The 69,766-nt window shown below is 45.6% G+C and overlaps 3 protein-coding genes and 1 pseudogene across 23 annotated transcripts in view; 1 reads left to right on the forward strand and 3 right to left on the reverse strand.

Annotated features, from left to right (window-relative positions):
• Window positions 1-804: 804 nt before the first annotated feature.
• Add1 (adducin 1) lies at window positions 805-60,722 on the forward strand. 17 transcript variants are annotated; one of them, XM_036200304.1, is made up of 17 exons: window positions 805-953; window positions 25,120-25,334; window positions 32,816-32,978; window positions 35,404-35,555; window positions 40,735-40,815; window positions 41,009-41,158; window positions 43,824-43,967; window positions 44,056-44,154; window positions 44,946-45,122; window positions 45,846-46,190; window positions 48,644-48,745; window positions 49,345-49,434; window positions 50,167-50,259; window positions 53,764-53,920; window positions 56,837-56,935; window positions 57,558-57,594; window positions 58,892-58,956. In XM_036200304.1, coding segments are annotated over exons 2-17 (2,085 nt in total). In that variant the 5' UTR covers window positions 805-953; window positions 25,120-25,139; the 3' UTR covers window positions 58,893-58,956. The 17 variants fall into 17 exon arrangements, with proteins under 17 accessions (XP_036056197.1, XP_036056199.1, XP_036056204.1 ...); XM_036200306.1 differs by having other exon boundaries at window positions 57,561-57,594; XM_036200311.1 differs by having other exon boundaries at window positions 45,846-46,097; window positions 57,561-57,594.
• Window positions 34,589-35,248, reverse strand: LOC118592220 (annotated as a pseudogene).
• A 1,027-nt stretch (window positions 60,723-61,749) lies between the features above and the next one.
• Window positions 61,750-66,109, reverse strand: Mfsd10 (major facilitator superfamily domain containing 10). Of its 4 annotated transcripts, none has more exons than XM_036200759.1 (13): window positions 65,288-66,105; window positions 64,753-64,942; window positions 64,571-64,667; window positions 64,191-64,294; window positions 63,788-63,946; window positions 63,546-63,707; window positions 63,188-63,296; window positions 62,990-63,101; window positions 62,734-62,842; window positions 62,550-62,640; window positions 62,419-62,466; window positions 62,255-62,344; window positions 61,750-62,106 (listed from the first exon to the last, which is right to left on the reverse strand). In XM_036200759.1, the coding sequence occupies exons 1-13, from the start codon at window positions 65,473-65,475 to the stop codon at window positions 61,991-61,993; spliced, it is 1,575 nt and encodes a 524-aa protein (XP_036056652.1). In that variant the 5' UTR covers window positions 65,476-66,105; the 3' UTR covers window positions 61,750-61,990. The 4 variants fall into 4 exon arrangements, with proteins under 4 accessions (XP_036056652.1, XP_036056651.1, XP_036056655.1 ...); XM_036200758.1 differs by having other exon boundaries at window positions 64,753-64,945; XM_036200762.1 differs by having other exon boundaries at window positions 65,271-65,349.
• A 1,168-nt stretch (window positions 66,110-67,277) lies between these two features.
• Nop14 (NOP14 nucleolar protein) overlaps window positions 67,278-69,766 on the reverse strand; it is a 22,013-nt gene continuing 19,524 nt past the window's right edge. For both annotated transcript variants that reach the window (XM_036201568.1, XM_036201569.1), the window contains exons 14-18: window positions 68,981-69,140; window positions 68,528-68,675; window positions 67,935-68,053; window positions 67,635-67,790; window positions 67,278-67,394 (exon numbers count right to left, since the gene is read on the reverse strand). In XM_036201568.1, the coding sequence (XP_036057461.1) occupies window positions 67,295-67,394; window positions 67,635-67,790; window positions 67,935-68,053; window positions 68,528-68,675; window positions 68,981-69,140 (683 nt within the window). In that variant the 3' untranslated portion in view covers window positions 67,278-67,294. The remainder of the gene's footprint in view (window positions 67,395-67,634; window positions 67,791-67,934; window positions 68,054-68,527; window positions 68,676-68,980; window positions 69,141-69,766) is intronic.

Raw genomic sequence — 69,766 nt, forward strand, 5'->3', positions numbered from 1 at the left:
CTGACTGGAATCCACAGACAACCTTCCTGACCCTTCTGGCGTCAAAGTCAGAGCTCGTGCTGTGAGGAGAGGCCTGGATACCACCCTGTTCTGCCACTTGCCAGGCTCTAGGCTTCAACCTTCAGTGGTGTGAGAGACACAAGAAGCTGTGCCCCTTTGTTTCCTTTGGATCTTTAGGACTCTGATGGGACCACAGGAGCGACAGTGCTGATCTGGTCCCTGAGGCTGGTTTCCAGGCCACTGTCAGATGGACTGGTTCTGCCAAGGCCTGGCCTAGCCCCATTCCCGGACTCTGAAGAGGCCTCAGTGTTTGTTAATCCACTCATCCGGCGGGCCTTTCCTGTCAGTGGAGCCTTATCAAAGCCCACAGACGTCGCAGTCCTGACTCCACCCTGATTGACAGCTCAGTCCCCACACAGCCTAGGGACCCTGTCGCTTGCAGCGCACCCAGTCCAGGTCCATTCGCCGTGGGAGTGCACGAAGGCCCGGTCTGACAGTCTCAGTGGGAGAACCAGCGGGTACGTGAGCAGGTGCAGCAGGCCGCGGGCCCGTCGCCTGCGGCGGCCCAGGCAACCGCTAACCCCACGGTGACGCGGCCTTCACCCGGAGGCCACAGACACCAACCCTGTCTCCACCTCCCCGGCCCCGCCCTTCCCCGGCCCAACCCCTTGCTCAAGATTGACCAATAACAGCAAGTAATGCTGGACGGCGGCGGGGCGTCCAGGCCAATGGCGCTGCGCGTTGTTTGACTGCAGCGCCGCAGGCCGCACCCAGCTGGGCGGCGGGGGCGAGCCGAAGGCTGAGGGCGGAGGGCGGGAGAGGCCGAGGGCTGCGGCAGGCAGGCGGCCGGGGTGCGCGGCGGCCAGGGGGCGGAGCCCAGCGCGAGCCGCAGGCGAGGCGCGGGCCGCACTCGGACCCGGGAAGCTGCGCGCTGCGCCCGATTCTCCGCGGAGGTGAGGCCCGCGAGCGCGGCGAGGTCTCCGGGCCCGCAGCGGGCGTAGGGCCGGGGCGGCGGTGCTGGGCGGGCCGGGCATGGCAGAGCCGGGGGCCCTCGGGGGCGCCTGGATTGCGCTGAGGAGGGCGCGGCGAGGTCGCTGCGGCGCGGGGCGCCCGGGGTCTCTGCGCTTGCCGCCGAGTGCGGGGGCGAGGACAGTGCGTCGTCGCTTCCCAGGCTGGTCCCCAGGCGGACCTGGGCTTCTGTGGAAGTGGCCGCTCGGTTCTGAGCTGACTGGTGGGCCTGCAGGGGTCCTCCCGTGTCAGCATTGTGCTAGTGCTGGCCCCGTGCGCTGCTCGCTGCAGAGATTGTGGCAAGGCGCATCTGGGTCCTGTTTGTTGGCTCTCTTTAAAAATGACACCGTCAGCCCAAAGAGAAAAAGCCAGCTCTGTCCACGGATGATAGATAGTAATGAGGTGGTCGTGGAACTTCCTGGAGATGGATGGGGCTTGCCTTTCCTCTTTGCCTTTTCGTTTAGACCTCTCCTTAAAACACTTTTCGTCTTTTGTAATTCAGTTCCTGGTTCAAGGTATTTCGTAGGGTGATTTGTGTTTGGTTTATGCACACCCATCTTGAAATAAATATTTCGGTTCACCTGAAACTGCTGTTGGTTTTTGACCATACGATTTTCGGCCTGAAACTGCTAATTCCCGAAGACCAAGAACAGGGCTAATAGCTGTATGCATTACTGCTCAGTTATTGCAGAGGGATTTCTGCGTTTGTCAGAAGTGGATTGAAATCTTAATCCAAATAGGAACTAGAATGCTGACAGATCGGCTGTCTCCTTTGTAAAACGCCCGAAAACAAGCCTGGAGTTCCGAGTAGATTCAACAGGCTCTGGGAAGAGAAGGACATTTCAGATCGGGAGTGAATTTTGTAAGGATGGGATTCTAAAAATTGCGGTCTTTAATGTATAAATTGCAGCCAGTGGTGAGTAAATCACGTTTTAATTCTAGAATTTTGATGCACTACTTTATGGGTAAAGTTGTGTGTATGTGTCGTGCATGGTTCCCCCACAAGACAGGCTCCTATCTTACTCTGTAGCCCAGCATGGTCTGGAACTGAAAGTTCACCCTCTGCCCCCTTAGTTCTAGGTTTACGGTGTGAATTGGTGCCACACCCTGCTAGTAAAGTTGTTTTTTGAGGAAGTGAATGGTTTTTGACATTCAAAGGGCTTTCCAGGTTTTAGATGTGGTTTACAGTGGTGCAGGTGGTGTGATTTGTTACTTTACTAATGTGTGTAGGTTAGTGAGATTCTGTAAATGAAATGAATCAAAATTCTAAACAGTCTCCAAATATCTTCCTTTCTAAGATCTGTTTTATGCAAACTCTTGGATTTTCACTTAACTCCTGGTATTATCTGAGACTGTGGTTTAGTGTTGTTGGCTTACCACACAAAAACCTGTACCTTTCATATAATCATAGTGAATCAGGACATTAAACATGGAAATGCTTCAAAAGACGCTGTACTGGCTAGGTTTTAATGTCAACTTGACACAGGCTAGAGTTAGATGGAGATTGGCCAGTGTGTGGCCTGTAGTGCCTTCTCCTGATTGATGGTTGTGTGGGAACTCACAGTGGGGGCGGTGCCACTACTGGGCAGGTGGTCTGGGTGCTACAAGAAAGTAGGCTGAGCAAGCCCTTGGAGCGACCCAGTAAGCGGCGCCCCTCCAAGGCCTCTGCAGCGATCAACTCCAGGTTCCTGCCCTGACTCCTGCCCTAATTCCCTGGATAATGGACTGCACGCTGAAATAAACCCTTTCCTCCCCACTTTGATTTGGTGTTTTTATTATAGCGCTAGAAACTCTAACTAAGACGGTTCCCAGGTATTTTTACTACGTGAGGCTTAGTTTGTAGTGATGGCCCTTTTGCCTTCCTCTGCCGTGGTGTGCTCTTACATAGCCACACACTCATTGTAGCAATGAACAAGCCATTATATCCTCACCCAGTTTCAACAGTTAATAGCTGGATATCTACAAAATGTGTTACTCTACTTTTAATATACATTGTGTACTTCTAAACATCTAGAAAGATCTAGGGATTCTAAATAAGGATTTAAGTTTGTCCTGTGCATGCACATTAATGTTGAGTAAAACTACATACACAGAAGTGATTATATCGGAAACTGCCTCTTTTTTTTTTTTTTTTTTTTGAGACCAGGTCTCTTTACAAAGCCCTGGCTGTCCTGGAACTCACTGTTTAGACTAGATTGGTCTTGAACTCACAGATATCCTCCTGCCTCTGCCTCCTGAGTTCTGTTCTGCTGATGCCTTTTATTATTTTATTTTATGTTTTGGTGATAGTTTAAGGTGGTCTTGAATTTTCGATGAGCAAAGGCTAGCCTTAAACTTTTCAAAACATTTAAACTTTTTATTTTATGAGTTTTTTTTTTTTTTTCTCTTTTTCCCCCCAAGCTGAGGACTGAACCCAGGGTCTTGCACTTGTTAGGCAAGCGCTCTACCACTGAGCTAAATCCCCAGCTCCTTTATGAGTGTTTTACCTCTACGTCTGTGGACCACTTGCATGCCTGGTACCATTGGAAGCCAGAAAGGTTGTCAGATCCCTTTGAAACTGGAGTTGCAGAAGGTTGAGAACTGGCATGTGGGTATTGGGACTTGAACTCAGATTTTCTGTGTTCAAACCACTGAGCCATATCCAACCCAAGGAAATCAAAGTACTTGGAGTTTTTGTTAGAAATTAACAAGTGCTCTTAATTGCTGAGCTATTTTTCTGGGAATTCAGTGGTGTGTGTGTGTGTGTGTGTGTGTGTGTGTGTGTGTGTCTGTCTGTCTAGGGGGAACAGAACCCAATTGCTGCCTATGCCCCTGGGAGTGCTGGGATTACAGTGGTGTGTGGGGGGGGGGGGGGTGACCAAACCCAAGACATTGTGTATTAGGCAACTACTTTACCAACTGAGTTACATTCCTGCCTTGAAATTGTTTTCTAATAGCATCTAATTGTTGTATGATTTTAAATGTTAAAAATTTCAGTATTGGGACTGTAAAATGCTGTTTTAATGAAAAATAGGAGCTTTGTATCCCTAATTAAAAATCTGAAATTCTAAGAGCTCCAAAGTCCAAAACAACATGGATTTTGGGGTTTTTAAGGCTTATTTATTTTATGTATATAAATGTTTTGCTTGCATGTATATAGCACATATGTGTCTAGTGCTGGAACATACCAGAAGACGGTGTCAGATCTCTAGGAACTGGAGTTGCAGGTGGTTGTGAGCCGACATGTGGATGCTGGGAACTGAACCTCAGTTTTCTGTAAGAGCAGAGTTCTTTTTTTTTTTTTTTTAATTCGGAGCTGAGGACCGAACCCAGGGTCTTGCACTTGCTAGGCAAGCACTCTACCACTGAGCTAAGTCCCCAACCCCAGCAAAGTTCTTTTAACCACTGAACAACTCTCTATCCTTGGATTTTGGAGTTTCATTGTGACCCCGATGAGATGGGTTGTCACAAATGCAGGCCTGTAACACAAGTCCACTAAACATCTCCAAGACAAAAAGACCCTTTCAGCCCCTTTAGCTGTGATACACAAACTTTATTTCATGCACAAAATTACTTAAAATACTGTGTAGGGCTGGATGGTTAATTCACTAGGAGAGTACTGGTGGAGCACGTATGAAATCCTGGGTTTGATCCCTAGCACTGAAAAGAAAAAAATACACAGTTACATGCAGGCTGTGTTTATAAGTGTGTTGTTTAGACTGTGGTCCTGCTTCTGACATATAACACATGGGCACATATTCCAACCTAAAATCCATTTTTGGATCCTGTGCAGCAGAGAACACTTAGCCGGTGTTTCGAAACTACAGTTTGGGCATTTGGGTTGTTCCTTACTGTTACCAGTTGCTAAAACTCACTAAGGCCAACAAAAACAAGCCACCAGGGCTGGAATTGTACCTTAGCTGCTAGAATGCTTGTCTAGCATACATAAAAAAAAAAAAAGGGGGGGGGTCACTTTTTGGCATCATATAAACTGGGTGTGGCAGCACACATTTGTAATCCAAACCCTTGGGAGGTGAAGGCAAGAAGATCAGGTCAACCTTAGCTTTCTATTGAGTTTGAGGCCAGCCTGGCCTATGTGATACTTTTTCTCAACAAAAATGAAACTTACCAACAGCACATTAATAACTAACTCTTACATAAGATATGGTTACTTAACATACATAAATATTCCAATGTCTTTTTAGTTTGGTCAGAAACATTTTGTTAAAATAGGAATTTAGCATGATTTTTAACTTTAACAGAACTGTTTGATAGTTAATGTTTGTTCTGACCTTCTGCAGTTAGGAAATATGGAAAGGGTAAAAGGAAACAGGTTTAGTTCAGTTTGCCTTTGAACTTTATTTTTTTCAGGAGTACGATTTAGAGCAGTTGGTATGAGTGATCTGGAATGTGCTGATAACTTGCTCCCCTCGGGGCTGAAGGAAAAACATTGTTACTGATAGTTGTTCGGTAACAGTGTTGGGCATATTCAGATATGGCTTCCTAGGAATCTGTGCTGCTTAGGGGTAGGGAAACTACATCTTAAATATAGGACTGGAGTCGGTGGGTCTTTAAAAATGATACTGGGACTGGAGAGATGCCTCAGTGGTTAAGAAAAGCACTGGCTGCTCTTCAGAGGATCTAGCATCAGGTCCCATCACCTACATGGTGGCTCAAACCATCTAACTCCTGTTCCAGGGGATCCAGAGCCCTCTTCTGAAACTCCATAGGCACCAGGCATACATGTGATACACATACACACATGCAGGCAAAACATTTCCATAAAATAAGTATATCTAAAGAAAAATAAAGATACTAAGATGGGGTTCTAGGAGCTGGAGAGATGATTCAGCAGTTAAGAGCACTTGTTGGTTTTTTGCTTTGTTTGTTTTTGGTTTTTTGAGACAGGGTTTCTTCTCTGTAGCTTTTGGAGGCTGTCCTGGAACTCACTTTGTAGACTAGGCTGGCCTCAAACTCACAGAGATCCACCTGCCTGCTTCCCGAGTGCTGGGATTACAAGCATGCACCACCACCGCCCCCAGCCACTTGTTGGTTTTATAGAGGACCCGTTGGGTTCCAGGCACCTGCATTGAGTATCTAATGCAGGTTTCTAGTGCCTTGACAAAACACATGAGCAACTTGGAGAAGAAAGGGTTTATTTTGTTTACACCTCCACTTGACAGTCCATCAAAAGAAGGCAGGGCAGGAACTCCAGCAGATCAGAGGTAAGAACTGATGCAGAGTGCTCCATATCAATCATATCCATCAAGAAAATGCACCAGGGCTGGTTCGGTGGGGACATTTTCTCAATTGAGGTTCCTTCTTCCCAAATGACTATCTGGTGTCAAAATGACATGAAACTAGCCAGGACAAGGGATGAATCCTATTAAATCCAGTTCCAGGAGTTACTACACTGTTTTTGTTTTTTGTCTCATTAGGCACTTGCACACATTACACACACACACACACACACACACTCATAAATAAGAAATCTTAGGCTGTAGCACGTGTTTATCTTGGCACTTGGGATGCAGAGGCAAGCCTTGTCTACACAGTAAGTTAGAGGCTAGCCAGTGCTACATAGTCAGACTATCTAAAAAACAAAAACAAAAGTCATCTTTAAAGAAATTAACCAGCTGGGCAGTGATGGCATAGGTCTTGGATCCCAGCATTTGGGAGGCAGAGGCAGGCAGATCTCTGTGAGTTTGAGGCTATCCTAGTCTACAGTTTTAGTTCCAGGACAGGTAGGGCTACACAGAGAAACCCTGTCTGGAAAAACAAACAAACAAATGAAGTTAACTGGAGGGGACTATAGAGATGGCTCAGCGGTGCACTGGCTGCTCTTCCAGAGGACCCAAGTTCACTTCCCAGAACCTTCATGGCAGCTCACAACTATCTATAACTCTAGTTCCAGAGGATTCAGCTCTCTCACACAGACATACATGGAGGCAAAACACCACATAAGAAAAATAAATTACCCCCCAAAAGATAAGGAACTGAGTGGTGGTGGTGGTGGCATACTCCTTTAATCTCAGGACTAGGGAGGCAGAGGCAAGTGGACCTCTTGAGTTTGAGGCCACTTTGGTTTACAGAGTGAGTTTCAGGGCTACACAGATAAACCCTATCTCAAAAAACAAAAAGAAAGACAGACAGACAACATATAGGTAAACTGGGATCATAATACACAGGTGGTCTAACTCCGGGGCCTAAACTGTAGACATGACTCCAACACATTTTAAAATCAGCATTGGGATGGTAATGGAATTTAAAAAATTTTTAAATGACTTTAAAAACAATTTTTTTCATAAAGTATTATTTTGATATTGTTCTTTCCCCTTGCCCAATAGTAACAGAATTTTGACAGAATCTCAAGCCAGGTTTTCTGTACCATTGACAAACCCACAGATTTTGGAAATAATAAATAAGCAAGGGTGCAATAGAATTCACTTAAACTTGTCCATTTACAGAGGGATGGTTTATCTCTAGTTGCCTCACCCATTGTTTTCAAAACCACACCCTTTGAATGTTGTTCATTTAGGGGTTGAGTTGAAGTGAGAATCTTGTGAAATCTTGGTGCTACATGTGTTGATTCAGACAGAATACAGTGGTTTACCTTATAATACAAAAAAGGAGAAATAACATGAATATACAGTAGAATATTTCTAAGAGCTGGGCATGTAGCTCAGTGGTAGGGTCTTACCATGTGGAAAGCCTTGGGTTCAGTCCCCTGCACTGTGTCCCCACAAACAACAGCAGCAACAACTTAAAATATTTGAAGAGAGGGGGCTGGAGAGATGGCTCAGAGGTTAAGAGCACCGATTGCTTGCTCTTCTAGAGGTCCTGAGTTCAATTCCCAGCAACCACATGGTGGCTCACAACCATCTGTAATGAGATCTGATGCCCTCTTGTGTATATATAATAAATAAATAAATCTTAAAAAAAAGAAAACTTTACTCTTAAAAAAAATATTTGAAGAGAGTTTCCTATAGTCTAAGCTGACCTCAGATTTGCAGTATGAATGAAAATGCAGAATGCCCTTGAACTTCTGATCTTCCTGCCTTCACCTTCAGAGTGCTGGGCTTACAGTTGTGTGCTACCACACCTGGTTTTAAGAATGGCTATTGATACTGGGAACTAACCCAAGGGTTCTACCACTGAACTAAATCCCTAACCCCCAAATGAAATTTTTATCTTGATGCTTTTGTATTCTTTTTTTTTTTTGGTTTTTCGAGACAGGGTTTCTCTGTGTAGCTTTGAGCCTTTCCTGGAACTCACTTGGTAGTCCAGGCTGGCCTCGAACTCACAGAGATCCACCTGCCTCTGCCTCCCGAGTGCTGGGATTAAAGGCGTGCGCCACCACCGCCCGGCGCTTTTATATTCTTAGCAGTGGTAGAATAATGAAAACACTTACCACTTATAGGTTATGCACTATATATACACCAGACACTGCTAGATATTTTATACATACTATTCATTATTGTTGTTGTTATTAATACTTTTTCATTTTAAATAAGAGATTTATTTTGGCTCACAGTTCTGGTTCAGGCTTGAGAAATCATATCTGGTGATGGTCTTTTTGCTGGCAGAGTCCCAAGGCAGGGCAGGGCAGAAGCAAATTGAAGTTGGAGACACCCTAGAAATGAGTCTTGAGAGCAGATGGTATCAGTGTGGGGTTCCTCAGCAGGAAGCCAGCTATCCCCACAAGCAGCTAACTTGCAAGGGAATATTCCATGACTGTGCTAAAGAACAGGCCTGGATGTGGACCCAAGGCTATATTTTTTGACAAGTGTCTGGGAATGCTGTTGCTGTTGAAAGAGTGAAGGATGATTCAACAGTTTTGGTCTGAGGTAAAGAAGCCACATCTGGTGATGGTCTTCTTGTTGATATAGTCCCAAGACAGAGTCAGGTATCTTCTGAGGAAAGAGAAGGAAGCCTCTGTGTGTTCCTGCCTGTTTTTGGAACGTGGTTTCAATTTGTAGCCTAGGCCGTCCTTGAACTCCCAATCCTCTTCCTTCCCTGTGCTGGCATTGTGGGCATAAGCCACCATGTCCAGCTTCACTTGCTATTTCTAAAAGGCCCAGCAGTTCTGGAACGCTGCAGGTTTATTGCAGATGAAACTGGGCACAGAAGATGATAGGCTTTCCTGATGATGAAGCAGCTAAGGGCACACTGCTGGTAGTGGAAGGTCAGGGTGTGTTTCATGCAGCCCTGGAGGAGAGAGAAGAAACTGACCCACCTCTGTGGGAAGGGGGGATCATTGGCATTTAAATAACTGGTGTCCACATTCATCAGAATCTGTAGTAAAGTGGAAGGTTTAAAATGAGAGACACTGGGGAAAAAGCAGATGAAATATTTAATAATGCTTTCAGCCTGTGACAGAGCATTTTATTTAATGTGTGCCTATGAAGAAGTGGTATTTTTATTTATTTTTTAAAATTTTTTTCTTTATTTTGACACAAGAGTGTATGTACTTCACGTTGGTTGAAGCTCCCTAGGGTGCCCAGGCCAGCCTGAGTCTAACCATTCCTCTGCTTCCTCGGCGATGGGATCACACGTGTGCAAAACCCTGCCCGGCAGTACCTTTCTTTTGCAAATATTTATTATTATAATGTGGGGGCTGTGCTTGTGGGGGGTCAGAGGACATCCTCGTGGAGTGGGTTCTCTCCTCCTGTCCTTACAAGGGTTCTGGGAATCAACTCAGGTCACCAGGCTTTCACGGGCAGGTGCCTTACCTCTTGAGCCTTCTGCTGGTCTGGTAACTTTCCTTTGAAAAGTAGAGGTCACTGTGGAAAAAGTGTACAAAAGTTGGGTCTACTCTGGAAGCTGGGGCAGGAGAATCAAAAGTTCAAAACCTGCCTGTGGGCAAGTTGGTGAGAACCTGTTTCAGAAAAAGTACAAGAAGAATTGTAGCTAAGGCTGAGGGAGGCCGGGGTTTAATCTCCAGTCCGAGAAAGGCAGAGCAGAGTTTGCTGATGTGACTAAGTACAATGTTAAACGACTTGCTTACTGAAAACAGTGAAATTACAGATGATAATCTGGGGCAGTGGCTGTATTTAGCACCCTCTCTACCCCAAGACAGGGCTTCTCTGTGTAGGCCTGGCTGTCCTGGAACTTTCCTCTGTAGCTCAGCCTTGGCCTGAAACTCAGGCCTTCCTAAGTGCCACCACCATCCCCTCACCACCCCCCCCCCTTTAATTTCGTTTAAGACAGGGTTTTACTATGTAACTTTGGCTAGCCTGGAGCTTGCAGACTGGTCTGGAACTCATAGAAATGCACCTGGCTTGGCCTCCTTGGTGCTGAGATTAAAGGCATGTGCCACCACACCTGGCCCTCTTTGATTTTAAAAATGTATCCTTTGTTTCATACAAATAAACAATACATTCCTTCAAGAAACCCCAGACTCCTTCCTCCCACTCTCCCCAGGTGCCCCCAGCATGCCCCCCCCATTTTGTGAATAACCTTGGAGCCCGATTCCTGCTGCTGGTTGGAATGCCAACTGACCGTGTTGACTTATATCGTGGAGGTTATCACAGCTGCAGTGAGTTCTGTGTGCAGTGGCCATACATGTCCTAGTGACAGCATTTCACAGCGCTTCTCCTTATCCTGTTGGCTATTACATTCTTTCTGCCCTTCTGCAGTGTTCCCTGAGCCTTGATGTGGAGTGGATGTCTCTCTTAGGACTGAGCACTCACTCAGTAGACACTTTTAGCACTTGGACCAACAATGAATCTCTGTATTAACTGCTGACCACAGCAGAGAAAAGCTCTGGCCAAGGTAGAAGGCAGCATTAAATGTATGTATAAGCATAAATATTTAGAAAGCAGTTTGACAACATGTATAGCAAAACAACAGTTCCTCCCTAGAACCTGTGACCTCTCAACCCCTGGGCTTTTGAACAGGTTTTTTTTTTTTTTTTTTTTTTTTTTTTGGTTTTTCGAGACAGGGTTTCTCTGTGTATCTTTGTGACTTTACTGGAACTCGCTTTGGAGACCAGGCTGGCCTCGAACTCACAGAGATCCGCCTGACTCTGCCTCCTGAGTGCTGGGATTAAAGGCGTGTGCCACCACCGCCCAGCAAACAGTTTTATAGTACCAGTTGTGAATTTCTTCTTGTGGATCAGGCCTCAAATCCAAAAGCAGTTGAATAACCTTCACACCACAATTGTACCAGTGGGCACATCTTACCTGGTAGGTTGGTATTGTAGCGTTCAGGGCTGGTGAAGGGATGCCATTGATGTCTTCTCCAGCAGCCTGCATAGCATCTTCTGGCACTGTGAAAGGTAGTCAGCAGGGAAGAAGGGTTCAGGCCCTTTCCAGCTTGATTTCTTTGTATCTTGTAACCAAAGCGTTTCTTCAGCAATAGGGTCTTACATCTAGTTCTGTTGGGCAACCAAGGGCAATGACAGTAGACTGTGTTGTTTTCAGAGGTCTTTGGGGCCTCCCTGACAGAGTTTATAAGGAGGTATCCCCTGCCTGATGCTCTTTCTTCATACGGTCTCACAGTGTGGCCTTGCCCGGTTTGGAACTTGATTTGCTGTCCTAGAATTTAAAGAGATCTGCCTGCCTCTGCCTCCTGATTGCTAGGATTAAAAGTGTGCACCACCACACCTGATTCCATTCTCTCTCTCTCTCTCTCTCTCTCTCTCTCTCTCTCTCTTGCTTTGTGTGTGTGTGTGTGTGTGTGTGTGTGTGTGTGTGTGTGTGTGTTACTGGGGACTGAACACAGGGCCTTATCTAATTATTTTCAAATTTGTGGGAATAAATACATCAAGATCGCAAAAAATAAAAAAAAGAAATGAATGAAAGATTGAAACTAGGGACTTGTGATAACTTTACAAAAAATTATAGAGATAAAAATATAAAGATGAGCCAGGTGGTGGTGGCGCACGCCTTTAATCTCAGCACTTGGGAGGCAGAGCCAGGTGGATCTCTGTGAGTTCGAGGCCAGCCTGGACTACCAAGTGAGTCCCCAGGAAAGGCGCAAAGCTACACAGAGAAACCCTGTCTCAAAAAAACAAAAAAACCAAACCAAACCAAAACAAAAAACCCATAAAGATGCATAAAGGTGTGGTCTTTCCTCCTCACAGATACACCCAGAAGTGTGTGTTATAGGTGATTCTAATCCAGTCAGGTTGATGAGGAAGTTGAGCTGTTAACACTCTTACTAAGGCATACAAACCCCGACAGTCTACCAAGCAGGAGAACTTGGATTACACCGCTGCTTCCTTCTGCATATGTACTCCAAAAAGAGAGTGGCTTTTTACTGAACCCCAACTCACTTCCGCTGTGGAACTTTCTTTTCCTGTAACAGATGTTTCCAGTATCAGGATTGCCCTTTTTCTATGTAGTCCTGGCTGTCCTGCAACTCACTCTATAGACCACACTGGCCTTGAATTTAGAGGTCCACCTGCCTTTGCCTCCCAAATGCTAGGATTAAAGGTATGCACCACCATGCCTGGCAAGATAGGCATTTTTATCATCCCCCATTTTCTTTGGAAAAACTGCAGTGCACATAGTGACCTTGCCCAAGAGGTGTGTCTCATATGTATCAGCCAAGAACTTTTTGTTTTGTTTTTTGATACAGAGACTCACCTTGTAATCCAGGCCTGCTTGGAATTCTGTCTGCAGTCCAGTTTGGCCTTAAACTTAATTAGTCCTGTGTCAGCCTCCTAAATGCTGGGATTACAGATGTGTGTCACTGTCCTAAGAGTTGAACCTTGGTGATGCCTAGCTTTACCATTTCTACCTCATACATCCCAGCAGTTAAAGGACTTGGTAAGTGTCTGCTTACACACTACTGGCTACCACAGAATGTCAGATTACAGGTGGAGAATAGTTGTTGGGACCAACTGGTGATCACCCAGCAGATGACTGATGGAAGTTACAGAGAGAAGAGGGGTCAGAAGTGTTGTGTAGCTTAGTAAATGTCCTGGTTCTTGTCACTGTTGTATACCTGCCTGCTCCATGGCTGCACTACAGTTTGTGTGTGTGTGTGTGTGAGGGTATGAATTCCAATGTGTGTATGTGTTTGTACACATGTGGAGGCGAGGAGTTCACGACAAATGTCTTCCTCAGGTGCTTTCCACCTTAGTTTTGGAGACAGGTTCTCTCTGTCAGCCTGGAGCTTACCACTTGAGCCAGTGAGCTCCAGGGATCCACCTGTGCCTTCCCAGAGCTATGGTTACAGATGTAATCTGCTCCTGGCATTTACCTGGGTGCCAGGCACCCAGACTCAGGACCTCATGCTTGTATGACAAGCACTTTACTGACTAAGCTGTCTCATCAGTACAGTACTCACCTTGCTGTACAGTTTTGTGGGTATTGGTGAAATTATTAAGGCGACTCCACGTAGTTAAAAGGGAGGTTTATTTTGTGGCGTAATTTACAAATGAAGAGATAGGTAGATTGTAGGGTCTGGCAAAGGTATGGCACAGTCCGGCAGTGTTCTCTGGAAACTCTGCTCGGTCTACCTCCAGCATCCAGGGTCTGGGCACCAAGAGATCCTTCTCATTTGGATCCCGGGTCTTCAGCATCCTCTCTAGGCCCTGCCTTGTAGGCATGACTGTTACCGAAGCCTCAGTGTGGGTTGGAACTTCCAGGCCAACGCTGGAATGGCTACCCACTACATGTATATGCTATTTTAACAACAAATTATTGGCCATCCCTGATCATTTAAACATTTATTTGATTTCTGAGGTAGGATGTTAGTCTGTAGCCTACGCAGACCTACAGCTGTTTGAATCCCCCTGCCTTAGACACATGCAACATCATCTGTTTTGTTTTACCAGAGCTGAGGCTCCAACCCAGGGCCTTGTGCTTGCTAGGCAAGCACTCTACCACTGAGCTAAATCCCCAACCCATCATTTGGTTTTATATCACCTTTATTTCTGGGGAGTAGTGGTGCATACCTTTAATCCTAGCACTCAGGAGGCAGAAGCAACCAGATCTCTGAGTTCAGGCCAGCCTGGTCTACAGAGTGAGTTCCAGGACAGCCAGGACTATACAAAGAAAATCCTGTCTCAAAAACAAAAAAGATCATTTTTATCTTTATTTATAATAATTAGTTTTTGGTTTTCTGAGACAGGGTTTCTCTGTGTGGCACCAGCTGTCCAGAACTCACTCTGTAGACCAGGTTGACTTCGAACTCAGAGATCCGCCTGCCTCTGCCTCTCAAGTGCTGGGATTGAAGGTGTGAGCCACCACCACTGACTAAAAAAGATCACTTTTATTATATATTGTTGTCATCTTGTCCTATAATTATCAATCATCCCGATATGCCCTTTCCATATAGAATCAAATATATTGACTATTAATTGCATGTTATATGTAATGGGAATGTGTAGTTATATCCTGTGTATATATCCTTTGTGGCTCTGGGGACATGCTAGGTAAGTTACCACTGAGCTCATTCCTAGTCCTCTGATCCCCCCCCCCCCCCAACATTCTTACCTTAGGCTGGGACTATTGTCTCTCCTAATGTGTTTAATTAGATTTCAGTCTGGCCCCCCTCATCAAATCCGTTTAGCCTTCTTTATGCTGATGTGTGTGGTCAGCCCCTGCTTTCTGACTTAGCTGGGTTTTCTGCAGTCTTTGTGGGTTCACTGTAGTGCCTTGCAAGCTTAGTTGTGGTGCCTGTGCGGTCTAGAAATCTTTTCTTTTCTCCCTCTGGGAGTTACACATACTCTTGTCTCCAAATCTAGTCGGCTAGAGACAGATAAAGCTGCTTTTGTTGTACATACTGACTTTGAGAATTGACGTAACCCTTTGAAACAGAAAACCCAGTTACAGAGATATACAAACCCAGTTTCATACACAGTCTGAAATTCCTTTGTGGATGGTAAACTGAAATGTGAACCTGTTTGTTAGTGTATGACTGGATCTGTCCCCAGTGTCTGTTGAGTTACATGTTGTGATTGAATGAGTTGAAACAGCGGCTCTTCTCACAGCCAGATGCCCCTGGAATCCAAACAGACTTTGAATGACGTTGTCCGTCCAGAACCTAGACCTGGAAGTGTACTTGTCCTTTACTGTGTGCTTACTCAGGCCTTGTTATTCTGATTGTCCTGTGAAGAAGGCAGGGGTGGGGGCGGGATGGTTCTTGCTCTGATGGGATTGCATTCTTTTGAGGGAAATAGTGCATTTTTGATCTGTTACTAATAGTTAACTTCTCCTCCCCCCAATACTACTGGAGATTGAATTTAGGGTTACTTTACCACTGAGCTTTTAACACCCCCTCCTTTTTTTTTTTTGGTTGAGACAGTGTCTTGTGACGTTGCTGGGGCTGGTTTTAAAGTCTTCATCCTCTGTGTCAGCCTTCCAAGCGATGGGATTACAGGCCTAAACTCTTACAACCCAGCTTAAAACAGCTATTTTAAAGATGCTTAATGAGGGCTGGTGAGATGACCCAGTGTGTAAAGATGCTTGCCATGTAAGAGATGAGTTCAGTGCCCAGAACCCACGGGGAAGGAAGGAACTGACTCCCAAAAGCTGTTCCCTTCTCCACATCTATGTACACACATGAAGAAAGTCAGGAAAATAGGGCATGTATAGAACTGGAGAGATGGCTAGTCAGTTAAGAGCATGTGTGCTCTTGGAGAGGAGGATTCTAGTTCAGTTCCCAGCATCCGTGATAGGAGGTTCACAACCACCTGTCACTCCAGCTCTGTGGTTCTCAACCTTCCTGATGCTGCGACCCTTTAATACAGTTCCTCATGTTGTAGGGACCCCCAAGCATAAAATTAGTTTGTTTGTTGCTACTTCCCAACTGTAATTTTGCTACTATTAGGAATTGTAATGTAAATATCTGTTTGCTGATGGTCTTAGGTGACCCATGTGAAAGGTAATTTGATGAGGGATCAAGACCCACAGGTTGAAAACCACTGTGTCTTCCTCCACGAGGTCTGATGCCCTGCCCTTCATGGAAAGTTTTTTTTTTTTTTTTTTGTGACAAGGTCTCCTGAGTGTAAGATTCAAAGGCTTGCACCACCACCACCTGTCTGGAATTTTTAAAAAATGTAAAGAAAATGGTGTAGTAACAAATTTCTGTAATGCCAGGAGTCTGAGGCAGGAGGATCTGGAGTTTGATTCAAGCCTTGGCTGTGGAGTGAGACTGTCTCGGAAACAGTCAGGGCCGGGTAGGAAGGGAAGCAGGCAGGGCACAGCAGCACAAACCTCTTATCCTAGTACTGGAGAGGTGGGCAGGAGATCCAAAGTTTGAAGCCAGCCTGGGCTACGTAGAGAGGCCTGATCTAAAGGGTAAAAACAAACAAAAACTGGGCGTGGTGGTTAAATCTTTAATCTCAGCTTTGGGAAGGCAGAGGCAAGCAGATCTCTGTGAGTTGCAGTCCATCCTGGTCTGGTCTGGTCTATATAGTGAGTTCCAGCTAGGACTATATAGTCAGACCCTGTTTCAAATAAAATAAGATACTATACGATGTAATACTATGCCATACCATAGAATAGGTATGATACAATAAAATAAAATACGGGGAGACAAGATTGGGGGAAATGAGGATTTCTGTTTTGAGTAAGGTAGGTGTGGGTGGACATCTAAGTACATTATTATTATTATTATTATTACATACACAAGTTAGATTGATGGTTAAAAGTTTAGTCCATTGGTATACATAGATCAGAGTTTTTCTTTTCTATTTTTTCTTTTGGTTCAGTTCTGAAACACTTTATGGCTTGCTAATACTTAAAAGTGTTCATAATTGGGTCCTGCTTTCAGAGATTTGTATTCCTTGGTTCTGGGCTAGTTTGTTTGTTTATTTTAGAATCCCTCCCCCTCTGCTGCCCATACTGTAAAGATTTAGGGCTGAGTACACTCGAGTATGTGTGTGTGAATTGGTATGCAGGCATATAAGTGCTGGAGCAATAACTGAGAGCTTACATCTTAATCCACAGGCAGGTAGGCAGAGAGAGGAAAAAAAAAACTTAACAGGGAATGCCATGGGCTTTTGAAACCTCAAAGGTACCCCTTAGAGACACACCTCCTCCAACAAGGCCATATGTCCTAATCTTTCCCAGTTCTACCAACTGGGGGCCAAGTGTTCAGATGCGAATCTGTGGAGGCCATTTTCATTCAAACCCCCCTAACTCGAGTGGAGGTATACCCTGTGTGTGATTCTTACATGGAGCAGTCCTTATAGGCTGGAACTTCACTGCTTTGGCAAGATGGAAATCATCTCTACCAAGTGGGGCTAATATAGATTCAGAAAATACTGTTTTATTTAGGCCAGGCTTGGTGGCACACACCTTTAATCTCAACACTTGGGTGATAGATACAGGGGGATTGCTTATGAGTTCAAGGCTAGCCTGCTCTATATAGCAAGACTCAGGACAGCCATGGCTATACTTTGAGGCTATCTCAAAACAAACAAAGGAAAAAAACCAAACCAAAACAAACCCAAATACTCAGTTTTAATCAATCAGTGTAGATTTAGAGAGAGAGAGAAGTCATTAATAGTTATTTAGATACAAATGGAGACATTTGAGCAGAGACCAGGAAGGGCCACATTTTGTTCAATATATTCTCAACTTAATTTGAAAATTTGTCTAATTTAGCGTACTTATTTTAAGAAACAGTCTTTTGTTTTTTTTTTGTTTTTATTTTTTTCAAGACAGGGTTTCTTTGTGTAGTCCTGGCTGTCCTGGAACTCACTTTGTAGACCAGGCTGCCTCAAACTCAGAGATCCAGCCTACCTGTTGTCTCCTGAGTACTGGAATTAAAGCATGCACCACCACTGCCCGGCTAAGACACAGCCTCTTACAAGCTACGTTTTATTGTCTGTGAACTTAGGTTAAGGCCACACTACTAAAACCTCAGTCACAGAATATATTTTCATACCTGTGTAGACAGTAAAAGCTGAAGCAGGTGGGGATGATGGCAAGATGGCTCAGCAGGAAAGGTGCTGCAGGCGTACATGGCGACCTGAGTTGGATCCCTGGACCACACAGAGGTAGAAGGAGATAGCTGCCTCTACAAAGTCCTGTGACCCTCCCTGCAATAATTGATAAAGGAAATCTTTAAACAAACGAACTGCCATTCTGCTGCTGTCAATGCTGCACAGTGCATCCTCTGTTCCCTGTGCACCCTTAGTGATGCTTATTGTTTTATTTATTGTCTAAGTGGTGTTTTATTGATATTTTGGTTTTCCGAGACACGGTTTCTCTGTGTAGCCTGGCTGTCCTGGAACTCACTCTGAAGACCAGGCTGGCCTCGAACTCAGAGATCCAGCTGCCTCTGCCTCCTGAATGCTGGGATTAAAGGTGTGCGCCACCATTGCCTGGCTTATTTTTAAATTATGTTTATAAATTAACTATAAAATGTATGTATAACACATACATCCCTGCCCTCCATCTTGCCTAATTCCTTACCCCTCTCTAGTGCTCTATTATTTTAAATTTCTTGTGTATTTTTTTATTTCTTAATGCAGATATAATTGAGTTTTTACTCCCTTCCCCCCACATATACCATTTATGTACTGTTTTGTGTATCTTGCTCTTGTCGCTTAATAGTATATCCTTGTTTTGTGAAAACACCTGTACACTTAAAATTACTTGATAGCACAAACCTCTGATAGCTAATGTGGTGGCTTTTCAGAGAGCATACTTTTGACAGAGTTTTACTTAGACTTGTGTTTGGGGTTTTAAATGTTTCCTGCCTGGATCAAAAGAGGAAACCTGGCTCCGTCTTTAGAAGCTTGAGCACCAACAAAGCAGCACACATAGCCTTTGCGTGTGCAGAATAGAGACTCGGTCTCCCAGCCCTCAGCCTTGTGCTATGTTCATCCTTCAAGTCCCAGAGCTTTCTTTTGTCCTTCACAGAACCAATTACTTCACAACTAGGAACATTCAGACCATTGATTCTGGGGAAAAGGCTTGTTTGCTATGGCCAGTATTTTATTCTTCCTTACCTGTAATCCTGCCAGACTTCCCCACTTCCCCCTCCCCTCAGAAAAATAACTAAAAAGGTAGACCAAATTATTACTTAGCAACTGTCTTCATGGGATGTCCTTCAGAAAGAGTGTGGGTTCAGGGTGCAGTTCAGTGGTAGAGTATCGGCTTGGCACCCTTGAAGACTCGTGTTTGATTCCCAGCACCAAAAGGGGAGAAAAAAAAACTTATTACAGAAGTTGAAGCCTGGTGCGATCCTTTGATCCTAGCATTTGGGAGGGAGCGGCAGGCAGATCTCTGAGTTTGAGGCAAGCCTGATTTACACAGGGAGTTCCAGGCTAGCTGGACCTGGATGGTAAGACCCTGTCTAAAAAAAAATACAGTAGTTCAACAGTAATCCAGTAAAGAAGCAAAAATAGAGAAAGCAGTTAGCATTATTGCAGGATAAAGTTGAGTTGTTATTTCTTTTTCCTCTAAGATTAAAAAAATATGTGTATGTACATATGCACCTGAGTTTGGTGCTGGTGGAGGCCAGCTGTAGTTGTGAGTCACCTACATGGGTGCTGGGAAATGAACTCAGATCCTGCAAGAACAAGAGTTATGTGTTTATTACGGTCTGCCCCATGGACTTCTGTTTTCATCTTTCCTTTTTTGAGGGGTGGAGAATGAGTTAGACAGTGTCTTGCTGTGTATTCCAGTCTGGCCTTGAGTTTACAATCATCTTGCTTCGATTTCCTGAGTGCTGAAATTTACAGGTGTACACCACAATGCTTGGTGATTCAGCTTTTTTCTACCTGGAAACCATCATGGTGTTTGACTCAGAATATGAGACCTAGTTCGGTGACTGTGGTGAAGAAACTCATTAAATACTGTGTCCAAATCACTTCCTTTAGAATGGGATTACTGCCTGCTTTGTAGAATTACTTTGTTCCTTCCTTCCTCTCTCCTCTTCCTTTCTCTCCCTCCCTCCCTCCCTTCCTTCCTCTATGTTTTGTTTTTCTTTTTATTATGTACTTCAGGTTGGTCTTGAATTCTTGATTCTCTTGCCTCAGTCACCTGTGTGCATGGAATTTCTTGAAAGCATTTGCTTTAGAACATTTGGATTATATGTGTGTATGGGCCATGTGAAGATAATGGGTATCAGCCTAAGTGGATTTTTGTTTTGTTTTTTGTTTTTCAAGACAGGGTTTCTCTGTGTAGTTTTGGTACCTGTCCTGGATCTAACTCTGTAGACCAGGCTGGCCTCAGACTCACAGAGATCCACCTGCCTCTGCCTCCTGAGTGTTGGGATTACAGGTGTGTGTCACCACTGCCTGGCAATTTTTTTTTTTTTTTTTTTTTTTTTTTTTAAGATAGAGTACCTCTGTGTACTTCTGGCTGTCCTGGAACACTGTATGTAGGCCACGATGGCCTTGAACTCACAAAGATCTGCCTGCATCTGTCTCCCAAGTACTAGGATTAAAGAAATGCACCACTGCACCAGCCCAGATATAATATATATCTATATCTATCTATATTGTCTGTCTGTCTGTCCGTCCATCCATCCATCCATCCATCCATCCATCCATCCAGTTACCTACCTACCTATCTACCTTTCTTCCTTTCTATCTACCTATCTATCTTTCTGTCTATCATCTATCTGTCTGTCTGTGTTTTCTTTTGTTTTTTTGGCTTTTTGAGACAGGGTTTCTCTGTGTAGCCCTGACCATCCTGGAACTTGCTCTGCAGACCAAGCTGACCTCAAACTCATAGAGTGCTGGGATTAAAGGTGTGGGCTGATGCTGATACCACTGCCACCAGGTATTTTTTTTTAATGGAAGTAAATTTGGTGAAAATAAGTGATGTAGAATAATTTTTGTACCTCTTTAACCCTCATTGAATAGCTATTTTCTGAGGTCTGTTATGTGCCAAGTAGTGAGGAGATGATGCTGACCCAGACAACAGCCCTGTTGTATATCTGGTACTTCCTGAATTTGAATCTGACTGCCTGGGCTTCAGTACAGTAGAGTTCAGTTCAGTTCAGTACAGCATTGGAATCAGTGGTCTTGAGTCAGGTTCTGAATTCATTCATTTTTTTAAAACAGTGTGTGATGGGGCTGGAAAGACTGTCCAACAGTTAAGATCACTGAATGTTCTTCTAGAGGACCCGAGTTTGATTCCCAGTCCCATAGGATCCAAAGACACAAGGCACATACATGGTGCACAGACATACATGCAGGCAAACATTTATACACATAAGAGAAGAAAAAAAACCCCTCCCCAGGCTGTTTTTTTCCATCTGCAAGTAGAGACACCTTACAGGGATGCTGGAACTAACTGTGGTGTAGCAGCCATGCAGGGTTCATGGCATGCAGTTGTCTGCTGCTGGACCTGTAGAATTTCTGCACAGGTCCCTCTTCAGGATCCCTTGAGTTTCTACCTTTATTCTTTGCTGGGATTAAGGAAAATTTGGTTTGGAGTTTGGAGGGTTTTAAGGATGGGGATTGTGTCTCTGTCTTGCCCCTACCCTGTTTCTAGTTCAGTTTACTCTCATTTGTAAGGTGGGGGAGCTATCTTTACCATAGTATGTGTGAGCTTTTGGTGTCATCCCAACCTGTAGGCTGAGAGTCCTGTGTCAGCTACCAGAAGGCAGGATAGTGAGGGGCTGAGGAGTTCTCAATGTCAACTTCTCATTTCTCTACTTAGCTGCCTGTTCAGTTAGAAACAAGTAACTGGAATCTCTCTAGTAACACATTACAGAATTGGTTGATGCTATAGTTAAAGCAACAGAACAATGTATCGTATTTAAAAAATAAAATGTGGGAAATTCAGGCTGGGAAGCTGTTAATTCATTGTCATAAGGGAGCAAGAGGGTCTGCACAAATAATCAGTTCCTGGGATGTATTGCTTTTGTTTTTAATTTGTGTCTTTAAAATCCTGTTCTTACTTGAGTTTTCTTAAAAGAGGATGGTGAGTAGTGTGCATTGTTGGGAGGAAAGGGAACTCTGGAGCCAGACCACCTGAGTTTAGACCTGTCTGCTTATCTACCTTGTGCAGGGAAGAATAGTTGATACATGTAAAAATGAGTCTTAATCAGTGTGTGGTACATGGTCGGCAGTGTTGCTTTTAAAGGATCTTTTGAGCACTTTTCATCAGTGAGAGACACGGGGTAGAAATTAAACAGTCAGATTAATAAAAGTCTTTATTGAACTTAGGTTCCTAGCAGTGGATATTCAATCAGTCTGAGGTGTTTAAAAATATCCCATATAAGGTGAGTGTTTCTCTTTTTTTTTTGGAAATGGAGAATTGCATGCATTGCTAGACATGGAATGGAAATGCTGAGAGATTGTAGCTTATCGTTTTATTTAGGGGAAGAGTACCGATTTGGACTTGCTTATTCCAGTAGATAGTAGGGATTCCCTTTCATTGATTGGCAGCATCCCTTTCAGCAACACTCCTCCATGTTTTTGTGTCATGGACTTGCCCATGATTTCTTAGGAGGAGGAGGAGGGCAGGATGGTCTAGTATAGTGCTAAAGAAGCCTATGGGACCCAGGGATTTTTTTTAAGCCCTGAAAGCATCTACCAGAAGGATAAGAGATTCTCAGGTTCAGAAAAAGAGCCATGGAACATATTTTTAATATTTTTGTTTCAGACATTTATTTATTGTTTGACTTTAAAATTACACATGAGCGGTGGCAACACATTCTTAATCCCAGCACTCGGGAGGCAGAGGCAGGCAGATATCTCTGAGTCTGAGGCCAGCTTGGTGTATTAGAGCGAGTTCCAGGACAGCCAAGGATACATAGAGACCCACTGTCTCAAAAACATACAAAAGGTAATCAAAAGGCTAGGGATATGGCATAGTTGGTTGAGTGTTTGCCCAGCATGCATGAAGCCCTAGGTTCAAACCCCTTGCACCCCACAAACCTAAACTGGGCCTGGTGGCACAGACCTGTAATCCATAGCTCTTGGGAGGTAGTGGCAAGAACATTAGGAGTTCAAGTTTATCTTGGATACATGTATTTTAGGCTACTAGCCAAGGCTATGTAGACCTGTCTGGTAAACAACATCAGAGAGATGGCTGAATGCTTAAGAACACTTGCTGCTCTTAAAGAGGACCTGGGTTTGGTTCCCAACACCCATTTGCTGGCTCACAACCATCTGTAAACAAATTCCAGAGGTTTTGACTTCCTTTTCTGACCTCCACTGGTCAGAAAGGCATGCACATGGTATGCATACATACATGTAGGCAAAACAATCGTACACATCAAATACATCTAAAACAACAGAATAGCAACAATCAAAGCAAGCTGTAATCCCAAATCACTCCTGTAACCTCAGCACTTCAGAGGCAGAGGCAGCAGGATTGCTTTGAGTTAGAGGTCACCAGAATTATAAGTGAAACCTAGTCTCTAAAAACAGAAAGATGGGGTCCACAAAATGGCTCAGCAGGTAAAGGTGACTGCCATGAAACACCGAAGTTCTGAAATACTGGTGATCTAGAACCTTTGATATAAAGAGAAAACAGACTTCTAAAAATTATGCCTTTCCCTATGTGCTCCATGTGTGACTATGTACAAGCACACCCACATGATAGTAATACCAAAGGTCAGCGCTGGATCATAGCAGGTTTGGTGTGGTTCAAGGCCTGTCTTTTCATCTATGCCCTTCCTATCTCTCTCTCTTAAAATTTATTTACCAGTGTGAGTGTCTGTTTGGGTACCTGAGGAGATCAGAAAGTGTTGGGTCATTTGGCACTGGAGTAATGGTGGTTTTTAGCTGCACAGTATGGGTGCTGGGAGCAAATCTTGGGTACTCTGGAAGTGCCACAAGTCCCCTCAACTGATGAGCTGCCTCTCCAGCCTCACCCTCCTGTCTCTTTAGGGCATTGTTACCTGTGTTTCATGGATTTCACCAATGCTGCACCCATCATCTTTATCATCTATGATATAGATCAGAGAGTTTAGGAACAAGAGTTCTGAGCCTTGGTTTGAATTTCAGTCCTCATATTTCCCAGCTGAATCAATTTCCGTACCTTTTGTTTGTTTTGAGACAGGGTCTCATGTAATCTAGACTGGACTAGAACTCAGTAGATAGCCTACGATGACTTTGAATTCCTGATCCCCCTGCTTATATATATATCTTAAGTGCTGGGATTAGCCAGGCCATGGTAGCACCTTTAAACCCAGCATTTGGGAAGCAGAAGCAGGTAGATTTCTGTGAATTCCAGGCCAATCTGGTCTACAGAGCAAATTCCAGGACATCCAGAGCTACACAAAGAAACCTTGTCTTGAAAAACCAAAAAATAAATAAATAAAATAAAATAAAATAAAAAGTGCTGGGATCATAGGCACTAGCTACCATAGCCAGCTGCCTTTTCTAATCTTTAAAAATGAGGACGTGTGGCTCTGAGGGGATGGTTCAGTGATTAAGAGCACTGGCTGCTCTTCCGAAGGTCCTGAGTTCAATTCCCAGCATCCACATGGTAGTTCACAACCATCTGTAACTGTAGTCCCGTGGGATCCAATGCCTTCTGCTAGTGTGCAAATGTACAAACAGTAAATCTTAAGGAAAAATCAGGAAGTGTGCTGGTGTGGATGTGGTGATGCACAGCTTTGAGCTTTGATCCCAGCACTCCAGAAGCAAGTGGATCTCTGTGAGTTTGAGGCCAGCCTGGTCTTCAAGAGTGTGATCCAGGACAGGCAACAAAACTACACAGAGAAACCCTGTCTCGAAACAAACAAACTAAAAAAAAAGTTTGGGCTGGGTAGTGGTGCATACCTTTAATCCTAGCACTTAGGAGGCAGAGGCGATGGATCTCTTTGAGTTCAAGACCAGCCTGGTCTACAAAGCAAGTTCCAGGACAGCTAGAGGTGTTTCACAGAGAAACCCTGTCTTGGGGGAAAAAAAAAGAGTTTAACACTTCCAAAATCTCCCTGTCAGTGTGGGATCAATCTACGTGTTAATTATAGTCAAGTTCAAATTTCTAATTCCTTTTGGATTTGTCAGAGGACATACATAATAGCTTTGTTAGATTGTTTTCTAGGCTCTAATAAACAATGGTCAGAACAAAATACAGCATTGATTAGTGGAGGGTGGGGAATGGTTGACTAGTCATGTGCTTCTGAACTAACTATAAAGGAGCCAACATGTCCCCACATAGAAGAATGTATTTCTGAGGTTGACGTACTCATCATGAAATCTTAATGAGCATTGATCTGAACACAAAAATGTCTTTTATTTTCATTCTGTAGGACCCTAGAAAAATCGTACCATGAATGGTGATACCCGGGCCGCAGTGGTGACCTCACCACCCCCAACCACAGCCCCTCACAAAGAGAGGTACTTTGACAGAGTCGATGAGAACAATCCAGAATATTTGCGGGAGAGGAACATGGCACCAGACCTTCGACAGGACTTCAATATGATGGAGCAGAAGAAGCGGGTGTCCATGATTCTACAAAGTCCTGTAAGGAAAAAGTTGGCTTCCTTCTGATTGCTGTGCTCTCAGGCCTGGGTGTGACTGGCATGGTCAGTGCCTCACCACACAGCACATTGATGCTTCATGCTACAGATATGTGTTGAAAGAATCTGCTTGGTCCATGCTACCAGACATAAGGAAAACGTTTTAGAATTATAAGGAATTGATGTTTATTTCTACTTTGAACTGTCTTTACTGTTTGTCCAAAGTGTTTTTATAAATAGAGGGGCAGTGTAAAACCCACTGTTTCCTACAGAGTACAGGTCAAACATCCCTCTTCCAAAAATCCAAGACAGATATTTTAAGCATTAAGATAGTGGTTAAAACATTTGGATTTGAGATTATTTCAGTTGTTGATCAGGCATGATCAACTGATAAAATCTGTGCAGATATTCCCAAATCTAAGTTTTTTGATGCTCACTCTGGCCTTCACTTGTTCTCGGTCATACTTAGACTGGTAGCACCTGATTTGTTAATGTCAGCATTGTGAGCCACAGTCACACCTGAGTGTCTTTGAGACGTTATGTAGTTAAAGCAGCCTTGTCCTCACAGCTTTCTCACAGTGATGCTATCCTTATCTATGCTGCACCTTCTCCTGCTCCCCCCTTCCTTCCTTTTGGTCTGGTTTTGCTTTGTCCCTTTAATTTTTAGGAGGTGCCATTGGGCTTTTAAAAATGATATTTATTGGGCTGGAGAGATGGCTCAGAGGTTAAGAGCACTGACTGTTCTTCCAGAGATCCTGAGTTCAATTCTCAGCACCCACATGGTAGCTCACAACCATCTGTAATGAGATCTGCCTCCCTCTTCTATATACATAGTAAATTCATCTTTAAAAAAATGATATTTATTGTCCCATATGCTATGAGGACATGTGGATTTGACGTTTGGAGCCTCTAGTAGATTGAGTTTGATTGTATTGCTATTATCAAGGTGTAATGAGCAAGTACTCAGATCTCTGCAGAACTTGATGAATTTTGACATACAAAGGACACATGCAATCACTTAGATCAGGGCACAGACTTGACATTCCAGTTGATGGTGATGAAGGATAAAAACAGTCAAGTGCTGTGCTGAAAGCAGTTTTGAAACTGAGTGTGGCTGGTCAGAAGAGCCTCTCTGAGGAGGTTTGGCTAACAGGACTCTGTAGCATGGAGGAGCTGGGCATGTAGGTAGGTATCTAGAAGAGAAGCATTCCAGCTTGAGAGATGGGCCCAGGTGAATTCTTGGGGTAAGGATGTGCTTGAGGGGACTTGAAGAGACAAAAGTTAGTGTGGTTGGTGCCTCCAAGATGGATTCTAGAAGTCAGAGAGACTCTGGAAGGCTGTGTAGGTTGAGAAGGAACTTGAATTTCTTTTTTTGTGAGTTAAAATAACATAGATCTATTATCTTTCACTTCTTAAGTCCTAAAATTGGGGTGCTGACAGGGCTGGATTCCTTCTGGAAGCTCAGGAAGGAGTTCTTCCTCCTTTCTGTTATTAGAAGTATTTACAGTCCATGCCATAGCCCCTCCCTCACTGCATGTCACAGCCCCTCATTCTTGTCACTCTGGACCCTGGGACCTTCATTACAAGGAACTTGAATTTCTTCCTAGCATTGTGGAGGTACTGGAGAGTTGCTAACAGGGAACAGATAGAATTTAGGTTTAAGGAGGTCATTCTGGCTTCAGTAGATAGTTGCTGTCTTCCAGATGGAAGAGAGCAAGAGCTGTAATTAGGTCCAGGGTGGAAAGGGACAGACATGTTTGAGATTCACTTAGAAAGTAGAATGCAGAGAGCTTGCCGAGAGGGGTAGAGGAAGGGAGAAGGAGAAGGAGCCAGGAGAATACCTTGACTCTTGGCTCCAGAAGTCATCCCTAATAAAACCAATAAGAAACTAAGTGACCATGACTAGAGGTGGAGTGAGGAAGCTGAATTCAGCACACCTAGTATGCACCAGGACCATGCCAGGCTCTGAGGGTGTAAGGGGCAGGCAGTGAGATCCTTCCTCACCAGATGTTTAGACTGTAGAGAGCATTGGCGTCTCGGTGCAGTGTGAGCTTTAGGAACGGCAAGGATAGTAGTGAGAAAGAAGAGTGTAAAGTCAAGGAAGAGCTGGCTCCATTAAGGGTGGGCGCACCCGTGTTGGTTCTTCGTGTGACGGCTGTGTTCTGATGTTGTGGTGGTTTGATGAGAATGTTTCCCACAGCTCCAGGTTCAAACACTGGCTCTCCAGTTGGTGGTTCTGTTTGGGGAGGCTGTAGAACCTTTGGGGGGTGTGGACCCTTCCTGGAGGCGGGCTGTAGTTGTTTTATAGTCTTCCAGTTTGTTCTCTCTACTTGATGCTTGTGGTTGAAGATGTGAGATTTCAATTTCCTGCTCTTGCCTCCCTACCATGATGGACCTCTGGAACCGTAAGCCAAAACGAAAACAAAAAGCCAGGCCTCTTCCATAAGTCCCTTTTGGTCATGGTGTTTTATCACAGCTATAGAAAATTAACCAAGACAGGAACTGATGTTAACAGTGAGAGGGAAACTCAGGGTTCTCTGTTAAGTCTTTTTAACTTTTTGTACATCTGGAACTACCCTAGGCTCAAAAGGTTGTTTGTTTGTTTTTTTCAAACATGGGCTTGGGCTGTGAGGGAAGTAAGTACTGACATCGTGCAGGTCTGTTCCTTTGTAGTATTGGTGGCCGAGTAGTCCCATAGCAAGGTCTGCCGGGGAACCAGTGTGGTAAGAGGAATGTTTCTGTGTTAGTCACTTTTCTTGTCGCTGTAACCGAGTACCTGGAAAACAAAAGCTTACAGGAGAAAGGGAACTTACTGTGACTTTCAGCTTCAGGCCTGGTTTACTTGGCTCTTAGAACATCTCGGTGGCGAGAATGTGATAAAGACAGGTCTTAACTTTTTAATGACTAGAAAGCTTAGAGAAAGTGGAGAGGAAGAAGTGGGGAAGAGGGAGAGTGTGGTGATATATTGTGTACCCTAATAAAATTTGCCCAAAGTTCAGAGAACAGAACAAGCCACTAGATTAAACATAGAGGCCAGGCAGTGACACCTTTAATCCTAGCACTTGGGAGGCAGAGATCCATCTGGATCTCTGTGAGTTCAAAGCCACCCTGGACTACATGAGATTGACTCAGTCTAGGAGAGAAACAGAGCCAGGCGGAGGTGGCACACACCTTAATCCCAGCACTTGGGAGTCACAAGCCTTTAGTCCCAGCACTTGAGATCTCATGCTTTTGCTTGGGAAGCACACATGCCTTTAATCTCAGGAAGTGATGGCTGGGCAGAGAAAGGTATATAAGGGTGAGGAGACAGGAACTAAAGCCTTTTCAGAATGAGGAGTCCTAGAGGGAAGATGTGGCATCGGCATGAGTCTCTCTGATCTTTTAGCACTTACCCCAATATCTGGTACCAGGTTTGTTTTTTTTTTTTTTATTAAAAGAGAGACTGCCCCACTCCCCAGCATAGTGGCTAATGCCTTTAATCCTAGCATTCAGAGGCAGAATCAGGTAGATCTCTGTGAGTTCAGGCCAAAGAGATACCCAGTGAGATCTTATCCCAAAGAAAGCCAAGAGAGGATACTGCAGGAGGGGCTTCGGCAGGAGTCCTCTAGCTGTTTGACTGAACAGATAATGGCAGAATTCTCTCCAGCCAATGTGGGGTGTGGTGAAGGTCCTGGGGAGCCCCAGGAGTGATAGGATGAGTGTGGAGGTGCTGAGTTTTGGAATGTTTTAACTGTGTTGCAGACTGTGGCCAAGAGCAGGGACTGGGTGCCTATGAGGAGCACATTGAAGGCCTTCGGGAGTTTGACGGGGAGGGAGTGGCACCATCAGGGTCAGGAAGAAGTGGGACACGGTGGTAGGGAGTGAGGACAGCAGTGTTGTATCAAGTACAAAGAGCTTGTCTGGACTGTGTTAAATGGCTGAGGCCATTCCCATAGCCTGAGCCTTGCCCTGTGTTAGATTTCTATGTGACACGAGAAGCTTCCTAGTGTTAGGGAGTTTGTGACCCCTGGGAAAAGACCATACATTCAGTCCAATTATAATTAAAAGATTTGTTGATTAGCTGCTATCAGGATGAACAGTCTCTGAGCTCCATTTGAGATTGCCATGTGGGGGGGTGGGGAAGGGCTTTCAAGGGGAAACTTCATGAAGACCTTCAATAGCTATGCAGGCACATGAACTGCCCTGTTCTGCCAAGTTAAGTGGGTAAGGTGACGTCTTGGGTATCTGTGTAAGCGAGTTACAGAAGCAAAATAGCAGTTGGTCATATCTTAGCAAGTAGATAGTCATGGCTGTACATTTGTGAGTGGGGTCACCGAGCCATGGTTATTGGGGAACTCCAGGGACTGGAGTCAGAGACAAGTGGCTGGTGGGTATCAAGATGGATGCCTAGCATAAAATGGAGCCTCTTTAGCCATAATACTAGGCAGCTAGCTGCTGCTGCTGCTGTTTCCACCCCTTACCCCCCTTGGTTTTCTTGAGACAGCATTTCTCTATGTAGCCCTGGCTGTCCTGGAACTCTAGACCAGGCTGGCTTCAGATTCCCAGAGATCCTCCTGCCTCTGCCTCCTGAGTGCTGGGATATTAATCTAATAGCATGTGCCACCACCACCAGGCGCTAGACTTATTATCATAACACCCTGACCACCTGACCTCTTTGGATGATGTTTGCTATTAGCTTTCACCAAATAAAAAAGGGCAGGGAAAATCAAGTTAATCAGGTTAATCTGAAGGGGGAACTTGAGGTCAGAGGTCATGAACTTGCAGTGAGACAGGGTAGGGTGTTGATGTGGTCTGGTCTTCATTTCTCCTTTTACCTTTGTGAAACACTACCAGAAGGGAAGAAACGTAGTATTTAAGTTCTCTAGGGTTTTGCCACATGAAATGGTAGAGTTGGAGAAATGATTACTGTGGGTCTAAGCAGGGTGAAGGGCATAAGGACATAGAGAAGGGGAGGCGTGGCCGGGAGTGTTAGAATCACAAAGAATACTAGAAAGGGCCAGTTGGAGAGTCCATTTGTGTTTCTGAGATGGAGTAGGGCACAGTTACTAGGAATGAGCAGGTCTAGAGTGTGACTCCTGGTGTGAGAGGCAGAGGTGAATTGGAGAATAGAGTTATCAAAGGAGAAAGGTCTAGCTGAGAGAGCGTAGATTTGTTACCACGGTAGCACATAAGATCCTTGGGTAGTGACTGCTGGCTAATGGGAAATGGAGGTAACCATGTGGGTGTCTCCAGGCTCTCCCTCATCACTAAGTCCAGCCCTGTACCAACCAAGCATATGGCTTATAGACATTGCCTGAATGCTGATAATGTAGAAGACCCTCATAACCTGCTTTTTCCTTCCTCAGGCTTTGAGTTCCTTGATGGTGTGCATTGTCTTACCTATCTCAGTCTTTAGTGTCTAACACAGGGTCTGACATTTGAATTGGATTTTCCATAGATGTATATATAGATTTGGAAAGCATTGAAATGGATTGTTTTAGTTTTCAGACTGAGAGTTCATGAGGACAGGAGTGTTCATTGAGACATAAGTGTATCACCATGCGCAACTTTTTTTTTTTTTTGGTTTTTTTGAGACAGGGTTTCTCTGTGTAGCTTTGTGACTTTCCTGGAACTTGCTTTGGAGACCAGGCTGGCCTCAAACTCACAGAGATCCGCCTGCCTCTGTCTCCTGAGTGCTGGGATTAAAGGCATGCGCCACCTGCTCAGCCTCCTTTTTCTGTTTTTTAAAAGTAGATCCTTATGTAGCCCAGGCTGGGTATGAGCTTGCAGCCCCTGGTGATCAGTAGCCTGTGATGCGCAGTGGAGAGCAACTTACTTAGTCTTTGTGCATGTGTATTTATATGTATTCCCATTCATTATGCATAGATAACAAAGACTGATAATTAGCTGTGTTTTTGCTGGTTTATTTTACTGCTTTCTTCTTTGTTTTCCTTCTATCATTGACTTAACGTAAGCTATGAGCACTGACTTCATTTATCATGAGACGGTAGATGTTGGCCGACACTTCTTGATACCATTCAACTAGCAGTCATACATTTGTTTATTGTGCACTTCTCTGAGTGAGAGATGTACTAGACTGCCCTTTGGCTGTTTTTTTCAATAAGTTTTCAGAGTCAGCAATGAAAAACTACAAATAAGTTTAATTTGGAATCACTAAGTACTTACTTAGTGATCATCATCCAGTAAATTCATGTTTTCATCTGAGATAACATTTATAATTATTTATAAGCTTTTTGATAAGTTATAACAGTCTGAGGGAAGTTAAGAATATCTGAGCTAGGTGTGGTAGCACACACAAATAATCTCAGTTGTCAGAAAACCAAGGCAGGACCATCTCTGTAAATTCAAGGCCTGGTCTCCATAGAGAGCTTTAGGCCAGCTATGGCTGAGTAGCTGCTAGACTTTGTTCCAACAAAACAAAACCACAACAACATAGAGAAATCTGTGCTATTAGAATAATAACTTCATGTTAAAATCATTACCAATCTATTGCATGTTTTTGCCTAATTTATGATCATTTAATAAAAGATATAAAATACAGGGTTTCTTTTGATGCTTTAGTTGGCGGTCAACTGTGTAGCTCAGGATGGCCTTGAACTTGTACTCTTCCTCTTCAGCCTCACAGATTCTGGGATCACAGGTACGTTACCATGCTCAGCTTTCTTTTTCTACTTAAAGAAAATGGTTTTGAGGTAGGGTCTCATGAGGGCTGAGGCTATATTTGAACTTGTGATGTAGTGTAGGATGACCTTGAGCTGATCTCCTGCTTCCACCTCTCCTGATGATTGCCATACCAGTTCTTTTTCTACTTTGACAAAACACTTCCGAAAGTATAAACTAGAATATGAAAATTATCAATAATCTTGTTACTGATAATTGTAATTATCATTTGATATACTTTTAATCCCACCCCCACCCCCCATGTGGTTTCTCTGTAGTTTTGGTGGCTGCCCTGGATCTTGCTCTGTAGACCAGGCTGGCCTTGAACTCACAGAGATCCGCCTGGCTCTGCCTCCCCAGTGCTGGGATTAAAGGCGTGTGCCACCACCGCCTGGCCCGACCGTATTACCTTTTTACTCAAAAAAATATATGAAGAGCAATTTTATGCCATTTAATTTTTAAGATTTTTCCCATTGAGTGCATCTGTAAAATTCCCTGTGTGTCAAGTCAGTTCTTTAATTTCTGAAATGTGGCTACTTTTTAAAATCTGTGATGCTGAGCTTAATTACCTTATAAATAAGTCTTTAAATACATTCCCGATTATTTTGTTAAGATAGATTTCCATGAATTGATCCTGTTCTAAGTTTTAAGCTTTTATTTTGTTAATACTTAGCAAAAAGACTATACCAGGTCATATTCTCAGAAGTGAAATGTGTGTACCACTGTGTGCTGTCCTAGCACTGGATGAAAATAAACATTTATCTGATAGTTACACATGCACCCAGGTCCCCCAAAAGTGTTTGACTATTTTAATATGCATTGTAGGCCTTCTGTGAAGAGCTGGAATCTATGATACAAGAACAGTTCAAGAAGGGGAAGAATCCCACAGGCTTGTTGGCATTGCAGCAGATTGCAGACTTTATGACAGCGAATGTACCAAATGTCTACCCAGCAGCTCCACAAGGAGGAATGGCTGCCTTGAACATGAGTAAGTAGTTGTTGGCTTTGTATGTGATCTGTAACTTTCCAGGTAAAATCCTGAAGCTTTCCCAAGTGAGCCACATGAGTTTGCAACAGTTGTGAGCTGCCATGTGGGTGCTGGGAATTGAACCCAGGTCCTCTGGAAGAACAGTGCTCTTAACCATTGAGCCATCTCTCCTGTCCCCAGAAAATCTTTTTTGTTTGTTTTTGTTTTGTTTTTCAAGGTAGTGTTTTTCTGTATTGCCCTGGCTGTCCTGGAACTCGCTATGCAGACCAGGCTGGCCTCAAACTCACAGAGATCTGCCTGCTTCTCCCTCCCTAGCACTGAGATTAAGGACATGCACTGTTACACTCTGCTTACTAGAGGACTTTTAATCTTCATAACTGACATTAATGTGTTGTTTTTCTCATAATGCCTTTGTGTGCTTTGCCAGGTAATGCTGTCTAGAACGAATTGGAAGGTGTTCTAGAAGAGGTGGTTGTGGTGATACTTTGTGCTGAAATGTGATATTTTATTTGTATGTTAATAAATAAAGTTTGCCTGGAGATCAGAGGTCAGCAAGCCATAAACAGAAGTCAGGCGGAGGTAGTACACACCCTTAATCCATCACACTGCAGTCGGAGTCTCTGTGTGGTCAAGGACACAGCCAAGTGTGGTGACACGAGCCCTTAATCCCAGTTCCACCATAGAGACCTGGAGGTCTGTATAGACAGGCAGTGATGAGGAGGTCATGTGGCTGGGCTTAGAGCCAATGAGAAGGCAGAACAGGAAGGCAATAAAAGCTCAGTTGAGACAGGAAGAAGCTCTCTCTGTGGAAGCTACAGGTAGTGGTAAGCTAAGGCTAGTTGTGGCTATTACCTCTGTATTTGGCTCTGTTTCTTATTTAATAAGACTGTCTAGAAATTCATCTATAGGTGGTATTAATTTTCCTTGAATATTTATTGGAACTCACAGTACCCTCTGCCTAGAGTTTTCTCTGTGGAAAAGTTTGCAGCTGCAGATTCAGTGTAATGGAGATACAGGTGTTCTCAGTGCCAGTTTCTTCTGGAGTAGGGTTAATAGGTTGTGTCTTTTAAAGAACTTGTTTCATCTAAGTTAAAGAATTTGATGTCATAGTTTGTATCATTCCTTTATTATCATTTTCATGCCTATAGGACATATAATGATGTCCTCCTCCCCTCCCTCCCTCCCTCCCTCCATCCCTCCATCCCTCCTTCCCTCCCTCCTTCCCTCCCTCCCTCCCTCCCTCCTCCCCTCCAGGCTCTCAGCTCTGGCTGGCCTGGGACTTACTGTGTAGACTAGGCTGACTTTGAACTCGCAACCAGTGCTCTTAACTGCTGAGCCATCTCTCCAGCTCTAGTTTATTTTATTTTTAATTTTGTAATTTTTTTCTTCTTTTTTTTGAGACAAAGTTTCTCTCTGTTGTCCTGACTGTCCTGGAACTTGCTCTGTAGACCAGGCTGGCCTCAAACTCAGAGATCCACCTTCCTCTGCCTCCCAAGGGCTGTGATCAAAGGTGTGTGCCACCACTGCCATGCATATATAATTTTTTTTAATCTTTATCTTTAAACTATAGGTTTTGCATGACTTAAAAAGGAGATTGTATCAAACAATGATCAAAGAAGAATCATCCTTTCTATGCCTTTTATCTGGTCACTCAGAAGTATAATGTTAAAGGCTGTGATTGTTGTTGATTGCTGCCTCATATTATTTTTAGCCATGTATTCACCACAATCCACTTTCCCACAAATATTTGAGCCCCTTTCACATACTGATATAGCACATTTCTGAGGCCTAATCAAAACAGTGATATTCTGTATCATGTTATCACAGATGTCACCCATTTGGTCTGCTTCACTGCCCCCTGATCACCATATCTCATTTGTTGCTTGGGGAAATATCGTTACTGGGTTTTTCTTTCTACCTGTTTCATGACTCGGTCCTGACCTACTTGCCATCTCATGACAGGGTCCTGGTCTGCTCGCTGATGTAACTGAACATGATTCAGAGATCTTTCACGAACCAAACTGCGGGCTCTTTTGGACTCATGTCTTATAAACTGATGAAATACTTGTAAGACAAGTCTTTGAAATATGGCTTCAGTTTTTCTTACGGTCTAGTCTTTAGGCTTTTCCTGACATGCAGCACCCGACAGCCCCCCTACCCCCACCAGAGGCTGTAAATTTTCTTTTAATCTATTCTTTACTGCATTTCACAAATTTGGCTACCTTTTTCTTACCTATTTCTAAACTATATATTAATGCTTGAGAGAACATTGTCTTTTTGTCATTGAAGTTTTTGAAATTTTATAGTCTAATATGGACAATAAGTAGCACTATGGTAATTGGCTTACATTTGACAAATGCGAAAAATAAAATACCGATAAAAAAGTTTTAAAAGAAAGTTTGACTCTAGTTTTTCTGTATTTTAGGTCTTGGTATGGTCACTCCTGTGAATGACCTTAGAGGATCTGATTCTATTGCATATGACAAAGGGGAGAAGTTACTGCGGTGTAAACTGGCAGCATTTTACAGACTAGCAGATCTCTTCGGGTGGTCTCAGCTTATCTACAATCATATCACAGTGAGTACTCGAGATGAGTAACTGGGTGGTACAGTAGCCCCTGGGTGATGAGTGGCTGGCTCATTACCCGTCTAGTACCATCTATCCTCACACAGCATTAGTACCTCTTAGAACACCCTCTCTTTGGATTCCTTACTACAGAACACAAGAATTGGCAAGCGTGGGTTAACAGTTATGAAAGCAGTTCTTTAAAACGTCTTTCTTGCATGCTAACCTGATAAATGAGTGTTTATTAAGTTATAAGCAGTTCCTAAAATTTATTTATGACTTATAGATCTAACAGTAACGGCTATGTTCAAAGCATCTCAGCATTATGCTTGTTTTTTTTCAGCTACTCCAGTTTTGTGCCACTTTCCAGCATTATCGGGGCCTCTCTGTTCCTCACTTTAGTTTTGTAACAAATGTTACTTTCTGTCTGCTCTCTGTACTAACTGTTGTTCCAGCTCAGGTTGTATCAGGAACAGTGTGAGTCCTGCCCTTGTACATGGTTCCTTCTGTTGTCTAGCTGGGCAGCCCATCCTTTGCTGTTTTGTTGAGCTAATTTTCATGGTCCATCATTTCAGTCAGGCTCTTTGCTAGTTTTATGCTGCCTGGGACAATCCCTGGACCCACATGGTGGAAAGAAAGAAAGAAATTACAGACCCTTTCATGTTGTTCTCCAGCTTTTACACAGGAGCTGTGGCACGTGCTCACCTTCTCCTCCAATAAATAAATATGTGTAAAAAAGGAAATTCAAGATTGTCCTTGACTGTATTTTAAGGCTAGTTTGAACTCCATGTGACCTCATCTCAATAAACAAATACATAAATCCAGAGAACAACAACAACCTCTTGCCCTGCTTTGAGTTTTCTTTGAGCAATTGCCCTCATCATGTTACAGAAAGAAGGGAACTCTTGCTGTGTCTGGCCACACTTCTGCCTGGCTGGGTGTCCCATTGCCTCTTTTCTTCTAGACTCCTAAGCAACTACAGCTTGCTTTCTCTTTCCTTATTCTTTATAGTTTTTCCAACTTATCTCAATTCTTGTTTTGTTTTGTTTTTCCGGTTAATTTCTTTCACTGGATTTTTAAAAACTTTACTTCTTTTGTTGTTTTTTTGTTTTGTTTTTCTAGACAGGGTTTCTCTGTGTAACAGCACTGGCTGTCCTGGAACTCACTCTGTAGACCAGGCTGGCCTCAAACTCAGAAATTCACCTGTCTCTGCCTCCTGAGTGCTGGGGTTAAAGGCGTGCACTATCACCACCTGACTAAAACATCACTATTTTTAAAAGTGTATTTTAGTGTGTGTGTGTGTGTGTGTGTTTGCGTGTGTGTTCTTGTGCTGAACTTGGATCCCCTGGAAGAGCAGAGAGCACTCTGAACCGCTGAGCCTTCTCTCCTGCCCTCCACATGTACTAGTTTTTGAGGCTGGCTTTTACTTAGTATATGACCTAGGCAGATCTCCAACTTGCAATGTTGAATTTTTAAAATTATTATTATAATGCCTGCTTATTATAACAAATATACCTTGTGTAGGTGTTGCAGATGTCTAAAGAAAAACTCACAATCCTGCCAAACTTCTGTTTGTCTTGAGGTAGTCAGTGCTAGCGGCTGTTCAGATTGCTTGAGCCCTTTCTCCACACACATCTGTGGAGGTCTTCCACTGAGTTCACGGCTAGTACTTAGCTTAGCTCCTTTCTGGGCTCAGAGGAATGCAAGCCCTCCTGAAGTTGAGGTCTGGGGCCTCCCTGGTTAGCAGTGTGCTGTACCACTGTCTTGTGGAAGGCATTGATCTGTACCGCAGATGCTGAGTTGCCTCCTTCCTGTCTGCTTGCTACGTTCCTGTTAAAATGAACTTTTCCAAATGCCAGCTGTGTGCCTGTTACTGTCTGTTGTGCTCTTGTGTGGTGTAGAGTGTTATCCTGCTCTGTTCCCATGTAGCAGTGACTGTTAACAATCTGTGCACATTCTTATGGTCTAGTTGTCAACAGGAGTGCCAGCTCTGTAAGCAGGGCTGTTGTTGTGTCTCTGGCCTGGGACCAGGAACAGTACTTGGCACAGTGTAGGTGTGCCCTAGAACATTAAATGCTGACCAGCCTGGGCTGACCTAAAATTACTTTAGGAAAATTGGGAAAAAGAACTCACTAGAAACTGTTGATAGCTGAACAGTTAGCTTCATTCTTGTGCCAGTGCACATCTTGGCATGCTGGAAAATTGCCAGCCTTTCTGGCTGATTATACTGGACAGAAAGCTCAGATGGAGATTTAATGCTAATTGGTTCCATGCAGATGTTACAGCTGTAATAGGAATAGGAAATGTGGTCCCTGCTTTTAACAGTAGCTTCATTATTTGTGTGTTTTTAAGATGCTGTGTATAACTCACCCTGTTATGAATGCTATTTTAGTGGTTTTGACTCAGATTGTAGGCTTTTCCCCTCTCCTCTGTAATTGGTTTGGCATTGACAGAATTAGAATGTCAGTTAAATGTTTACTGTTCTGTCTTTAAGTGACCTGCTTGGTTATTAATACAGTGTTAAAAAAAAAAAAACAACCCAAGTTACCAAAAATATTTTCTCTATTTTGTGAACTCGAACCAGAGTCTTTGAAGAAGAAAGCACTCCCACCTCCAGCTTGGCTTTTTAAATGTTAGAGTGTTTTTGTTGTTAAGATTTATGACATCCATTTATTTTGCCATTAGACATCATCTAGGTATTATTATATAGATACTTAACAGAAGAAATACTAACAGTGCAAAAATGAGTGCTAAGAGGTCATTCCGTCCTTTCTCTGAAAGAGGATCAGGGATTTTCTGCTAAGGGGATTTGAAAGAGCTGACAGGTGCTGGAGGCTTGGAGAGGATAGTCTGACTTAGATCTTTAGCATTGTGTCAGATTTAGAGAAGCCTTGGAGATGAGGAAGGACAAGCCAGGGTGGCCCCGCTGGGGTTGGGGCTGAGGTCCTTTCTGGCCATCCTTTGCTGGTGCGTGGCCTTTCTGTCCTGTGTTAAGTCTTAGCACTGGTAGACCCTCACAGATGGTTGTGTCCCTCTAGTCCGGAATTCACCCTTGGGCCAGTGCACTGGGTGTGGGGATACAGTATCGATCTCTGTAGTCACAGAGCCCACCTCTCCCGCCTGAGTACCGGGCTGTGTTTGGTTTTTAGTAATGGCTGAGGGTCTGAGGCTGTCCATCCTCGTCTACAGAGGAGGATGGTAGATGAGGGTACAGACACAGAGACCACTGCTGAAGAGCCTGCTTTGAAATGGTCTTCTTTCATCTGGTGTCTGGATTCTGTGTGTAATCCCTTTTGCTTTAGGCTAAGAATTTCGTATTTTAAATGTTTTCTATTAAAACATATACATCTGTTAAGCTTACAATTGGAATTGTATATTGTTGTGATCTTTTGAGAAAGGGTCTCATTATATAGCGCTGGCTAACTTGAAACTTGCTGTATAGACCAGGCTGGCCTCAGGAAAAAAAATTTAAAAAGGAAAAATCAGTATAAAATGAACAAAATACAAGAAAATAACTATAAAAAAGTAAATATTTTATCATATGAAAAATTGTCCAACTCATTAGTAACCAGGAAATTCTTCTCTCCTCTCCCCTCCCTCTATAAATACTGTACCTAAGCTTAGCTAGTATTACAGTTTATTAACCAGTAGCAAGTGTGTAACATGCTTCTGTTTAGTCAGTAAGAACTTTTTTTTTTTTTTTTTGAGACAAAGTCTTACCTGGGGGCTCTTGAGAACTCAAGATCATTCTAATTTAGCTTCCTTTGCCATGGCTGCCTTGTAGAGAGGCACTTAAGTCTGTCCAAACATCGTTGCTTATGAAAATGAGATTTCTTTCATTGTGGGAAGAGCCCTTCTTTTTCATTGCTGTATTTCCACTGTCTGGTATATGCTGGATCCATAGTGCCTTTCTGTGCTGAATGCATTGTTGTAGAGAGACACACGCTGAGGATGATGCAGAAAAACCAGAGGGTGATGCTGTTTTGGTACAGAGACTTTCAAAACTACATCAAACCCTGAGGAAAGAGTGTGTTCAGTTCTTCTCTCATCTTTCCATCATCCTACAGGATTGTGCATTATCAAAATCTAATTTGGAACTTTTACTTATTATTTACTTTATGTGTATGTGTGTGCCTGCTTGTCTGTGTGCAGGCACATATGTGCATGTATCTGTAGCAGGCTTTTTCTTTTAGGTCACCAACTAGCTCTCAAATCATGACACAGAGACTTATTAGTTATGAATGCTCGGCCTTGTTTTATGCTTGTCCCACTAGCTCTTATAGCTTAACCTGTTTTTCTTCATCTGTGTTTTGCCTCAGGGCTTTTGACTTTTCTTTCCTTCTATATGTCCTACTTTCACTGCTTTTCCTGTCTGTCTGGCTTCTAGCCCTGGGCGTGCCCCTCTCTTTCCCCTCCTCTCTTCTCTCTGGAGCCTAGATTTCCCCTAGATAAGTGGAGCCTACTTATTCTCTCTGTCCACCGGCCCCGCCTATCCCTCTCCTGCCTAGCTATTGGCTGTTGAGCTTTTTATTAGACCCATCAGGTGCCTTGGGCAGGCAATGTGAAACAATGCAACACATCTTTACATCATTAAACAAATGCAGCACAAATAAATGTAACAAATCCTTACATTGTTAAACAAATGCAGCATAAACAAATGTAACATATCTTTACCTAGTTAAACAAATATTCCACAACAAGTACCCACAGAGTCCAGAAGTGGGGTTGGATCTCCTGGAACTGGAGTTATAGGTTGTTGTGAACTGCCTGATATGCATTCTGAGAACCCGACCTGGGTCCTCTGCAAGAGCAGCAAGTGCTCTTAATTATTAAGCCATTTTTCTAGCCCTTTGAAAGACTTTAAAAAGGGTTTTGTTTTTCATTCTACTTCTGAGGATTGGCACCATTTTGCCACGAGACTGATAGCTACAGAATAACTTACAATGACTAATTGACATGTCAGAGGGTGAGTGTTGGTTTTTTTCCCTGTAAAGCCAGTTTTCATTGCTGTGACTAGTATGTATTGATAAGTTCAGTGGCTGTACAGTACAGTGAGTGGTCAGCACTCTTAGCTCTGTGACAGACTGTGTGCTTTAGTCCCTCCCTAATCATTCATGGTGACTTTGTGTCCTGTACGTGACACAGTTAATCTTAGCTGGACTTCTGTGCTAACTCAGACATTTCCCCACAGACCAGAGTGAACTCCGAGCAGGAACACTTCCTCATTGTACCTTTTGGACTTCTCTACAGTGAAGTGACTGCATCCAGCTTGGTGAGAATGCCCTTCTCTTTGGCATCGTGTTTTTAAAGATTGCAGAGCCTAATTGAATAAACAAAACTGTGGTTAGTTTAGAGAGGAACCTTTGAAAGAAGTTATAGACATTTTGGACTTGGCTTTCAGTGTTTTCTAGTAAGGGTACCTTGAAGTCATCTTGAAATTTAAAGGTTTGCCTCTTTATTTGCAGGTTAAGGTCAATCTACAAGGAGATATAGTAGATCGTGGAAGTACTAACCTGGGAGTGAATCAGGCTGGCTTCACATTACATTCTGCCATTTATGCTGCACGACCAGATGCTAAGTGTATTGTGCACATACACACACCAGCAGGGGCTGCGGTGAGTGTGCTACCCTGCAGGCTTTGCAGGCTTTAATATATTAATTTTGTTGTTGATGTTGTTGTCATCTTGTTTTATTTTCAAAACAGGGTCTTACAATGTATCTCTGGATGTCCTGGAACTCACCATAGACCAGGCTGGCTTCAGGTTTACAGAGATCCCCTTGCCTCTGCCTCTCAAGTATTGGGACTGCAGGCACACGCCACTGTGCCTAGCTTTCTTTGAAGATTTTAAAGCTTTGACTTGCTCTTGCTTCTTATAGCAATTAAATAATTCTAAAATGTTACATATTTTACACACACACACACACACACACACACACACACACACACACATAAATAATGCTTGGAGCTGGGGAGATGGTCAGCAGATAGGAATGTTTACTTCTTGAACAAAGGGCCTTAGTTCAAATACCTGGCATCTACATTAAAAACAAAACAAAACTGTGTGGTCGTGTGCATGTCTATAACCTCATCACTGTGAGAGGCAGGGGAAGGAAGATCACTGGCTCTTGATGGCTACCAGCCCAGCTCTAGGTTTAGTGAGAGACATTGTCTCAAAGAGAATCAGTTGGAGAGTGATGGAGCAGGATACCTGCTGTCTTTCCCTCGTATGTGCTTGCTCAGGTATTTACCCACACCTGCACTTTCCTGCACATCACAAATAGTCACACACAGGAATAAAAATCTCTCTAGTGTTTGACTTTTCTCTTTTAAATCTCTCTCTTTCTGTGTGTATGTATGTGTTGCTGGCAACATACAACATTCAGCCTCTAGTTTTATTTCCCTCCCTTCCTTTGCCCCCCCCCCCCTCTGTCCTCCCCCCCCCCCCATCTTCCTTCCTAAAAGATAGATTCTTGCTATATAGCCCTGGCTGACCTGGAACTATATGGCAACTTGTAGCAATTCTTTTGCCTCAGCCTGCTGAGATAGGGTCTCCTTATGTAGTCTAAATTGGCTTTGAACATGAGTCCCCTGCCTTAGCTGCTCAGTGTCAGGATTATAGGTCTGCTCCATTGCAGCGAACAAATGTTTCCTGTATTTTTATTTGTTTGTTCTTACTCTGTTTTTCAAGACAGGGTCTCACTGTGTAGCTCTGGCTATCTTGGAACTTTCTCTGTAGACCAGGATGGTCTTTTTTTTTTTGTTTTAATTTTTACTAAATTTTATTTTATAAGATCTTTATTGACAGATAATTCACATAGTATATATACAACTTTCCTGTTTGCACAATTTGATAAACTTTAGTCCAGCACAGGATGGTCTTGAACTCCCAGCGATTCACCTGCCTCTGCCTCCAGAGTGTTAGGATTAAAGGCTTGCACCACCATGTCTGGCTTAAATAAATGTTAAAAATTAACATATGGGTTGGGGATTTAGCTCATTGGTAGAGCACAAGACCCTGGGTTCGATCCTCAGTTTAAAAAAAAAAAAAATTAACATATTTTGGATAAATTTTGGGGAATTTTAGGAAGTATAAAGGCTGGGTAAATTTTTGTTTGTTTTTTTGGTTTGTTTGTTTGTTTTTGTTTTGTTTTTAGTACTGAGGATTGACACCAAGGCCTTATGAATACTAGGCATGTGCTCTACACTGAGCTATTCCTTAATTTCATTTAAGTAGTCTAAGTTGGCCTTGAACATGAGTCCCCTGCCTTAGCTGCTCAGTGTCAGGATTATAGGTCTGCTCCATTGCAGCTGAACAAATGTTTCCTATATTTTTATTTGTTCTTACTCTGTTTTTCAAGACAGGGTCTCACTGTGTAGCTCTGGCTATCTTGGAACTTTCTATGATTTTGGAACCCTGTAGCCCAGGCTGCTTTTAAAGTTGAGATCATTCTACCCCAGTCTGTGAGTAGCAGGAGTGACAGTCCCTACCATGCCTGGCTACTTATTTTTATATTTGAGACTCAACTTTACTTTAAAATTTTCTGTGAGTTCAGGCCAGCCTAGTCTACAAGAGTGAGTTGCAGGACAGGCAAAAGTACACAAAGAAACCCTGTCTTGAAAACAAACAAACAAAAAACCCAAACCCTTTACTATATTGTCATAGTGGTACATGTCAGTGGCACAGGAAGATCTCTGTGAGTTTGAGGCCAGCCTGGCCTACATTGGTGAGCTCCAGGACAGTCAGGGCTACATAGTAAGACCTGGTCTTGGAAAACAAAACAAAATAAAAACAAAAAAAACCCCACTTTATTTATTTAAATAAGCATAAGAGGAATTACAGTTATATAATTGTCAATTTGTTAGAAATTTTTATCTAATTTTCAGATTTTTTTTTTCTCTTATCTACAGCCTAAATTAAAATGTGAAAAAAACCTTGTAGCCCTTGGAACTTTTCCCTTTGAGACACACCTCCTCAGAGAGCCTGTTATGTGCTTTTTTCATGAACCCATGACTCACTGTGTTAATAAGAACTGACTGGCATAGCATTTGTAATCGCTGGAAAATCTCAGGCATGGATTTTCTCCCAAGTTCTCCCAGCTACTCTCAGGGGCCCCAGAAGTAAAGTTTACATTTAAGTTGATGGGTTCATTTATTTCCAACAAGACAATGAAATTAAACATATGTCACTGTCATTTTATTTCTGTGAGGAAAGCGTTTGTGTGTCGTGAGTTGCTGTTTAACCGTGACTTTCTTTGTCATGGTGACCGTTTGGTGTCTAGGTCTCTGCAATGAAATGTGGGCTCTTACCTATTTCCCCGGAGGCACTTTCCCTTGGAGATGTTGCTTATCATGACTATCATGGCATTTTGGTTGATGAAGAGGAAAAAATTTTGATTCAGAAAAATCTGGGCCCTAAAAGCAAGGTCAGTAGCATCTCATGGTGTTTCAGTTGTAGAGCAGAATGATCAGTCTTGGTGTCTTGTTCCACAGATCTCCCTCACTTTCTCTTAGGTTCTCATTCTCCGGAATCATGGGCTTGTGTCAGTTGGAGAGAGTGTGGAGGAGGCCTTCTATTACATCCATAACCTTGTGGTTGCATGTGAGATCCAGGTATTTACCCACACCTGCACTTTCCTGTACATCACAAATAGTCACACACAGGAATAAAAAACTTTCCAGTGTTTGACTTTTCTCTTTTAAAAATCTCACTTTCTTTCTGTGTATATGTGTTGCTGGGGATAGAAATAAGCCTACCTATAACATTCAGCCTCTAGTTTGGCCATCCATGTAGCTTATAGTTTATTTGGATGTTTCTGGGGTTCGTGTGGATTTTCTGATACTTGACTTGCAAGAATGAAGGGTTGAGCAGTCCCTTAGCCGTGATGAGCTCATGGTTTGGAACTTACAAAAGATTGCTGGGATTTTTATTTCTAATTTTTTATCCACATGCATGCATATATCACTTATGGAGTATTGGTGTGTGCTATAGCTTTATGTATGCCGCACATATATTTATATATGTAAATATATATGTAAACTTCTTTTGGCCTTCCCTCACAATCCTTTTGAAAAAGCTGGAGCAGAAATGTAGAGGTCTTTTGCTTCTCAGCTTCAGTGTTCCTCACACAGCTCCACCCTGCCTCCAGCTCCCACTGTCCCCACCACTCATTACGGACATCTGTCAGGTAATGAGGAAAAGTTCCCATTTTCTTATGAGTGTCCATATTATGTCACTGTAAGGAAAATCTCTAAAAATGACCTTGTAATTGGTCTGTCCCATACATTTGATTACTTTCTGTACGGAGCTGGGTGTATGTTACAGTTATCTCTTCAACTCAGTCATCTGGGTCTTTTGCTCTCCATATGGGACCAAGCCATAACGTCTGCTTATTTTTGAAAAGGTTCGCACTCTGGCAAGTGCTGGAGGACCAGACAACTTAGTTCTGCTGGATCCTGGGAAGTACAAAGTGAAGTCCCGTTCTCCAGGGACTCCAGCAGAGGAGGGGACTGGATCACCTCCCACATGGCAGATTGGGGAGCAGGAATTTGAAGCTCTTATGCGGATGCTCGATAATCTGGTAAGAATGGTGCTCACGCTTGACAACTTCCTGGTCAGCAATCCAGGCACCAGTGAACTCTGAAGGCTGCAACCAGAGTATTGGCTAGTTCATCTGAAAGCTCAGCTGAGGGACGATCCACTTGCAGAGAATATTTCTGTTTCTTAATGGCTGCAGTGTCCATGGTAGCTTGCTTTTTCAGAGCTAGCAATGTGGAGGGAGACCCACAAAATTGGCACCATTGTTTTTGTGTAATCTATGCCTGTTACCTCTGGTGAATGCCAAGGCCTAGAAGCACATTTGGAAGTTCCACCTAGGCCTGAAGGGAGGGATAACAGGAGATGGGGACCTAGGGTCTCCTGTACAATCTGTTTGCCCCAACTGTTGGGTTCTAAGTATTGGGTATTTGAGATGAGGAAGGCTTCAGCTATCTGTGAGGAAGTTAGCAAACAAGCTGGCCCAGCAGAAGTGTGGATTAGGTGGGGCACATCTACCAAAGCATAGCGGATGATCATAAACTCCAGTTGAAGACTAAATTCAAATATTGTGCTCTAACATCTGAGTTCTTGAGATTGTGTGTGTGTGTGTGTGTGTGTGTGTGTGTGTGTGTGTGTATACGTGTGTGTGTACGTGTGTGTGTACGTGTGTACGCAAGCGTGTTTGTGCAAGCCAAAGGACAGCTTTGGGTACTAGATGTTTTGAGATCTGGAGTATTGACTGCTTTTCCCTCTGCTTGGACCCTAGGGCTACAGAACTGGCTACCCTTATCGATACCCTGCTCTGAGAGAGAGATCTAAAAAGTACAGCGATGTGGAGGTCCCTGCCAGTGTCACAGGCCACTCCTTTGCTAGTGACGGCGATTCGGGCACTTGTTCGCCTCTCAGACACAGTTTTCAGAAGCAGCAGCGAGAGAAGACAAGATGGCTGAACTCTGGCCGGGGTGATGAAGCTTCTGAGGAGGGGCAGAACGGAAGCAGTCCCAAGTCGAAGACTAAGGTGTGGACGAACATTACACACGATCACGTGAAACCCTTGCTGCAGTCTCTCTCGTCCGGTGTCTGCGTGCCAAGCTGTATTACCAACTGCTTGGTCTGTGCCTACCTTACTGTTCATAGTTAGATGATGTAGAGCAAGTTGGGCAGCTGGGGCTTCGGAGGCTTTGGGAATTTCCCTTTCTGACCTCATTAATGAGCACTGCCTGTGTGACTTGCTTCCTTCTGAGCCAAAACCTGTTTTATGTCTTAGCTAAAATCCCAGTCAATACTGTCTGCTTGAAACTGCTTAAGATACAATGTACCTCTTTAGTAATTCCAGCTAACCTAATCTCACACATAGCAAAAGTACTAAAGCACTTAGGTGAGCTAATCTAAAAGCCGAGTTCTCCTCTAACTCAGTGTCTGTCTGAGGAGCCTTGTACTTACGGCCTAAACCTTACTCTTCAGTGTCAAACTTCACGCGCTGTTGTTATCAGAACCTCTTGGTCTCTGGTGTCTTCTTACGCAGTTTGTCCTGTGGCTCACTGGCCGGTTCTTTACTGACCCGTCCTCTTTCAGCATTGCTGCTCTTCTCTATCCCACAGCCTCCGAATGCTCATACCAGCCGCCCTCTGCATGGACTGTTGCATGTGAGTAGACGGCCATGGTGGCGAGTCTTTGGACTCCTGCTGGGTGTGGCATGACCCAAGTGCAGCGCAGGCCATCTACAGGCACCAGTGACAAGACGCGGCCAGGGGTGCTGGTTTAAGTATGATTGCTGCTCAGGGTTCTCATTTGCCACCTTGAGGGATGCTTGATGCCCTGGGGCCGAAACATTCCTCTGAGGACGGGTCATAGTTTTGTATAGGCTAGCTTAGACAATCTGCCCAGATACTGATCTGATGTGTAGCAAAACTCATTGCCACAGTCCCTCATGGAGGGACACTCTGTCCATGCATGACAAGCTCAGCTAGCCCAGCTTATCCTGAGGCAGGGACAAGCAGACAGGAAAGTGTTCTCCTTGTAAAAGTGCTTTTACTTTAAACACTTAAAAGAAAAAGAAGGTTTTCTCTTCTCTAGGTGGTTCTGGTGTGGTGAGAAGCCGCCATGCTCCTGAGCAGCTGTGTCCTGTGGGCAGGGACCCTGCTTGGCTGCAGCTGGCCTCAGGGCTTGGGTGTGTGGCTCTTTTCTTCCTTCATCCTGCCCTTGTTTTCTTTATTTGATTTGCTTGTAAAATTAAGTATACCTTACAAACAAAAGCCCTGTCTGCTGATGCTGTGAGTGCTCTGCATTGCCTGGAGTCTTTGCAGTGTGCATCTGCAGCAGAAAGCTGTGAGTGCTGGGACTTAGCTTGAAAAGTCAAGTTCTTTGAGCCATTTAGTCGATGTGTGCCTCAAAGGGCCTGGTCAGCATATGTCTGTGTTTGTTACTGTTCTGGAGTAACACAAGTTCTGTGCACTGTGCCCAGGTTGGTATATTTTAATTTATAATAATTGCTATTTTCAAATGTGTTTGAGCTTCTGAGTGGCTGTTTTAATGTTTTTTTACTGAAATTATTTTTAATAAAAAGCTGGAGTTATTTTTGTCTCAGAAGATAAGCATCAGTGAGTACCCACGGCTCCACGCCCATCTCACACTCCTTCACAGTGGCTAAGCATATGATGGCTTTGTTGCTTCCTTTCAAGTCTTATGGTTTATGGCTCTTTTATTGCCTCTCAAAAATATTCTGAAAGGCATAACACTTGCAAGATGGCTTGTTTTACTGTTCAGTGCCCACTCGTGCTTAAGTATTAGAATTTGGCTAAAAAGCTCATATTTTATTGGAGAACCAAACAATAAGAATAATGAATAAAAAGTGCAGCATGAGGACAATGCACTGGTATCTAAAACAGCCTTCGAGGACTCGTGAAGCGCTTTAAGTTTGTTTGGGATATTTTTGTAACAATTAAAAGTATTAAGTTATATAAAATATTTGACATCACCAAAATACTAGGTAGCTACTGTATTGGTGCTAATACAGTACTTTTCTTGGGTTGAATAGTGTATAATCGGTACATTCTGATGCTATCATTTATTTTAATGCAAAACTTTGGTGATGCCCACTCTCGCCTCACAGTGCAGACTTTGCCTACCTACTGCTGGGGTAGGAGCACCACATCGCTTCTCATGGTTGTCATCCCACGCTTCCAGTTGGCTTTGGTGTTGGGTGACTCTCAGGGTGGGGAACCAATGGTCTCTGAGGGGCCTTCTCTGGCAGGTCCATGGGTTATGAGGTTCAGCTGTGTGGTCACCTTTGCGTGCCAGATTTTGAGCTTTCTTCATGACCCTTTTTATCAGTCCAGACTTTAAGTCCCATCACTTGCTGGGTTTTTATTTTTTTGGGGGTGGGGGAGAGAGCACATCCCATTCCTATGGTGACTACTGGGTGACCCAGGAAATGTGGTCATTGGTTCCGTCCTGTGATGTTCAGTGCATGATCAGATGTGAGATCATTTGGACAAATTGGATGCTGTGGTTTCATTTACTGCTGTCATGATCCTGACTTCTCACCTATTCTTGATATTACAGTGGACTAAAGAGGATGGACATAGAACTTCCACCTCTGCTGTCCCTAACCTGTTTGTTCCATTGAACACTAACCCAAAAGAGGTCCAGGAGATGAGGAACAAGGTGTGTATTGCTGTCTACCTTTGGTGGGCATGTGGGTGTAGAGTTGGGAGGGGTGCCACATGCTGTGGGGTAGAGAGTGTGCTTGCTTGTAGCAGAGTTATCTTTCCACAGTGTCTCTTCTGCTCATAGTTTGGGGTCCCAGTGTTTCTTAAACTGATGCTTGCTAAATAGCAGTTCTGAAGTGGAAACTGCAGAGCCTGATCCTAATAGGAACAGACCGCTGCTCCTGCCTGGTTCATTCAGAGCGCTGTGAATGGTATTTGGTGTGTTAGACCATGAGATCCATCAGCATTCAGAGCATTACTAGAAGATGGATGCATAGCAAGATTTACCACTGACTTCCTAAGTACAGTGAAGGGTCTGTATCTTGCCAGAGCTATCTGGAAGGTATGAACAGACAAGAGTAGTCCAGCCCTTCATGCCTGTAGTTCATCACCCCTCTGAGCAGTTAGGCTGATATCCAAAAGTAGGTGTATCTGAGCCATCCTACCATCGTGGGCCTCGACAGAAGTACAGCTTGCACATGGCCAGAGTCTTAAGTGTGTAAACAATAGGATTGGAAGTTACTGCTCATGTGCCGCTTTTCTTCCTATCCTCAGATTCGAGAGCAGAACTTACAGGACATTAAGACGGCAGGACCTCAGTCCCAGGTTTTATGTGGTGTAGTGATGGACAGAAGCCTTGTCCAGGTAAGAGAACACAGTGTCTCTGACATTAGTGGGTGGTGACTAAGACCAGCCTCCAAAGTTACTCATATCTTAGGAGAGAATGATGTTATAAGGTGAGTATTCTAGGACAGTGGGTATCTTTGTTAAAAAATATTCATGATAATCCAGACACTTTACTTGAGTTCTAGACCAAGTATAAGCATGCCAAGGGTGTGTCTACCCTTCCAGCCCTGCTCCTTATAGTGCATGCATACTCAAGGGGTTTCTATGCCACTGCTTTGAAACTGGGTTTCCCGGTAACCTCTGGGTGCTGTTTAATGCTAGGAGAGGGGTGGGCTATGGACTTTTTTTTTGGTATCTACTCATGTCCGCAACAAAGTGCTGCTTGGGATGCAGAGTGGGTGGGTGCTTGTAAATGTGGCCCATCTACATTTACATGCATTTCTGTAAAATGACTGACATAGAGTGGCACATTGATGCTAATTGTGTAAGTAGTTATCTTTGAAAATCAGGATGCCATCTGATGCTTTCAGTCTGACTGCAGGAGTAGATGATTGTTGTTGCATATTTTAAATTTGGCCAGCTGTGGTCCTGGTTTCATGTCCAATGTCTGCACGTACCACTGTCATCACCAACCCATACTGTTGATAACCGTCCCTGCTGCATGCTCTTAGCTGGCTTCATCCTGTGGTCTTGGTTGATATTTTTAAGGCTGGGCCTGGTGTGCTCTGATGACTCAGTTTACTGTTGCAGGACGCACCCCTCTCTGACTGTACGGAAACTATCGAAGGGCTCGAGCTTACAGAGCAGACCTTTAGTCCCGCTAAATCTGTCTCTTTTAGAAAGGTACTCACTGCCCTGTCCTTACCTACCTATTGGTCCATGGTGCTCTTCCCCTTCCCTCCCCCAACCAGCTCCCCTCTTTAGGCTTTGTCTTAGTTAATGAAGCAGCTTGACAAGGACCTGTAAGTCCTCTGTGAGATTGTGTAGAAGGTGCGCTCCGCCTACTGTCTTTTTTTTGTTGTTGTTAATAACAATTTTCAGCATTCTAAGTTTTTCCTGAAGTGGCCCACTGGGGCCACATGGTGCATTTGTGAAGTTTGAGTGTGACCTTGGTCAGTCTTGCCTTTGGGTGTCAGAGCCTTCCTCTTACAGGATTCCAGTTGCAAACGGCTGTTTGGGCGCTGTTGGCGCCTTTGGCTGTGACCTTCCCTCACTTGTTCAGCTTCGACTGGAGTAGCTGGAGGCCAATTAAAGACGTCCTTTCAGAAGGATGAAAAAGAAAACATGGCAGTTTTTGTCAGCCCTTGTAAATAAAATGCATTTATTTTTAACTTTAAATAAAATCTGATCTAACACTTGGGAGGCTGAGGTATGAGGACTGAGAGTTCTAGACCAGCCTGAACCATATTGGGAGATTCCTCTCAACAAAGGAGTAAGGCATAGTGGCACAGCCAGTAATATAGGGCTGAGGTGAAGAGGGTTCAAGGTCTGCCTGGGCCTCATAGAGAGGCTCTTTTATCTAATAATAATAATAAAATTAAAAATAAGATAAAGTAAATAAAAAATAAAAGAGAAACAACTTAAAATAAAAGGTGGCTAATTCCTAGCTCAGAGATTGAAGTTGGGTATTTCCAGGCTCACTCTGCATTCTACACACTTGATGTGGAGTTCAAGTATTGATCTCAAGGTGTTTTGATTGCCAGATAGAATTAGATAAGTGCTAGGCTCCTTAATTCCTGTCTGGAATCTCTCACAATAACATTATTTTGCACATTTTCATATTTATATGTCAATGAATCTTCCTTTTCCACTTTAATATTTATTTCTACCTACCTCTTGAAGGAATCTGCCAGAGAATGGGGGAGGGGTTACTCTTTACCCTCTAGCTTGCCTTTCCTGTTGGTACTCTGATCCATAAGTCATGTGATCCTCTCAGTTAATAATAGTCTTTTTCTGCTGTATGTGAAGTTGGGTGTGATCTGCAAGCCTCAGATGCAATCTATGGTCTGATCCTGCAGCAGTGTGGGCTGCAGCATAGTCACAGTCACAATTACTGTTCTGTCTTTTGGGTCTTATGGTGCATTTTATAGATTTTGACTTGCCAGGACTATTTGGAAAACATCAGGGTAGCCAACTCTATTAGAGGATACATTTTGGGCTGGTTCTTCATCCTGTGACAGCTTTATTTCCTGTTCCTAGCCCTGTTCAAATAAGGGCAGATCATGTGGCTGCTTCAAGGGCATGCCCTTACCTTCTGAGCAGGTTCACACCTCAGGAGAGCACATTGCAGGCCCACCCCAGTTAACTTTCATTGGGTTGGGGAGCATGTGTCTCCATGACAGGCAGGTACACTTCTCTCAGCTTCTCACCTAGGGCGTATGAAAACTTCTTACAAATCTAAGTTCCCTGCTTTAGTGACTTTTCTTATTGCTGGGACAAAACACCCAGTAAAAGCAACTTAGGAGAGGAAGTTCTGTTTGGCTCAGAGTTCAAAAAGGCCTGTGTCCTGAGTGTGCCCTACCAGTGAGGCAGGCACAGGGGGACTGGAGGACCCGAGAAAAGGGTTTGGGGACTTGGGAACCTGTGGCTTTTTGGAAGGAATTGCTTAGCCTTGGACTTTTCCTCTTTCTGATGGCTGTTCACCAGTGCTGGGATTGCCTTCCTCAGGCCAAGGAGATCCCAGAGCCTTTTCTCTTATCCTTTGCACAGCCCACTGTGGACCCATAAAAATCTGGGCCAGCTTCTGGATTTTACTGTAAGTGCATTACGTGGTAGAGACAATGGTACAAAGGGCTGTGTTACCATCTGCTGTCATTTGATGACATGAACTTGGACTTGTCCCTCAGGCCTGCTGCCTTCTCATTTGCTGCAGTGGCGGCAGCCCTCAGGTGCTGACAGCACACTGCTGTGTTTACAGAGCGTTGTTAAAGCCTGGAGGGTCGTGCTGATAGGACCCTTTGGTGGATATTAAGGCTGAGTAAGGCTTTTGGACAAGAAGGGGCTTGTTTCAACCATCATTAGCAAGTGACAGAATTCAAATTCCTTTCTATCTTGCAGTGGGTGGGCTACTCTAAATGAAAAGCCAGTCATCCTTAGGAGAGACCTAAGGAAGGGTGCCTTCACCATGAGTCTCGAAGCTCTTCAGCAGAGCTACCCATTCAGTATGTTTGCCCTTCCCTCCTGTGGGCATCCATCTGTGTTACCATTTACACTTGGGGTACTCTAAGTACTCCGTCGCCTGTTCACCCAGACACGCCAGCTTCTCCAGCCAGTTCCTGAAGAGTAGTTGCTGAAGTAGGTTGACTGTGGAACTGGCACTGCCAGCAACGCCGACTCCCCCTGGTGTTCGCCACTTGCCAGTGTGTGATCTGAGGCTCCAGGCCTACCTACTATCTGAATGGTTTGGCATGCCTCTTTTCATAGCTGTCATTTAACTATGTGCATGTTTGTGTCTTCTGAGCCTTATTCTCGAACACTTGAGGGCTGCTTTCCTGCCGGGCTGTGGGGTGGGACAGGCTGCCCTCTGGCTCACAGTGTGGGGAAGTCTTTGCAGTCTGCCATCTTGTCTTTGGCAGTAGTCAAGAGCTGCCTTAGTGCTTTGCTTACTTTTTTGTGCTATCCATTCTCAGTTTCCAGATTCATCAGGCAAACCTGCTATTTGGGGATCTTTTGTTACCTCAGAATGCTGTGGGATAGATTCAGGAACTGGTTGTAAACCAGTCAGAAGGACAGAAAACTTGTTAAACTTTAAGAACCTAAGCAAATCTCAGGCTAGGCATTGGTGGTGTTTGCCTTTAATCCTAGTATTTAGGAGACAGAGGCAAGTGGATCTCTGTCAATTCGAGGCCAGCCTGGTTGACATAGTGAACTCCAGGACAGCCAGAGCCACTTAGCGAGACCCTGTCTCCAAAAACAACACAATAAAAGAATGTAAGCAAATCTCCACACACTTTGCTCTGATTGTTGTAGGATGAACATTTTCTGAGGTCTGTGGGACTGGATTGCTTAGTAAGCAGTACTCAGGTATTCCTGTCTTTAGGGGGCAGAGGAGGCTGCTCCTCTAGGGTGTCTGTGCCTCTGACTCTGTATCTTAAGTGCCTTTGCTTTTGAAATCTGCCTTGGCCTTGGGCCCTGGCAGTGTGGTCCTGGAATGTCTGTGTACTCCTGGAAAAGACCTCCACCCCTGCTGCTGTTTGCTCAAGAGGAGGGAGGCCCGGCAGGGCCAGGTGATACAGTCTTAGGTCTGTGCTCCTGGAAAGCCCCCATCTCTCCCTGCCTGCTGTGTTCCTGGGCGGAGGGTGGTCCTACCAGGTCAGGCTGCTGCATACCAATCTCTTTGGTCCACAGGGGGAGCTGGTGACGGCCTCCAAAGCTATCATTGAGAAGGAATACCAGCCCCATGTAATTGTGAGCACCACAGGCCCCAACCCCTTCAACACGCTCACAGACCGTGAACTAGAGGAATACCGCCGAGAGGTGGAGCGCAAGCAGAAGGGCTCTGAAGGTGAGTGCTCCTGAGATCTGAACGTGGGGCAGCTCCCGAAAGCAGGAGAGAGTGTCTAGACGCGTCTCTGTACGAGAAAGTGTTGTGCATGAAGCACAAATCTTGTTTGGTTAAGACCCAAGCAGTCTGTTCTCACAGTCCTACTCTAGTCATGTGTGCTGGAAGGAAAGAATTACAAGCGTAAACACCCTGGTAATGGTGCTTGTCAGGATGGACTTGTATAAGGGACACTCTGCAGTGATGTGTCCCAGCACATGGGTATCATCATAGCACAGATGATGGAGAGGGTTCTGCCCAGAGGAGGCTAAGCTGGAGATCAGCTGTGCTCTTCCAGAAGCTGCGGTGAAGAGAGAGTTAGAGGACTTGGGGTGTGCAGACCTGGGCATTTGGGACTTCTGTCCATTTGACATTACTGATTTGGATTAGTTATTGGGAAAGACAGCTTAAATAGTATGTCTAAGAGATACTTTTTATTCGTTAAGTATTTCTGCCAAAAGTTTCCCTGAGAAGAGGCCTTCCAGTTCATGTGATTCATTAATGCTCATTGGTCACAACCTATCAGTGTAGTCCTGGCTGTCCTGGAACTCCTTCTGTAGACTAGGCTGGCCTTGAACTCAGAGATGTGCCTGTTTCTGCCTCCTGAGTGCTGAGATTGAAGATGTGCTCTCAGTTGGACTGTGTTCTGTGTCCCTACTACAATGCTTGTCATAGTTGATCCTGGAGTGTAGTCCTTTTCTTCATGACCCTCTCCTATGATCATAGGATGTGAATTAGAGTGTTGGGAGGGCTGGGGGTAGTCCTGGACCGAGTTAGTGTGCTTTGTGCTCTGGCATGTTCCCAGGCCGTGTCAAGAGTGGCATTGCATGCTGCCATGACCTTTTTTTCCCTCTTGGTCACTTTTTGATAACATTAGTCATGATTTTATCAAGAGGTATTAGGATGGTTTTACAACAAATGGAAACAGAGCTAAGTGTCAGAACTTGATAGAACAAGTACCTCCAAACTCTAGTTTTGAAAATCGGATCCTAACATTTGAGGACTAACAGAAGCAGTCCTCTAGACTGTGGGACAGCTTTTGTGGAGCCGCATTAGCTTCTCTCTGAGTTCCCTGCTCACCATGCAGTGGGAACCATTGACTAGTACTAGGAGGACCCTGGGGCAGAGAGATGTCATGCCCATGAACATTTATGCCAATGTTCTCAGAGCCTCGAGCTGAGCTATAACCCCATCTTTTGTACCGAATCCCAGGTGTGCTCCTTAACCCCCCCCCCCCCAGCCTTGCGGACAGTTCTTAGTGTGAAGGGCGGATCACTTTCCTGGCCATAGGGCCCCTCACATGACAGCCCCATTAGACTCAATTTAATCTGGGTTTCTTTTAGACTACATACTGCGCTGTGTGGCTGCTGAAGAAATGTGAGTTATATGGAAAGTAGTCACTCAGTCGGTGTATGAAGGCTGCACTGTCACTTGCCGTTCAGGTCTTGATGACGCAGTGTGAGGCCTCAGAGGGGCTGCTGTGGTGGTCCTGCTCCTGTAGTCCGGCGTGTGCATGTTGGCCCTCTGATGTCAAACAGTGCACAGGAGTTTCCCTACATTTGAGGCCCCCTTGGCAGGGATGGAATGGGAACAGTAGTGTGGGACCTGCTTTGCCTGTGCCCTGTGGCCAAAGCTGGCAGTAATGGGAGTACCATGGCACACTGCCTGGAGACTTGCTTGCTGTTGGTGCAGCTCTTAGCAGAGGGGTGGCTGTGGTGACGAGCTGTTCCTGGTGTTTTCTCAGAGGGCATAGGAAGCTTTTGTCCTTAGGTCACTGATAGAAGATTTTTAGATGAAAGGTGGAGATGTAAAAAATTATGATAAATTGTTATCATAATTATATGTATATATATTTCCTTATATGAGAAGTAAATGGGGTTTTCTGGGTCTGGGGTCCCAGTTTCCTGTCCTTTTTCCTTTGGTCCTCATCAGTCTAGTTTATTTTAGAAAATTAGAACAAAAAACAACACTGGAATGAACAAGTTTAAATTACTGCTGGCGGTCTGGGGAAACATCTCAGAAGTCAAGCACTTGCTGCACAAACCTGGATCCAAATGCATCTGTAATCCCAGTAGAGAGGAGAATTTCAGGAATCTTGTGCGTAGCCTGGAGTCCACAGGCGCACATAACAGCAATGAGCCGCCGCTGCCCTGCCCTCACTTGTGTGAGCACACGTACAGATTATTGTGGGAAACATTTTATGTGAGAAACTGAAACCTGCCGGGTGGTGATGGCTCACACCTTTAATCTCAGCACTCAGGAGGCAGAGGCTTGAGGCCAGCCTGGTCTACAGAGTGAGATTCAGGACAGCCAGGGCTATTGAAACCCTAAATAATGCTAGTGTCACTTCCTGATTGGCCGTGTGTAGGTGTTATTTTTTAGCTGGAGGGGCTTCACACAGAGGACATGCCCACCAGTCAGTCACAGGGCAGCACTGGAAGAATCTGTTTGAGTAATTAAAATTCTGTTTGTGTGTATGTGAGTGTAGGTGCAGACATGCCAGGATGGGAGCATGGAGTCAGGATAACCTGAGGGAGTTCTTGGCTCTCCATTATGTGTTCCCAGGATTTAATTCTGGTTGCCTGGCTGTGTGGCGGTTGCTTTTACCTGCTAAACCATCTTTCTGCCCTGGATATAGTCTTTGTAATAAGGATAGAAATTAACAAAGTGTGGAGGCTCATGCCTCTAGTTCTAGCACCTGAGAAGCTGCTAGTTGGAGGCCACAGCTGGTTAAGTTTTTGAAATTCAGTCAGTACCTCAGTTGTGTAGAAAAGAGCAGATCCCGGGCTGGGGCCCCCAGCTGACTTCCTGTGCTGCTGAGGAAGGGGTAAGTCCTGGACCCCATCTCTGCGCCTGTGCTTACTTTGTTTACATCTATAGAGAATCTGGACGAGACACGGGAGCAGAAAGAAAAGTGTCCCCCAGGCCAGTCAGCTGTGCCCAGCACCCCCCCCAGCACTCCTGTCAAGCCGGAAGAAGGTGAGTCCTGTCGGGAGGTATGGCGGCAGCTCTGCGGTGCAAGGGTGCATGGCCTGTGTGCACTGGGAATGGAATGTGGTCTTCATTCCATTAACATGGATGAAGATGGGTGCATTCCACAAAACCAGTGCCGCCGCCGCACACAGCTCCGGAAACCTCAGCTGTTTCTTCTGTACCTGCTCCGTCCTGGGTAACCCAAGTCAACATAGTTTTTGAGCTGCTGTGACTGGGGGAGGGCAAGTTTCAGGGAGTGCCCCACCATCTTGTCATGTCAGTTTTGCCCTTTGCCTGCACACTTCCAGCATTGACCGGAGTCTGATGACACCTTGATGCCTTCAGTTGTGTGGGGATTGCAGGACTCCAGACCTGCTGTATTAATCAGTCTCCTGAGAGTGCTGTATGTGCCCCCTCTGCCTCTCAGACCACCGCATGTATGTGTTGTGTGGTCCAACACGTGACACGTGTGTCCCTTAGTCTCCCGTGTACGTCTGTGTCTCCTGGCCCCCTCACCCCAGTCTGTGGTCTATAAGAGTGGCTTGGCCTTCTTCTTATGTAACCCAATGGCTGTGACTGAGTGCATCGATTCTCTACTTGTGCTTTCTTTCTTGTGGCCGCCTTACAGCAGGAGACGGATGTGCTAAAGAGTACCTGTTACCCTAGTAAGTACCCGCGCCTGCCTCTGCTCTAACCAGGTGCTTGCGCTCTGCCTTGCTTTCCTGCTTCTCTGTTGCTTATGTTTTCTGTAAATCCAAAGTAAAAACAGGACCTTGTTTATAGACCCAGTTTCTCAGTGGCCTCCTTGGTCACTAGAAGCTGAAAGGTGGCATCAGCTTCCCAGGATGCTCCTGGCCCCATCACAGTGCTGCCCAGAGTACTCTGGGCCACAGAAAGCTTTTAGCTTAACCTTTGAGACTATTTCTTGATTGCTTGGTGGGGAGCTTTTGCCATAAGGGGTCAGGAGTAAATGTGTGGACTGGGTTCTGACAGGGTAGATTCTGCCACCTGCTGGTTTGGAGCCTTGTTTGGACCTTTGCTTAAGTGGGGACTGGCCACTTAGTGGGCTGGAGTGATGGTTGTTCTGCAGTGAGCTTGGCAGAGAGAGCCCCAGTGCCTGAGTGTCTGGAGCCTATGGGCCTGCAGCCCTCTCTCTGCCGGTTGTCCTGGGTCAGAGGATAGCCATCAGCGTGCTCTCTGGGGGCATCTCCAGCCTCCCAAGCTTAAGCACTCATATTTGAGGCCTGGAACCTTTAGCGGCCAGGCTGCTCCTAACACTGCTTAGCTCAGCTGCTCTTGATCCTGATCTTTGGCTTGATTTTTAAGTACTAAATGGTTTGGTGTTGCCTAACATGCCAATTGCTTATAATTTTACAGACTAAATGTCTGCAACACTGGAGTCCCCTGGTCAGTGTAGAAATGTGTTGTGCCTTAGATGGAAACCTGCCCTCTGTTACATTTTGCTCCTTGTGTTTAGCTATTCAAATTGTGAAGGCGGCTTACCTTACAGTTTATTTCATAGCTAACTATAGTTTTATTTTATTGCATATGGGATCTAATAGTTGACTCATGATTTTCTATTGACTGCCTTGGAGGAGATCAAATGTTGTAGAACCAAATTTAGACCTAATTCCTGGACACAAGACACAAGCAGACCTCTCCTTATTGTCCAGCAGCAGAGTGGCATGTCCTGGTGGGGTCTGTTCACAACAGTAGCAGGCCATAGCTCTGGTCCTGTCAGTCTGGTGTGTCAGTATGCTCTTCATGAGAAGGTACTAGAACCCTCTGAGGTTGGGAGGTTTTATAATGTGCTCTATCCAGCTATAAAGTAGAGTACACCATATGTCACGTTTCTGGTCCGGGGAATATCTAGAAACTACCAGAAGTTGGCAGCTCTGGTCGGCGCTCTTATTTCCAACTGCTCTGTTCAGATTTTAACCCATCTCTCACCGTCACCATCAGACCTTCCCCAGGAGCCGACATCCAGGGATGACAGCGATGCCACCACCTTCAAGCCGACTCTCCCTGACCTCTCCCCCGATGAGCCTTCAGAAGCACTTGGCTTCCCAACAGTGGAGGAGGAAGCCCATGGCTCCCCAGACCCCACTCAGCCCCTTGCTGAGGCTGACCCTGAGCCAGCCTCAGCTTCAGCTCCAGGGGCTGAAAATGTAGCCTCACCTGCCACTGAGGAGGGGTCTCCCATGGACCCTGGCAGCGATGGGTCTCCGGGCAAGTCCCCATCCAAGAAGAAGAAGAAGTTCCGCACCCCTTCCTTCCTGAAGAAGAGCAAGAAGAAGAGTGAGTGACTCCTGAAGGCCATCCTGCACCCTGTCATCATGTCCAACGTCCTGGCTCTGCCGGGATTCCCTTTCTCGTCTTGTGTTCTGTCCTCTTGTGTAATGGAATGCAAAAAGCCAAGAGCTCCATGTATTAGAGCCCTCCCTTGTGTGCTCAGCCCCTTCACCAGTGCTAACCCAGTGTGTGCTTAGCCCCCTACCCTGGGCCTTGGGTTCTATGGGAGATGGGCTTAGCCTGCACCTGTGAGTTGTGCCCCCCTGCAGGAGGGGGACACTGAATCCTGGTTCTGGCTGGAAGGCATTGGAGGCTTCTGCCAGCTCTGGTTACAGCATCACCCTCCTGAGCCTTGCCTCTCACTCTCCTTCTGTCGTGAGTTTCGAATTGTCTGCTCAGTTTCCCTCCACCGCGTGGAGTCTCAGGTGGCTGATTTGGACTTGGCTTCTGTTGGCATCCGCTGCTCAGTGATGTCAGTTATCCCCCCCTACACAGGGAATCCAGCCGTGGTCTGAGAAAGCATGCCTGTCAGCGGCCCAGGGCACTGTGGCCACCTTAAAGAAGTGGGCTGAGCCTGCTGCCCTAGCAGCGAGCAGCCCTGTGTACACCCAGCACAATGCTGTGCATGGTCTCACAGGTGACCCCGTGACCAAGACCAGATTTATGTGCCCAAAGTTTATCTTACTGGAGTCTTGGATTCCTGTCATAGGGAACAGATACCAGGTGGGGAAAGAGTCCTTTCTAGAACTTTCTTTCAGTGGGTTTGCAATTTAGCCTACATTTTGACTGTGAATTTGAACAGGCCACTTTTTGCTTTAGTTTTTGTTGTGGAAGCCCGTGACAGACTGCAGAACACTCTTGACTTGTGTGGGGAGGTCTTATAGTGGAGCAGGATCTTAACTGCGTCCGAAAGATGCCCTGGCTTTGGTAAAAGGTAACATGGTAGAAGCCAGCCTTGGAGGTGCCAACTAATGTCTTGCATCATTCATGGAGCCCATGACTTTCTTGATCCATCCTATTATGAATTTTTACTTTCATCCCTGGAAAAGGGCTTGAATCTGCTTGGTGGGAAATGCGGGGTGGTCAGGTGGAATCCTGAAGGGGCCCTGTTCCAGGAGCTACCACTGCCAGCCTGACTGGAGTGAGGAGGCCTGCTGGAGCCCTAGACAACTGCTGGGGTTGGGGTTCCGTAGAGCAGGTGCTAGGGTGTGGACTGAGCCATGTGACCCCCAACTGGGCCAGGCAGGACCCCACAGCCTGCCGCGATGCTTGTCACTGTCACCAAGGTGGCATGCAGTTCTCACCCTGTCCCGATCTCCTCCTCCCTCCTGCCCCTTCCCTCACCCCACATATGCAATGACTTCTCACTTTTGTAGTCTGACTCTTTGTATTACACATGAAATATCGTTGAATATATGGACAGACTTGGAGGACAGGTCCCATGTGTCCTTTCCTCGTTGTAACAGGTTTGACTCACAAATAAAAGTCTTTAAGCAGTTTCCTTGTCTGCGGTTGGGAAGCAATTTTTTTTTTTTTTTTTTTTTTTTTTTTTGAGACAGGGTTTCCCTGTGTAGCTTTGCGCCTTTTCTGGAACTCACTTGGTAGCCCAGGCTGGCCTTGAACTCACAGAGATCCGCCTGGCTCTGCCTCCCAAGTGCTGGGATTAAAGGTGTGTGCCACCACTGCCCAGCACTGGGAAGCAATTTTATATTTTGATGTCTTTGTTCCCTTAGTTTATTTAGCTCTATGAATGTGTGCAGGCATGTGTGTTCTATGTTGTGTGCATGAAGGTCAGAGGAAAACCTGAGCCAGTGTGTTCTCTATCATGTGGATTCTGGGGACCAACCTCAGGTCATTAGGCTTTGGTAACATGTGCCCTCCATGTCCACTAGGCCACCTTGCTTGCTCTAAAATAGGGTTTTCTAAGTTTGTCTTGTGTTAAGAATCAAGAACCTTAATTCTTATGTGCATTGGTGTTTTGCATATATTGTCAGTGTGAAGGTGTCAGATCCCCTGGAACTGGAGTTACACAGTTGTGAGCTGCATGTGGGTGCTGGGAATTGAACCTGGGTCCTCTGGAAGAGCAGTACTCTTAACTGCTGAGCCTCCTCTCCAGCCCAAGCCTTTATTTCTTAATCAGATGTCACTAATAGCTGTGAACTGTTGGAATACTTTTTACTGTGTACTTACAGCTGCCTTTCCTGGTGCAGAAGCATGTACCATGAAATTTGGGCCTGGCAACATTCCATCACTGATTGGGGAGCTTGGTAGGCCTCACCCTGCCCTAAGGATGAGCCATTGGAAGTTAAGGTTTTTGGGGGAAGGGAGTAATTTTTCTACCGTGACGTGGCCCATGTTCCAATACATAACCCCACACCATACCCACACTAATTAAATTCCAAAAGTAGAAAGGGGGTGTTGTTGGAAAGTGGTTCATCAGGAGTGGGAAGGGGTTAAAAGGGTAATGGGGTGTATATATTACCAGATAACATTCAGTACGAAATTATCAAAGAATATTAAGACAGAAAGGCATGGTACAAAATAGCTGCTTTATTGGTCCTTCAGAAGGATGACAGATAAAAACAATCAGAAGCCGAAAAGGCTTTGGAGTATGAAGAAAGAGTGTAGCTGCCCAGGCTTCCTGCTGGGACGCCATACTGAGGGGGTGTGTGTGGCTAGCCTTCCTGGTCCTGGAGGAAGGAGTGGCCTAGGAGTGGTGAGTGGTCCTGGCCCAGGTTCCCACTGGGCAGCCAGGGTGTGGCAGCTCAGCTACTCCTCCTTGAAAGTCTGTGCTGGATGCCTCAGCTTCCGCAGGAGAAGGAAGGGGAATAAAAAAAGCCCGGAGCACACAGTGAAGCAGACCTGGGCCCCAGCCAGCCAGTACACTGTGGAAGAGAAAGGTGCTCACCCAGGCTTTTCAAAGCCCTGTTCCTGCCCCTGTTCCCCTCAGCTGCCAAGACTGAGCACAGCAGGCAGCTGGGAATGGTTGCTGGAGGGACAAGCAAGCCTTGAGCCTCAGCCTGCAGCACTTACCTGAGGCGGCCACCATGGGCCCTACTGCCCTACCTAGGGCGCCGAGGCTCCGCAGTATGCCCATGATCGTGCCTTTTTGCCCTGGAGAACCTGAGGGGAGAGGACTTGTCAGGTGCCAGTTGGCCCTCTCCTACCCTGAGTAGCCTTTGGGGGAGGGCTCTCACCATAGCTGGAGACCATGGTGGACAGACCAGGTACCACAACAGCAGCCGCTGGAGGGAGAGATTTGGGAGGCACCTGTCAGCTCAGGAGAGGCATGGGGATGTCCACACCAGCCCTGGCAGAGCCCACTCACCGAAGGAGTAGAGCAGCAGCCCCAAGCCCAACATGGGCAGTGAGTGCCCCCAGCCAATGAAGAGAAAGGCTGGTACCAGCAGCAACAATGCCTGGGGAAAACAGAAGTCTCAAGACCAGCTCCACAGCCTGCCAGAGTTGAGGGCACCACCAGTCCCAAACGGTACAGGAAGGAAGTCCCTTACCCGCTTCACAGCTGCAACTTCCTTGCCAGGGCTGATTCGTCGGGCATAGGTGCCCTGTATGGTGGCCATGGTGAGGCCGATGAAGAAAAACATCTTGCCCTGCTGCAGGCTAGGAGGTGGAGGGTGAGCACCCAGCCCCCTAGGCCACCAATTGCCCGGGGGATGGGCAAGGCCAGGATGCTAGTGGGTGTGCCACAAAGGCTTTCTGGACCTGGAGTCTGAGAGCCTTGAAGCAGAGCCTGAGATGGGCACCTACCTGCTGAACTGGAAGCGCTGGTGTGCAAGGAAGCTGAGTGTGTACTCCAGGCCTGAGAACAGGAAGAGGTAGAGGAAGTAAACGAGACCCAATCGGCGTAGGCTTCTGAGTCCTGCAAGCCAACACAGACCACAGGTTGATCTCTGCTCCTGCTAGGTAGTCAAAACACCCAGCTCGGTAAGGGGTTTGCCTCCTTACTGCCTTCAGCAGGTGGATCCTGACTGTGGGTAACAGCTGCAAAACGCAGCAGGGCCAGGGGGCTGAGCAGGTTGGCAGCAGCATGGAAGCCCAGGGTGACAGAGGGAGCCTGTGGGAGAGAGTGAAGGCTGGCCAGGAGGCAGGAGCTCATGACCTGGCAGCCAGAGGACCAGAATGATCAGCTCACACTGCAGGCAGCTGAACCTTTGAGGCCTTAGGGGCAAAGATCCAGGGAACCCAGGAAGTGCTGTGATGCTAGCAGCTTGAGGGCAGGTCAGTCTCCCGTGGCACTGGTACAAATAGAGGAAAATCCCTTCATACCTACAAAAGAAGCCCTCGCCCCTGGCCCTGGGCCTACCCGCTTCTCCTGGGGCAGTGTCTCTGGCAAGAAGAAGAAGATGAACAATATGTCGGAGACCGCAAAGAGTAAGCTGATCCAGGGAACCATTTCCACAGACAGGAATGCTCCAAGCATGGGGCCCACAGTAAAGGCCAGGGAGAAGGCGACTCCGATGACTGCCTAGGGAAAAGGTGACTTGAGCTGGGCACAGAGACCCAAACCTAGACATCACTCTCTTTTCCTTGGCTCTGTTCACTCACCATGCCTTGGCTTCGGGTTGGAGGTGAGCCCAGGTCAGCAACAATGGCTGTGGAGAGGCTAACATTCCCCTTGCTGATGCCTCCTATCACCCGGGAGGCCAAGAAGGCGGTAAAGCTCCGAGAGGCAGCCCATACTGCATAGGAGACGGCCAAACCTGTCTGCCAATGGGTGGAGGCCAAGTGGCAGGAGCGGTCACTTGAGGTCAGGAAGGTAAACAATGTAACTCCCCCCCCCCCCAGGCCCATGCCACTTGTGTCCCCCATGCCTTCCTTAGTATAGTTAGCTTGATGTAACGCCAGGGGTCAGAGGTCCCTCTGGACGGGATGAGAGCCTGCTGTTGGCAGAGGAACCCACAGCCATATTCTCTCCTCCGCCTGTGGGCACCTGGATCCAGAGACTTACCAGGGACAGCAACATCATCGGGCGCCTCCCCAGGCAATCAGAGGCAGCTCCGGTGAGCGGTGCAGAGAAGAACTGAAGGAAGGAGAAGGCCGAGCCGATGAGACCTGAGACAGAGGTCACCATCACTGGTGGCTTTAGCCATGTGGATCAGTCCTAAAGTGCAGACCACACTGAGCCTTACACTCACGGGCCATCGACGGAAGCTCAGGTGGCTTCAATGAAAAAAAAAACAGACCTGCCAGTCAAAGGAGGCTCTGCAGGAAAGAACCAGACTGGCAAGGACCCAGGGAGAAGGGGGGGGGGGTGCTGACCAAGGGCACAGAAGGAACTAGCTCTCCAAGACAGGGTTGTGGGCCCCAGCTTGGCACACAGGGACATACCTCCGAACAGGACGCTGTTGTATCTCTTCTCGGCTGGCATCCCGATGGCTGTGGCAAACCAGTCTACCCCGCGCTGCCAGGAGCCATAGAGGGGGTCCTGGGTGGCAAGGAGAGCAACTCCAGTTGGGTGAGTCTAGTAGGCTGGGCAGGGGGAGCGCTCCCGCCTTGGGGGAGGGGCTCACTTGCTGGCGGCCGTGGCTCTCCAGGAGCCCTGGCAACAGAGGCAGCAACAGCGTGAAGGCCAGGAGGTCGAGTAGCAGGCCGAGGAAGATCACGGTGACCACGCGGCGCTCGGAGGCGGGCCGAGGCCGTATAGGCGGGCGCGGCGTGCATCCTGCATCCCCTGCCCATCCCATGGTGGAAGTTCCGACCCTGCTGGGGCAGGGAGGGTGTGGTGAAGACACAACTGGGTCGTAAGCCCCGGTTTACCTTTACTTGAAAAACTCAATTTCCACGTTCTCGCCAGACATAACGGAACTGCTTCCAAAGGGGTCCCGGGGCACCCTGCAAGGCTCGACTCCCTTACTGTCTCAGGGTAGCAGTAAGCTCTAAGCCATAGCTATCAGGAACACGTTTCGAGGCGGGTAGCAGGAAGATGAGGAAACCCTGGTTGGGAGTTGGGCGCGCCCGGAGTGCCTGTTCCGCGCGCCACTTCGGTCTTTCCATGCGATACCTAAACCCTTGCTTCTTGCCCACCCACCTGGGACCTGTGCACACCTGCCGCAGCTTCTGGCCGGGACCCACGGGTGGATGCACAGGGAAGATCTCTGGATAGCGGCCACGCCCCGGAGGCTTTGGAGCAGGAACCTCCTCTTCCGGGAGGCCAGGCGGCGGGAACCGGCTTGGATCCTCCCAGCAGACAAGTGTAGTGCGGCTCCTCGGCCTCCAGAGGCGTTAGAAAGCATACAGTGAGGTTCAGGAGAGTTAATGGATCAGAGACAGCTTGCCTGCCCAGGTCTGTCTCCTTGCCACTTAAGTATCTTTTTCTTTTGAGTCAGGGTCTCATGTAGCCACGGCTTTGAACTCCTGATCTTCCTGCCTCCACCTAGCTTATTCTAAACCTGGGCATGGGTGGAGACAGGAAGACCAGGATTCAAAATCACCCTTAACCAATTCCGAAGTTTGAGAACAGCCAGAGCAGTGCATGTTGAGACCCTGTCTCCAAAATCCAAACCAAAACTTTCAGATAGAGAAACCGTTAAAGTCATGCACCACCAAGACTATTGTCCTCCTGCAGTCCACATTGGTTCTTTCCAGAGGATACATCAGAATGCACCCTTGGGTGATGGCCTCTTCTAGCTGTATTGTGTTCCCTTTCTGATGACACAGGACAAAGGCTGGGGCTCTATAAGCTTCTCATTGGCATTTCCCACCCTCATGAGATTGACCAGCAAGTTGCCCACTAGATACCCAGTAGCAGATTTGTGCTCCTACCCCTCTGCAGTTGGATATGCAGAGGGCAGAGCCCTGTGGCTAGTTTAAAATGGAGGAACCCAAGACTGGATGATAGCTGCAGTGTTGTAGAATATTATTTTAAGGGGTGTTACTTTTGTTTACGCTGTGTTTGTTTAACTCTGAAGTTGTATTAGACAGGGCACTGCCTGTCTAAAACACCTGATGGTCTAATAAAGAACTGAATGGCCAATATCGAGGGAGGAAAAGGGATAGGCAGGGCTAGCTAGCATGCAGAGAGAATATATAGGAGAAAGCTGGGAGGAAAAAAGGGAAAGCAGCAGCCAGAGGAGGACTCCAGAGGCCAGCCACCTAGCTACACAGCAAGCCATGGAGTAAGAGTAAGATTTACAGAAGAGAATGGGAAAAGCAGAGGCAAAAGGTAGACAGGATAATCTAAGGAAAGCTGGCAAGAAACAAGCCAAGCTAAGGCCAGGCATTCATAAGTAATATTAAGCCTCTGTTTGTGATTTACTTGGGAGCTGGATGGTGGGTCTCCTAAAGAGGTAAAAAAAGAGTAACACTGTAGCAAGGTGCCAACCAGCCTAGCTGGTGTGTGTCAGACCCCAGGCCATTCTAGATTCATGGCCATGCAGTCTCCATCTCTGAAAAATCCTTTGGGAAGTGGTAGGGTGAGTACATTCAGTTTGACGTAGCCTCTGCAAGCCAAGCTGCTGAGCATACGCCCCTCCAAGGTTGTTCTTGACCAGCTCATTCTGAGCTCCAGGGCACCCACAGCCAACTATCCTGTGCTCTAATGGTGGCTTCACCACATCCAAATCAAATTCCTAATCAGCACCACCAACTGCTGCACAAGATCTCACACCTCAGAAGCCACAGCAGGTGATAAGACCGATCTGGACATAACGATCCAGTCCCGTACTGTCGTGTGTGATGAGATGGTTTCAGAAGTGTGCAAGTAGGCGACTTGGTTATAAAAACATTATATGGTGCACTTATCCAAACTATGATAGCGTGTCACAGTTTTATGGGACTGCATAAAATGTCATTCTGTGGTGTGGCTGTTGTCTAGCAGTGAAGTACCCTCTACAGTACTTCTAGCTCTGAGCTGTCATTGCAACTGCTTTGATCTCCAAGAGATCCGCCTGCTTCTGTTTTCCTGAGTGCCAACACCCCCACCCCCTGGCAATGGAGGCTGTTTTAACTGGTGCTGAGGCACGGCAGGGGAGACAGGATCAGACACTCCCGATGTCCCTCCAGAACCCTTCATTACAACACATTATGCAACCCTTGCTATATTTACAAAACCATTTATTTTTTAAACTTTTTCCTCTTCAGAGCCTTCCATTCACCCTCTTGTGTGGCCAAGCTGTTAAAAAGCTGTTTTACTTTGCGCTTTCTTTCTGCATCCCTAAAAAAAAAAAAAGAGAAGCAAATGTCACTTTTGCATCAGTTTTCAGGATATTTTGCTTTTCTTCTGTTTGAACACTAACAGTTCACAACCATACATATTTGGCTCAACCCTCAGCCTTGCCAAGGCTGCCAGAAACCATCACCATCCTTCCTGGTACTGAGGAAAACCAGTGGCCTCTGAGTGTGGTGTCAAACCATAGTGGTGCCCTAGTCCCACACACACACAGTCCTTCCTCACCGTTCCATGATTTCTGAGAGCTGCATCCTGGCCAGGAACTGATTGTCCTTTCGGATCTCCCGGACGGCGCCTTTAAATTCCCTCTTGTGTTTGTGGATTAGTCTTTTCCTTTCCTGCTCTTCCTTAGTACTGCCTTGTTTCCGTCCAAACTCAAGCCTAAAGTTAGAGAGTCAAAAAGACTATGGAGCCGAGCCGAGCCGGCCCCCAAGTGCAGCATCTCTCCTCTGTCACAGGCTGCAAGCAGATGCATGGCCTGCCTCTAGCCTGTCCACACCCCTTCTCAGGGCACCCAACACTTACACTTTGACTAGTCGAGGGGTGAACAGCTTTAGTGGGACTGGCTTGCTCTTCTCGCATATCAGCGGCAGACAGTGCTGCTTTTGGCTTTCCATTTCTGACAGTATGCTTCGAGACAGCTCCTGAGGAACATGGTAATAGCAGGTGCTGTGACAGCCATGAACAGCATGCCTTCAGAGGTCCTCCTAGTGACCCCACTTGCCACTGCCTGGTGCAGCTTGGTTGAGTCACCATCTTCTACACAGGGAACCACATGTGATAATGATCTCTTAAAATCTGAAGTGGGCTAGTGAGATGGTTCAGCTGACAAGGCCTCCTGCAACCAAGCTGGAGTTCAATCTCTAGACACTAAATTTTGAAGGCATTGCCCTCTGAACTCCATACATGTGCCAATGCATGAACACTCCCCACCTCCAGTGAAAAAACTGTAAATGTGAGGGCTTGTATCCAGAGAGTAGCAGATGGCCTCTCTGCCAGGCACCAGTGATGACTTTTAAGCTGCAACTTCAATGACAAAAAATGCTACTAAGCTGGTGCCAGGCACCGAACAGTCTAAGACCAGGAGGGCAAGACGCCTAGTTGCCAGCAAGGCTCACCTGAAGGTCTTGGGGGAGGCTACAGTCCACAAGATGCTCTGTCAGGAGGGCTTGGTGGGGCCTGATGATGGCATGGAAGGACGGCAATGCACTGTACATGAGCACACAGCGCTTCAGCAAGGTCAGACATGAGGCCAAGCAGGAGAGTCTGCAAGGACAAAGAACAACGAAAGGGACAAGCTCATCACTGACAGGCCAACAATGTTGGCAAATGAAAGCTCTCTCCCACAGCTTAGGAAACCTAAGTGGAATCCCATCAGCAGAAAGGCTAATGGCTCACGATGGTAGTCAAGACGATATTGTTTGCCTGCAGAGGAAGGAGGCACAAGAAATGCAGTGATATCTTTAAAGGGGACTCAGTTTCAGTTCCTAATCAAGTTAGTACACTTTGAAAATAATGCTGTATCTGTTAGGACAGTCACTCCAAGATGTCCCTGGGGTATCCACACATACCTGGTATGATTGGCTTCAGTTGCTGTCACGGAGCTCAGTCTACTTGCCCAATGCAAGGAGAGGCTTTCCCTCTGCCACGTGGCCATATCTGCTTTGTCAGAGACCACGAGCAATTCCGAATTCTTCCCAAGTGCTCTAAAAGGGTGCACCAGAGTGGAACCTGAATCCCAAGCATGACAGGTCAGAAAGGACCCGGATATTACTGGCTTAGCAAGCCTACTCTGTAGTGGCTTGATCTTTAAAAGTTATCTCTTCACCAAGCTGCCAGGTTTTGCTAGGTACCAGTGAAGCCATTTCAACTGGGCAAATAAGCATAGAAAGGGTACCTGTTGGGGAAGCTCCAGAGGGGCTAGGTGAGGCAGCACACCTAACTTAACCTGGAAGCCTGCTAGCAACAGACTTCCTATGGCCTTCTTCAGGTAACATAGTTTAGCACTTAGGCCATGGCCATGACAGGACACAGCCTTGTTCTCATAGGGAAGTCAGGCATAAACAGCACCCTTACTGAAAAAGCAAAAACAGATGCCAAAGCCAGAATAGAATGAGGAGTAGCAGGAATGCTGGAGAGTGGGTAGGCGGGAGCTCACCAGAGGTCAGAGCAGACTGAGAGGATGGACAAGATGGACATTAGCAAAGACCTGGAAATGGACATCAGTTAATGCCAGAGGCAGAAAAACATGTTGGGAGAGAGTTCAGACATGGCTCAATGGAGGCTGGGTACGTGAAGGGTGAGTAGATGGTCACCTTGTCCCAACCCCTTACCAGGCCAACGGACTCCCTTCTGAT

The sequence above is a fragment of the Onychomys torridus genome, chromosome 10, assembly GCF_903995425.1.
Source record: "Onychomys torridus chromosome 10, mOncTor1.1, whole genome shotgun sequence".
NCBI classification, from domain to species: domain Eukaryota; kingdom Metazoa; phylum Chordata; class Mammalia; order Rodentia; family Cricetidae; genus Onychomys; species Onychomys torridus.

Excerpts from the sequence above, each read along its gene's own strand:
- Add1 (XM_036200300.1), top strand. The coding sequence starts at position 25,140 with ATGAATGGTGATACCCGGGCCGCAGTGGTGACCTCACCACCCCCAACC. Across the intron at positions 35,556-40,734 it reads TTATCTACAATCATATCACA|ACCAGAGTGAACTCCGAGCA; the intron begins GTGAGTACTCGA and ends ATTTCCCCACAG. Across the intron at positions 53,921-56,836 it reads CAAGCAGAAGGGCTCTGAAG|AGAATCTGGACGAGACACGG; the intron begins GTGAGTGCTCCT and ends TTACATCTATAG.
- Mfsd10 (XM_036200758.1), bottom strand. The coding sequence starts at position 65,475 with ATGCTTTCTAACGCCTCTGGAGGCCGAGGAGCCGCACTACACTTGTCT. Across the intron at positions 63,297-63,545 it reads CACTGCCCCAGGAGAAGCGG|GCTCCCTCTGTCACCCTGGG; the intron begins GTAGGCCCAGGG and ends TCTCTCCCACAG. Across the intron at positions 63,102-63,187 it reads GGATCCACCTGCTGAAGGCA|GACTCAGAAGCCTACGCCGA; the intron begins GTAAGGAGGCAA and ends GTTGGCTTGCAG.